Source organism: Lates calcarifer, linkage group LG15 (assembly GCF_001640805.2).
Source record: "Lates calcarifer isolate ASB-BC8 linkage group LG15, TLL_Latcal_v3, whole genome shotgun sequence".
Classification (NCBI taxonomy): Eukaryota; Metazoa; Chordata; class Actinopteri; family Centropomidae; genus Lates; species Lates calcarifer.
In genome coordinates this window covers 2,745,164-2,806,111 of record NC_066847.1, presented here as the reverse complement: position 1 = coordinate 2,806,111, position 60,948 = coordinate 2,745,164, and the positions used below count along the sequence as shown (strand labels likewise).

Genomic DNA, 60,948 nt, shown 5'->3' with positions numbered 1-60,948 from the left:
TCTGTCTGAAATGGAATCATTTTTAAAAGGTAAGGTTGTAAAGATTAATAATGTAGAAGAGTATTTAAAAGCCCTGAAACAAGTTACTATGACCAATGGGATCTCTATTTTATATAAAAGAAGATTAAAAATCTTTTAAAAAGTCTTTAGTTCAGAGAGCATCTTAACATAGGAATATTAATATTAGTATTATTTTAAGATAATATAAAGAATATTTTATCAACAATCAGTCTGTATTATTAATTCAAATTACACATCCGTTTTATCACTTCTTTTTCCCAGTTATCATGCCCATCAATTGTTTCTTTTTAATACCAGATTTGTTTTTTATGGTGAAATGAATTCATAAACTGGCCAAACAAAGAACCAGTGTTGAAAGGTGAATCATTTCCTTAAAGATAAGCGATAAGATACCAGCATGGGTACAGACTGTGGGAAATGTGTGGCTTCCATTGAACATGTTCCCACCACTATTTTTACCCATCACACACACACACACACAAACACACAGTATGTGAATGCCTGCACACAGATTTGGAATGTGAAAACACTGTGACCATGTGAAAGACGTCACTTGTAGTGATGAACTTACAGAGAATTATGACCTCAATCTGCAGTTCCCCATGGGTTTATGGAGATGTGTAGTGAGTTTCAGCTCATTGTTTAGCTCCGTACCACAATGTTCCTGTTTTGGTTCACTCTCACTGCTCTCGTAGTGTCATGGTTGCCCCCACAGGCAGCACCAAACAGCAGACAGACACAGTTAGGGACCAGCTGGTAAACATAGTGGAAAATTTAGCAGCTAAAGAGCAACATATTTCCCTCAGGAGTCAGTGGAGACCAAAAACAGAGCTAAAAGAGAGTGAATAGTGAACGTACATTTGTCAGGCAGACAGACACTGTGCCAGATTAGTGATGTTTCTCTTTAAATAAGCAAATTATTTATATATATGATTTATATACACAGCACAGTCTGGTAGTTTAGTCCAGGGGTCCCCAACCCAGGGAATGGGGCCCTCCAAAGGGTCACAAGATTCATAGGAGTGGCCATGAAACAATTAATAGGAGAAGAAAGAGGGATAAAAAAGTCAAGTTCTGCTGCACTGGATTCATTTTCTGCTCTTTTCTCTGGGATATTGGAAAGTTTTACCTTTTTGCAGCATCTAATAGATATTTAAATGAAACCATGTCTTTGGCAGAACTGCTATCAACCCATAGACCCATCTGAAACATGACAAGAGGCCCAACTAGACACTACACACAATGCATTATATCCTATTACCAAATAAGATAACATAAATTCTTCATTTAAAGATTAAGAAGCAACTACAGCTGCCAGATAAATGAAGTGGAAAAAGCACAACTATAGTGATGTGGAGGTATAAAGTAGCATCAAATCGAAACCACTGCATATTTGCATCTTCCACTGCTTTAGTATACTTCTTGAGGGCGCAGTTAATCTGGCTGTAAACAGTGTCTAAGCTGCTGGCTTATGTGTGTTATGTGCACTCGGGGTGTTCTCTCTTTGAGCTGCTGTTTGCCTCCACAGTCAGCTGATGTTGTTTATCTCAGCGGTGCTCACTTGCTTATGAGGTTTGTCCTCTAGAGGAGTGCGTGGGAATATTATTCACTGGAACTGTGCAGTAAACTGGCTGTTGCCTCACGTTGCACATGAATTACTACACACATGCGTACACACACACACCTTCCTGTGTGTCCAAAACAAAAGGAAAACTGGAAAAACCTAATTCTGAGTGACTCTAATAGGGAGAACAGGTTGGATCTTGACTTGACAGACGCTAAACGGCAGTTGCATTGCCAGCTGTTGGTTGGTTGGCTTTCAATTGTCTTTTGCAAGGGCAGTGCTTCAAAGTGTACCTTGCTATTCAAAGCAGGGACAAAGGCCAAGGCTGAAAGGCTTTAACGAATCGCAGCTGAGGTAAAAGCTCTCACTATTCCTGTCTAACCATTCAGACCTCGAATAAGCCTCCAAACAAACACACAATCCCCCCTTTTCATTATAACCTGGAAATCCAGCCTCAATGGTACACACGCTGCAATGATATGAGTTATATTAGTACTCAGTGTTCCCAGAACTCCTTTCCTTCCAACGCCTGCCTGTATCCTAATCTTCATTCCTCCCATTCCTCTCAAACTCAGTCACTAGCTGCTCCTCTCTGTACTTTGTGAAAGTTTCACAGCATGCTAACTAAAAAAAAACTAAAAAATGATGCTAGTAAAGTGTAAAGATGAAACAGAGGAAATGAAAGGGCGAGGTATGGGCCAACGTGTATTTACATGTATATGACTTTGCCAAAGACAAGCCTGCTCTTGTGAGTAGGCTTTCATATGCATCACAGAGTAAATTTACTTTAGGAGGAAGCAAACACAGTCAGCTGAGCAGAGCTGGGAAAAAACGCAGAGAGAGAGAACAGACAACCACTTCGAAGGACATCCTGACATGCTTTAAATGACATCAAAGCTTTAACAGTTTGTGGGTGAAATGAGAAAAGCAGGAATTAAGGCAGAGAGATGTCATCAGCGTGACTGCAGTCTGGGAAAGCAGATGATCATGACAGTGCAGAGTAAAGGTCAGAAAACAGGAAGCGGACCCCAATCTTGGGACAATGATGGGAAGTTAAATTCATTCATTTTTGCTCTGAACAGGAACAAGGAAGAGAAATGAAACTTAGTGAGATGAGTCAGAATTTAACCAGATTGGCGTAGTTGCTTTGTAAAATGGAACATGAAAACCTAAAACTTCAAAAAAAAGACAGACCACACAGCTGACAGTGTGCAAAGACTGAAACGGATGTAATTAAATCATGATGTAATGTAATCCATTTCCTGTGTAGACTGGACGTCTGACCAGCCAGATTCTCCATAGTTGACTAATATGATTTACTTGGGGGGTGGGGGTGGGGGGTAAAGTCCAGATCGAAAGCTATCCAACTGTATAACTTGACCATGACACATGACTGAGGAATTTTAATTACTGTAAGCAAGTTGAGATTCACATGGGCAGCACCTGACTCATCCTAAACCAGTCAGAATGACGAATGTGAATCACAAGTCAACCTTTAAAGTTTAACTTTATCCTGAACACCATTCATTTCCTGTGGACTTGAAAGATGGTTGTTAAAGAGTTTGTGTCCCGTAGTTAAAATAGATTCCTGTCTATTTATTTACATTTTCACAGTGCAATAAAAATCCAAAGAAACTCTTCAAACCCAAAAAATCTACTTCACTGTTTGACTATAAAACATGCACAACAACCCTGTCTGATTCATATACTGGACTGTGGGACTCCTGCTCTTCTATTGGTTACAAAACTGACCTGAGGATAATCAGCCCAATCAACAATGTGGTTGGTCCCAACACACCCAAAGCAGAGACACCTACAACACCTACACTGGCAGCATGACGCTCCAGAGATTAACGACTGCGGCTGAGAAGAGTGGCAACACATTTGTCCAGAGATTCAGAGTTTACACTGTCCATCTGCTTCAAAAAACTTTTTTTTTGTCTGCAATAGTTATGGCACATCATGTCATCTGAGCTCAAGTTCAAGTTTTGTGCCAAAATAGTTTTTATTCTGTTGAAATTTGTGCAGAAGAAGCTTTCATTTCTCATCACACTCTCAGTCGTCACTTTTCATGTCTAGGCGGGCCAAGTGTTTCATGTTAAAAACATTGATTTTGGGTGGAATATCACTTTAACACAGCTGCTCGTATCACCAAAGGCAAAGACTGAAACTTGTGTAGGAGTGTCGTTCATATGCAATACGACACTGCAGCTCTGTTTCTTTAAGAAAGCGTGGGCGAGTGAAAGAATGTGCAGAGAAACAGCTTGTCACATCTTCAAAACAGTAACGTGTATTTCCCCCATCCACAGAATCCAGTGAAGAGGCCTTTAATTAAATCTGATATGTGTGTGGGAGGCAAAACTTGGCCAGTATTTCACTCAAAACACAGAAGGTGTGAGATTTTTTCAGGTAAAGCAGGGACATTTTTCTGTGGGGGCTGATAGAGCACACAGTCTTACAGGAAAGCTGTCAGAAAAACATGCTTTTCTGGATATGTCTTGAGGCCACAATGAAGAAATGACTTAAGACAGCATGAGAGACAGAGAGAGACAAAATAGGTTCAGGCAGGTAAACAAATAATCTTAAATGGGTTATATTTACATGCTAGCAGCCTACGGCGCATACCTTATGCTTGAGACATGATTTGGACACAGTGATGGTTGTTATCGACACAGCCACAGGAATGGTCTTTAAAAAAAAATCACCAGACACCAGAAGGAAAACATTTTCTTTCAGACTACAAAGAAGACTAATTTGCTTTCTTATGCGGGCTCCTGTGCAAGAAAATGACTGCTTCTCCATAATTTTGGTAAGAGATACCTCGGTGTCTTGGCAGATTCAGGCCATGTACGTTTTCTAGGTTTGGATCTGTTTCATGGAAATGTCTGTAATTCTTTAATAAAGGTGCAGAAACGAACCACAAACAAACACATCAGAGAACTGAGGATATGGGAGAAAACTCAACAGCACTGTTCCTGCTCTCTTTATGTAAGCTGCTGAGCTTCTTCAGAGTCCAGTCAAGTGCTCTCTGCATTCCTTTGCGCTAAGCTCTTGTTTTTCTGGACTCACAGGGGCATGCCTGGACATTAATGAAGCCTGAAAACGCCTCGGATCACTGAGCTAATGCAGCACCCTTCATGTGTACTCCAGACACCCTGCATGTGACCACTTGAACATCTCAGGTGAAATCCAGGGCACAGAGACCTGAGGGCCTGCAGGCTGCTCTGTTATCCTTATGAATCAGATTCTAGGCTTTCTCCAGAGGAAGAAAATATCTGCAGGGACTTATATTGACTGCAACAAACTTAGATTTCTATGTCAGTTACATTTCAATCAACACAGGCATGCAAAGGTGAAAAGGTAGATGAAATTAACTGCATTAACTGAAATGATTATTAGAACAACAGCAAATTACTCAACTACAATTTTGATGATCAAGTAATTTCCTGAGTAAGTTACTGAGCAACAAGACAAGAAGACGTCATCAAATGTCAAATCTTTGACATTGTCCAAAATCATGTACTCCACCTCTAACATGATCAAACTACAATAACCAGTGAATGAATGAATTCTCATCTTTTTCTCACAGTCACAGCAAATTCAGGAGTGATGGGTTTTAACATATTAGTTCTCTGGAGGTCAATAAATACAATATCTGCCTGAACAACCTCATGTGGCCATTTAAGCTGTTCTGTATATAATAAACATGTGAAGTGTTTCTCCTTGACCTTGTGTGGGCGTCCTTGGTCACGTGCTGTCATTAGCCTGAGAACTGACACTTATCTCTATTATTAATCAGTCCATGTTTCACCATGTCGTCGTGTGGGACTGTTCTCTCAGGAACGCTTCTTCCCATCTGTCTCACGCCTATCACATTTCATCGTCAGAACCTGATACAGTTTCAGTCAACACCTATTTCCTCAAGTCATACAGTTCAGCCTAGATATTTTGGTTGGAGGCTCCAGGGTCTTGTTGACGTGCTGGATTCCACAGCAGAACATGGGGGATTATGGGAATTTTGTAAAAGCAAATAAGAACTGATCAGAAAAAAAACACTCTAAGAGATAAACTATCAAAGAAAAGCCAGTCTCTGTGACAGGTTGGTGAACTTTGGACATATGATTGGTTAAAGCAGATCTTTGCTCTTGGTCTGAAGATATGGCTCAAATGCTACACCACATCAGCCCATGTTATTATTTGCAGAGTAAAAGCAGCTCATGTTAACAAGACTGTGATGACCATTTTCAGCACCAATAACTGTATGCAATTCAAAATAAAAATAAAAAATCATCAAGCTTTGGCCACTGTGTCCACTGAGTCTATTTTTGTTATGACGAGGCTGAGAAAAAAAACCTGGATGCATAGTTTTATCAGAGGGGAACGTTAAGGCTCACCACAAAGAAATGGAGGTGAGTAAAAGAAACGTTGATTGTTTAGGCTGTTTTATAGCCAACCAATATCATTAAGCAAAGCTGGCAAGGTAATGTAGGATTGAGCACAGTCTCTGATATAGACATAATATTGCCAACACTGATAAGTTATTAATATGGTTAAATCTTATGTAACATGACCTGACAAACTTAACGCTGGTACTCAGAGAAGTGGACACTGTATCCCAAGATGGTGTTCCATTCACTAATTTGCTCACAGGGCACTGAACCAGGTATTTGCAGGCGTCCTCGGGCTTCGTGTTTTTGAACCCATCGAGCATGGATACTGTTCCCCACGCACAGTGTCGTTATACAGCTTATAAAGGCTCAAGACTCACATTTTATTGGATCTAATGGATCAAATTCTAGTTTTGAAAGTCATTTTACAGAGTTATTTTGGAGTGGATGTGACACTAGAAACACATATTTATCATTTTACAGCAATTTCCTTTGGAATGATTGTGTATGGGAAAAAAGCTGGTAAGTGTCACATGGCCGGCAGTCGTGGCCTGTTGGCTTCTGACTCTGTATTGCCTCTCTCTTTGTCTCAGTAAAGTTTCCATGATCACACATAGCAGTTACTTTAATTTGTAAATAAGACAAAAGTTATAATCAAGAGGAATTATCCATTCTGATTCTGACCGTATTATTTCAGTTTCCCCTGAGCTAGAACAAGATGCGATTCAGCTGTAATTTGCTCTAATTCTAACAGCTCATCAAAATGAAAACAGGCAGAGAAGCGGTGTCAAGCATCAACAACACTTTTTGTGGTGGGGGTGTCAGATGGGCTCATAGGAAGTGATGTTAATTCAGAGAAATACAAAATGTAGCACGTAGCATAGTTAAGATCAAACACACTCAGAGCAGCAGTTTGTTCTCACAGAGGTCAGATAAGCTATCACAGATTTATCACAAGAATCTGCTCTCAGTCAGCAGTGACTGAGGTCACAGGATGAATATGCATATAAACAAGACTGCCTAAGATTCATCAGAACATGAAATATACATGTTAAATCAGAATAAAGTGAGAAAGCTTAGTGACATGAATCAAACTATGTTCAAATGTCAACACAAGATTTGTGTGTTCTCAAATCCTAAAAAAACACATTTTTATAAACAATATTCCTCAGTTCCCATGGTTTGGTATCACGTTGCTGAACAATTGTATGGTTTTAAATTAGCCAAGCTAAATAGAGGAATGACATCACTAACTTGTGAAGTGTGATATTGTCTTTTCCTGTGTCCTTGAAGTCTGTGTGTGTGTGTGTGTGTGTGTGTGTGTGTGTGTGTGTGTTGGGGGTGGGGGTTATGTTATTCAGGTGCAGTCATGAGTGGGAGGTTGTTGTTTATAGCCTATTTCCAACATGCACTTTAACCAGTAAATACTCTTGAGAATTTCCTTGGTTGGTGTCAGGTAGGATGTAGGAGTTCATTTTCTATGCAGGGTGTTTGTTATGACATAGAGTGGTTTTTCAGAATATTCTGGTGTGGTTGTAGGAACATTAATAACAACATTCCCAGTGAAAAGATGAAAAATTTAACAAACAGGTGTCAGCTTTGCAGCCCCTGAGGCGACCCTGGCTGCTTGTGTTTCGCTACACATTTGTGTCATCAAATATAAAGGGAAGAAAATCAGCAGGTGATGTTTGTAAAGCATTTTATCTTCCCTGTGATGGTTAATATGTTGGTGGTGGAACTAAAGTTCCTGTTTGTCCCTCTCATGTAATCACCGTCCTTGTATCTATACAGCAAATATAGAGCTGGAGTCAATAGCTGGTTAGCTTAGCTTAGCCTTAAGACTGGAAACTAGGTAAACAGCTAGCCCGGCTCTGTCCAAAGGTAATAAAATCCAACTACCACCACCTAAAGCTCACTGACTAGAAACAGTCTGACATATATCCCCCCATGAGTAGAAAGAGCCAGGCTAGCTGATTCCCCGTTTCCAGTCTTTATGCTAAGCTAAGCTAACCAGCCTGAGGCTGAATTAGATTGATTTGTCGTGTGTTTTCCGTTTTTCCTACTGCAACTCGTGACCGGCCTAAGAAAAACAGGTCATCATTTCAAAGTGGTGCTGTCACATGGAAACAGATTCCACTCAAATTTTTTTGTAGAGGAAATAAAATGTGCTTACCAAAAATACACTACCTCACCCAGATAGGTGGGTTTTATTTTAGTTTACTGACTTCCTAGTCCTTCAGTCAGGAAGACATGAACTGTGGAAACATTAAGTTGATTTAGCATTAACACTAATGCACTTATTTAATATGCAGCACAGAAGTGAATTAGTAAATGACATTCCTTCAGCCAGCAGATTTAGAAACACTTCGATGTGTCTCTGAAGACATGGGTGTGAAGCTTTCGTTCATACCTCACTAATTTGTGTAAATACACCCTCAGGTCAATGACAACAAATACAGATATGCAAACAGCTCCTGCACAAGCACACTCAGATCAGATGACATACTGGAAGGCCCATGACAAACACACTGCATGCTTAAATGCACATTTGATGCTAATATACACAGGCTACCACCTGGCAGCTCACGTGCTTTTGTAGGGACTTCATTACTGTTCATTAAATACACAGGTGAAATCAACTGGTCAGGTGCATGAAAAGCAAACCCTGACTCACAGCTCTTATTGTTTTTATGTCACATCAGAATCCACTGCAAAATCCGCAATGATTTTTTTTTCTTGCTCAGGCAGTTACATAACAGGACTTCATGCTAGTGTTTTGCAGACAGACAGTATCACATTTTCAATGATAATTTTTGAGATTAATATTCCTATCAAGGAGAGCTAAGAAAAAATGCATATAATAACCATGACGAACACTAATCTAAGAAGCATGTCAATAATCTCTTTAGTTAACTGATACTGATCCATCATAATTGCTTCTTCTACCCTCAACATGGTAATCCCACCACCCACGCAATCATTTCTCAAGGACTTTTATCACACACTTGCCCTATTGATCTGATTTACTGCCTTGATAAGTTACAGCTTCATTTAGAAAAATATTCCCATGTCAGATATCAGCCAACAGTTTCCTGTTCAAAGTGAATGTTTGGCCTCATCTAACATGTAAAAATGCAAATGCACCCTGGGCCAGCCTCCTGGTAAGATCCACAGTGTAGCTTGTGTTGAATCTACTGCTCTGTCCCATTAACAATAACACCTTTTGTAAGTATGAGGAAATTAACAACAGTTATGAATCATTAACTCTCCTTCTGTAAAGCAGTTATCAACACATGTTACATTCCTTCAGTGTTTACTTGATCAATTAAAACGATAAAGTATCGACAACACGAGTGAACATCAGGAGGGTTGAAGAATAAGGCCGGTGTTTTTCCATGTTTATCTTATTTTCAGTAAATAACATTACCCCATCTCTCAATACTTCCCCACTGCGGCTGAGACTTTCACACCTCGTTTTTACAGTTATGTTTCGTGTCTGTAATTCCGAAAGTTTCGTAAACACATCAGAGATCACAAAGGCATCAGCCCCAAGCACACCGCTGAAAAGACTCAGTAATTCACCAAAACATCTGGCCATTCTAGTTCTTAGCAAAAACAGGAGTAAATACTGCATTTGCTGGGTACTGTTTTCATCAGTGCACTGAATACACAGTTTGTGCTCTATAGTATTTCCAGCAGCAGTATGGTGTACGAAACGTGATACTCGTTTTTAGGGTCAATATACAGACATGACATTTGTAGATAATAAGAATGTCATAAAGAATGTTTCAACCCTTTCCTTTAAGATGTTGCTCAAAATAAGTTCAAACACAACACAAAGAGACAGATCTGACCTTTTGCTAAACTGCTAAACCTCTCTGCTGGTTTAAAGGAACTTTGATTGAACTCTAGTAAAGGATTTAGGATTTAGATTCTCAAACACTGGATTAAGCCATTGGCAGACTGTACAAAATATCACAAATATTTATAATAATTCTAAAATTCATCTGATGAGCATTCATGGCAAAATTTGAGAGGATTATGTTTTCAGATAGTAACACATTTAGAAACCTTTGTGTCTGCGAAATGACAGACTAACAACGCAGGGATCAGGACTTTACCAAACAGCTTTCTTTCTGGTAATATGAAGGCGACAGGCTTGAGCTGGCAGACCTCTTTGTGTCTTTGGTTATCAGCTGAGCAGTTATTTTGTCTGTGCTGTAATCCTTCCAATCGTCATCCATGGGGGAGGATGAAAGACTTCAGCCCTGACCCAAATTCACAGAAAGACCTTGAGAGACAAAACAAAAGCAAAGCACATAGAAAAACCCCTAATTATCGTTTTTATAGGTGTGTGGGTACTTTCTGTGGCATGCCACAGGGGAACCACTGGAACCAGTAATTTCATCTGCTTAGTAAAACATTTATCAGGAGAACAACACCTAAGACTCTGACACCACGTCATTTTCATTGTCTGCAGATTACACTTACAGAGCTGCAACAGTTTGGGATGAGTATCAGATAAATGAAATGCGCTGGCTCTGAAGCAGCAGGATAAAATCAGAAAAGGGAAGTGAACAAGTAGTGCTTTTCCTACTCACTACCTATGGATAAGGTGCCCCTGAGTAAGACACTTAACCCCATTTCACCTCCCAACTGGCTGCTCTGTGGCCAAATCCAAGACTGTGGTTTACCTGGTGAGGTGTGACTGTATAACTGTTTGAAGAAAGGCTTAGAGGATTCAAAATCTTATGATCCAAGGTGCCAAAAATACCTCACTGTTCAAAAATGATTTGAACTGTCAACCAGCTATTAACAAAACCTTGCTGTTAGATGAAGAAGGGTATTAAGGTCAGGTGCAATAACAGTTGTAAAGTACACTACCAAAGTGAACTGGGAGAAAAACACAATCTGGGATGATTCTTAAGTCACATTTCTTCTCACAAAATAACAACAGAGGGATTTGGTTGGAAACATGAGGGGATGAACCTCAGTTAAAAAAAAACTAAACGAGCCTCCTTCAGTGCATTTGTCCTTTCAATTGTGGAAGTTGCAATTAAGACTAACTGCATCAATTTTAAACCTCAAAGTCTCAGTCCACATCTTGAGGCTAAAAGGCTACAGTTGCCACAATTAATATAACACATGCAAATCTCTGACTGAATCTCTGCCCACAGGTGAATAAAAAGACAATAATCTCTGATTCTAATGCAGCAATATTGTCCCTTTAAAAAACAATCGACCAACCAAACAAACAAACAAAAAACAAAAATAAAACTGACAATATTATAGAGGTACAATGCTAAATTGGTCAGGTATTCTTTCAAGGAATATTTGACCACTTTGGGCACATAGACTCCAAATAAAGCAATGTCAATGGGCTTTCATATATAAAGTCTTATAGCTAACATGTGAGCAATTGTATATCCATCTGCTGCAAATCCAGCAGAGATTTTGGATTCACCAAAAACAAGGAAAATATTGCTTTGTCATTTAATACAGGAAAGGCTGAAAACAAACTGGCTTTGGTTGAATATTGGTGGGTTGGTGAAGGCTGGAGGGACTTAACCAGATGGACCAAGAAACCAAATAATGAGCTGAAATCTGCATTTAACTGCAGAGCAGTGTGTTGATTCCCAGTGGGATCAGTAGTAGAAGAAACTTTAATATTGCAGGGAGTCATTTAATTTCAGGTTAGAGTAAAAATATTGTTTAAGTGGAGCTGTAACATAGACCTATATGTTCAAATTTGCCTTTGTTTTCCAAATTATATGTTGAAACCATCAGATTCAGATTCAGATCCTGAAAGCTGTGTGGTCTGAACACAATCCAACTGAGCTACATTCTGCAAGTAAATAAATATGGTTGATATGTGACATTATCACATCTAAAAACAACAGAAAAAACAACGCCCTTTGTTTCTAATGGTTTATGTCCTTGAGGTTAACAAGTGTGAACTTAAAAAAATGGAAACCAATGGAACACAGTCAACTTTTCAACTTCTTTCAACTTTTTCATATCAAACAAAACAAACTGTAGGTGTGATCACACCACGGTAAAAACATTTAGTTTTCCGTGTTAACTGTGTTTAATGTAGGCTGACAGATGCTTTATTGGAATTATAGCACTGGAAACATCTACATTTTTTATCTTTGCTGAGAGGTCACAGTGTTTGTTAAAAACAACTGTAGTCCTAAGTGAGAATCCTTTTAGCATCATGTGACTGTGATTAGGTCAAGTTAACAAGATCAAGTGAATCTTTTAACACAGTTTGTTCCACTTAAATGTGATCAACGAAGCAGGTGAACAGAGATTTGATGATTAGACGTCAGCAAAGACAGAGAAGATGGGTTTGTGAGTTAAATTTTTAAAAAAGAACACAGGTTTAAGACTTGACCTAAATATTGCTCCTAATCCTCATGTAGGCAGTTTAGGTATATTTTGAGATTGGCTGGGTTTTTCCTATCTAGAAACACTGCAGCTATGCTGTTACTTTTGAGACTTTCTGGTTTGCATTTGAAACCATCAAACACGCCAACATTAGCCCACATTATTAGCCTCATAGCAAACTTGTATGTGCATTACATTGGTCAAACAGGACTACACAGGACTGTACATTTTTCTGAGACTATGACAAAAAACCTAAGACAAATAATGAAAAAATTAAAATAATTGAAAATGCATATTCAATTTTAATTCTGTTAAAGTTGGGTCATCCAAATTTAAGTGTAAGTTTTAATGTTGGATTAGAACATAGTTTCTTTTTGCTATTTTCTTTTGTTTGTTTTGATTAGGTTTTGGTTTCCCTATCTGTGGTGCAAGGAAACTCCCCTACAGTCCGGCAGAGACGTTGGTTCTTGTATGCGACCAAACCAAAAAGTAAACAGACGGCAAACATGGTAAAGAAATGGGAAAAAACACAACATATGTTTGTCAAATCATGGATAGAGAAACATGCTGTTGTCTCAGATCTCATGAAAAGGCAGATGTTCTCTTGACATCCATAAACCAACTTTCCACCACTTGTACACCACAGACCATTTTCTGTTTACTTTTAATTTCATTTCTAACGACTGACAATGATTAGATACAGAGCAGAGAGATGAGGATGTTGAAATGAATCTTTGCAAACTCAACAGCCCAACCAAATAGTGCTAGCTAAAACTAAGATTCCAGAGGAAGTACAGTAACAAGTAGAGGCACATTCCTGCGTGCATTTCTTCCTCATTCAAAGAATCATGAATATTTACATATACACACACACACTAGTCTGAATGCAAACCTGTGAATTGCCTTCCACAACTAAGATTTGTTTCAGTGATGGCTGCTTCCTTGAATTAGACAAAGTAAGCCAATCAGAGGAATGTGGATGAGTTTAAGAATGGAGACAACATTTTCCTGGGCCAGAATCAGAATCCTTCCTATTTGAAAATGGCAACCAGGAAAGTTCCTGCAGTAGCTAGATGACTTTGCATTAAAACAACGACATAGGAAGGAATTCAGTCTACCGGTAAGAGAATGAAAAACAATCCAGGAAGGCCAGTTTTTGAGTAACAGATTGTTGAACCCTTACAGTTTATCATAAGCTAAAATGTACAGAAATTAGAATATTCAACATCATGTTGTGTAGCAGCAAAAGTTGAGCCAGGTAAAACTCTTGGCTGATGACCCTCTGTTTTTTTTTTTACCAGAACCTCTGCAATGGCACCTCCACTGTGCTGTCAGTCAGCATACATTTAAATGAATGAGGGGACTATGATTTTATTTATGGGGCTTTAAACTGTCTGAACACAGCCTTTATCTCCCAACTTTTAACAGCAACTTCCCAGACTAGAACAGTCCAACTCAGTCTGATCAGTCATGTGGTCCAAATTGTAGACATTACTGGGATATGAGTCATTGTGTTTGTCCTCCCTACAGCAGTGATATCTGCCTGGCCACCTAAAAATTTGTGGTTTTGCTTGAGTTGTAAATTTTGATGCTAGGCACCGGGGCTTACACAGCTATGACTCATCTCCCAAGGGTCTGTGCTCCTTTTTTTTGCTGACCAAGTGCTGATTCCAGCTTAAGATGAGGAAAAAAGAGGGGGTCTATAATTATCCTGCTTATGATGAGGTCATCTTTTGAACTTCTCCTCAAGTGATGTTCCAGCTGAAAAAAGAGATTTCAACACACTCATCCATTCAGTGAGTGCTGCAGTGAAAAGCATGTGATCCAAAGATGTGTGACTCCGCGTTTGCCGTGGCAAAATGATTACCGGTCATATGAATTACGCGCAGCCACATGCTGAGCCTCTCCAAATGACTACATAAACGGATGACTATCAGCAGGACAGTTGTTTTTTGGTATAACACAATGTCCCTCATTCAGCAGGGTTCATTGGCCTTTGAAGCACCACTGAGCTCCACAGATTGTTGGAGACTAGACTGTCAACAAACAACCACCAATGCTCGGCAAACATGGTTTCCAAACAAAAGGTGAAGACGAGCTGGGTGGGGGGTGAAGCTGTAACTGACACTGACCATCTGACCCTCCACCCACCTGATGGCTTATCCAGACATAACAGTATCACACCTTAGAGCACTCAGGTTAAACAAGCCTGGACCTGTTACAGTTTGACCCTGAAATACCAGAAGTCAATGGAAAGAGATGCCTCGCAGCTAAGTCACAGTGTTTCTGCAAACATGACACAGGAGGCCCCAAAGTCTGCCACAGTTCATATGAGTTCAGTGGTTATGAAGGAAACGGGTGACCTACTTCTCATATGTTTGTCACCCAGTTTTATTGTTTAAGAGGTGTTAGGAAACTGTGTCGCCAACAGAAGAACACAGACTCCTGAAAAGGTTAGAATTAGTATCCCTACTATGGTTGTCTGCTGGTTTCAGATTTGAGTTTTCTGATTTATTTTGAAGTTTGAATTAGTTGGTTGCTGCATTTATATGTCTAGATTAAAACCTGGTTGAAGGGAGAAATCAGGTGTAAAGCAGGAAATCAGAACCCGATTACTGGCACTGTAATAACCAGGTTACTGAAGAACCTGTGGTTACATACAGGTGGTCACGAGTCAAGTTTTATCTAGAACCAGGTTTTTTTTTAACCAAAGTGCAGGGTACTGTAAATGTAAGGGAGATAAGCTTCAGCTTGAAAAGTTTGAATCTTATATATTTTTATCTTTTTGGTCAGAGGCTGTGAGGGCACAGTGAGAGGTGAATGAACGTCTTTAGACTTATTTACTTTAATTTTGGTTTCAGTTTTATTATGACTTGGTTAGTCTGGATGGAAGAACAGCTGCTAGTGATGATGTTTCCTTTCATCCCACCACACAGCTGTTCCTGAGGTCTTTGTCATGCACATACTAACATGTAAAACCTATGTTAAACATAAAACCTATTTTAAGAGTAAACCTGGTTAAGAATGCAAGGTTTCTACAGCAGAAATCTACCTGCGATGACTTGCTTGGATTCTTTTATTTACTTAACAAGGCTGTATTGTCAAACACACGAGGTGAGCAGCTGCCCTGGGGCATCAAACCCCAAGGGCCCCTACAGTCCAAGGTTCACTGTATGTAACTTGGTTTTGATTATTTGCAACTCTTTTTGTAAATTTGCATCATTAAAATACAGTGGGCAGGTCCATTAGTGTGTCTTATAGAGGGTAGAAATTTAGTTTAAAGAGGTTAATTATTCAATTTATTTGCTCCTAAATAAAGTGGTGTTCAAAATAATTACCACAAACTAATACAAATTAAGTATCATTATCAATTAAATCATCATCGATTCAGTATTGATACTCTGCAAGCTGGAATAAGAAATATAAAGAAGATAGAGAAGTAAGAATGAGAAGGAAAAACACTGGCATGTTAAGTCTTGACAGAGTAGAAAAATAACTGAACATATGCCAGTTTGGGAGTGCCATGTATACACTGCTGGGGCTGGGTATTTATTCTTAGAGCAAATGTTCTGCTACTTCCTTCCCATGTGTAATAAGCTGGGAATTTTGCTGGGAACACCACGCCCCTTCTAGACAGAACATTGGCCTTGTTACTAAACTGTTCTTTCCTCTGTGAATAAAACAAAACATGGAAAGCCTCCAGCGACCTAACATGGGGTCAACGACCTGCTTTAGAGAACACAGTGTGCAGAGAGAGACGATTACAACAACTTCTGCTAGAGCAAAGAAATGACACGTAGCTACCGTCTCACAGCAGCCACAGTGAGTTGGCAAGACAGAATACTGCAACATAATGAATATTCAGTGAATATTCAGAAATACAGTTACATCAAAGCAGAGGAGGAAGAAACCCCCCAAATGAATACACATGGTTAAAGCTGTCCATTTTAAGAAAAATTAAGATGTAAGTGAAATACCTAGAATTAATCAAAAGTTTAAAATTTACAGCATTTCATCATCTGCACTGTCAAAGATAATGCAAGACTCTCTGGATCTTGTTCCAGCAAAAACACTGCATGTCATTACAAAGCGGAAAATGGCTGTGTCTGTGAAATACAGCTGGGCATGACAGAAAACTCATCAGTAACAATTTTAATCACCTATTGATAAAAAAAATTAACCATTTTATGTCGAGCTTCAACAGCGTGAGAATCGATTGCTTTGCTCCGTTTTATATCATATCATTGATTGACATATTTCACAGTTTTATAGATTTTATAGATGTTTTATAGACCAAAAGATTCTGCTTATCAATTAATAATGAAACTAACTGTTAGTTGCATCCCTTGACTTTTGCCTTCTGGAGGCTAGCTTTGCTGAAACGTGTACTACAACACAGCTATCAGGCACGCTGACATAGCTTTGATAATAAATCCATAATTTATCATTATAAAAGAGCAGAGGAAGGTTCATAGCTCTGGATTGGATCCTAAACCTGCACAGCTGCACAGTAAACTCTGACAACAAATACACTGTTTGTTGTACTTTGCATATCTTAGCATACTGGACCATGATACATCTAACCTATTTATAACATCACAGATGGTGCCTGTATGAGCATATCAAGCTTCTGGGAAGCTTTTGGAACAACCAAGAAGAATATAACAATCTGTAAAGTTCAAATGATGCCTTACCATAAAAACTGGCCGCCTTAAACAAGTCACTGTGCTTATTTTGTTTTAGGTTAGGATGTATGGTCATAGTTTGAACACACAGTAAACAACAAAAAACTGCAACTGCAGGAACTGCAGGATGCAGTAAGAAATGATAGTGGACAGTCTGCATGACACAACTGCCAGCATGGATAAGCTGTCTATTAATACTGCACTATGGTCATCAGTCAAAGAATAAAGTTTCAAAGAACGGGATGACTCCGCTCAGAAAGGTTCATGACATGTCACCCAGTGGATTCAATTTGATCTGTGATAAGTATCCACTCGCCACGAACAACTTAATGTCCAGAGTTCAGTCTGAGGCGCTGATGAATGAGCCCTTTGAGCTTTGAAAGCTATTTTTTCTACTTTGCTCATAACAATACACAATACACAAAACTGATCATAGCATGTTTGAAAATGCATGCTACACAGTGGTAGCCATTTGTATTGACAGTGTCCAAACACAAAGAACACACAGAATGAGACGAGTGTGACACAGCAAAAAGGAGGGAAATTACAAAGAATGTGAGGAAACATTTTTTTTAATTAGCCCTGAAACTAAGTTGTTTTTATCATCACTTGATCTATCATTTCATTAACTGATTATTATTTAGTCATTGGTTTATAAAATGGCCAAAAAACGTTCCTCATGTACTGATCAACAGCTAAGCAAGCAAATCAAATGATTTATAAAGCCACAACTGGCAAATGCTTTTCTTTCCCATAACTTTAAAGGTGCTTTAAATGTTTTCTCTGCAGCTGAATGTGGTTTCATGTCAGGAGTCGGTGGTAGTGTTGGTCATTTACCATATAAAAGGTTAGAGTGCACCATCTGAGCAGAGCTACTTCTTAAGGGCAGACTGGACGCTACAGTGAGTTGCTATCGGAAAGTGAAGAGAAAGGCCAGCTGGGCCGAGGCTAGCTGGTTAGCATGCTAGCTTCAGTAGAAGCAAAGAAGTGACAGGATTAGAAGCAAGATAATGCTGTTGCTTTTCATAGCTCTTGGCGAGTAAAGGACTGAAGTTTGATGCTGAACTCACAACATTTCTTAGAAACTGATGAGTATTGGCTACAAAGTGAATTTCTTCGGAACAACTAATCACTTAGTTTTAGTGCTATTTATAACCTTAATCTTAAACAGCACAGGTCAAAGAGTCTCAGATCAGCATATACCAACATTTAAAGACGTGTGTAAACATCAATTTTCTACAAGTATGATTTTATTAGGGAGCAAGAAAATAGGATTACATATTTTCCTCCAAAGTAAACAGTAGCCTAATGCGCAGGTAATGCACAGTGGATCATCAGTTTGACCTCCTAATGTGCCAGCAGTCAGAACATTGTTATGGCTGAGCATATACCGAGCTTATCAAGTCAAAAGCTGCTTTGGCGCCTTTAAAGGACATCACCAGGCTTGTGCATAATTCAAAATAGCAAACACAACACAGAATACAGTGTTTGCAGTGGAGATACAGCATACACACATTTCAGCATTTTGCATAAAGTTTCATGGATGTGGCACCTGGTGTCTGAAAGGTGTTTTCAAGGAAAAAGACGCTTGCACACAGGGGGCAGTAGTTTGTTTCAAATTGCAGAATGAAATTGAATTTAAAGTTGAGAAGAGACAAGTCGTATCTGGGAAGTGTAGTGCAGAGGCACTGCAGCAGTGACTGCTTAGCATCAAACATGGAAACAATATGGAACTAAAAACAGAGGATCTACTGTAAGTGCTTATTTACAGAAATATGAGATGCATTTAGACATGTGTTTTGCTCAAAGGCACTGCTGATAGAGGACAGAGTTGAGCAGACACCCTCAGGGTTCTCTGCACGAATACATAAACAAGTTCTGTATATTGAAATAGCAGAGCATAGACTGTAGGCTAAGGTTTAATTAAAGACTCTCTCTGAAGCTCAAAGACAGACTGCAAGTCTCTAATTCTTTGCCAGTGAAGCAGCTCTAGAAACTCTTGTGAAGTTTAAGTGGGGGGTGGGGGGTGCACTTACTCAACTTTTTAGTTTAATAAATTGAGTCCCCTTTACACAGTGTGAGCTCAAACTGTGAAGATGTGGCCTATCTTTGCATCTCAGAGTCAGAATTCTGAGTATTCACAACTTCTAACGAATAACTTTTTGGCGGAGTACTCCTGTTAAAGATAAACTTGTGCGTCAGCTGACTTCCCAGAAACTGTTGCTTTTTTTAAAATCAAGGGGCGGGCTGTTGCTATGAGGAAGTGGGGAGGCCTACAACCAATGCTCTGACAGGGTTTTAAGGACGTTCCTCAAAGCTCAGGTTACCAAGCTGCATAAAACTGCAATAGGCTGATTCATGCAGGAACCCTCTGTATGAGAAAAATTTAAGAAATAAAAATGATGAAATGGTGTTTATCTAGCACTGAAAGTAATCTAACCTCTTGTGTAAAGTTTTCTCTAGAACTGTTCATTGCTCAAATGTGGGTCAAGACAGACTTCCTCATTAGAACAACTAAAAGGCCCAGATCCTCAAAAAGTGCAGAGAACCTCTTATTTTCTTTAAAATCCAACAGAATTCGAGTTTTGAATGCTACATGCACAGAAACTCAAAAAAAGTTATCCAAGCAAAACTGAGCAGAAGTCTAGTCCAGAACAGTACTTGGTTTCTACCAGGTTGGGCTGATTATAATCAATAATCAGTATCTGCATGTTAAGTGCAGACAATAGTTTCTAAACCACTCCTTGATCTTGCCCAAAGAAGGAATGTTTTCACCTGCTGAAGGGTTTGAGCAAGCTAGAGTTCACAGCTGCACTGCTCTGTTGGTGCAGACGCTTCACTATTCCATTTCACAAGTTTGTTCAACCACAACAGATGATTTAGACTTTAAAGCAAAACAAGTGCAGCAAGAAAATGTGATATGTGACCATCTAGGGGACCTTCACAAACTCAATGTGACATCTTCTGTCTTAATAGCCCTGTGGACATAGCCAACTGCAACGGTTTTGTTTTCAGTTTGACCTACATTATTTACACCTATCAATAAAGAAAAATAACCTGTTAACAAATCCATGGCAATTTAGAGGTTATTTAAAAGCAGGCAGAGATTTAGCCTTGTGATGATTTTCCTCCTAACAATGTGCAGCCCTGTCATCAACATGTCATTTTTGTTTAACTGAATTTCATTAGTTTGACATAGCTAGGGTTTCTGTCTGACACAGGTTTCTGTGTGCAGCAAAGTTTCAGTTATCACATCCTCCTACTGCTATTTGCATATCTTGACATACCAGTCACTGATAGACAATCTAAAAGTAACACTCTCCTCCACACAAATGAAATTTACATTATATGAAGGAAAAAAAAAACTGCAATAAAACTCTAGGTAGAAGAGAAAATTATGTAGCTATGGGGAAGTGGAGAGGCTCAGACTCTCAGATAATGTATTGCACTAATAAACTGGTTAGTTGTTCAAAGACTTGGTGCACTTTGCATATTCAGCCCCAAGACATTGTCTGTTTTCTGCACCCCCAATCCACTTGGGTATGGTGAAAACTTCTCTATGAAATTGCCTCATCCTCAATTCCCCATTGTGTAGCAGCCTGTTATTCACATTGAATTGTACAGGGGTAACCAGGGTGGTGGCTAACATCATTAGCCGCAGGAGAGGACTAGGGGAGGTCTGCTGTGGATCGTCACCATGGAGAGGCTCTACTCCATTTCCTCCTAAGACCTCGATGAGTGTTGTGTTTGTCCTGTAACCCAAGACAACGGGAGGATCTGAACAAACAAGGGCACAGCCACAAATCATCACCAAGGATTCCCCTGCTTGAGGCTTGATGTAGTCTATATTAAGATTTAGGTTTTTAATGACAATAAGTGCAAAAATATTCTTGGGTGAAGCTATTACCTAGAAATCTCCCTGACTGCAACATATTAGGAGACATTTGTGGGTTAAAGAAAATGGCTGAAATTTTGTATCAAAGCACTTAAAATATCCAAAAAACACATTATAAACAATTAAGTACCCAGTCAAGTGTTGCATATTTGATTAAATCACCATTTTCTAGGCAGCTAAAAAATGTTTGCAATCCAGGAAGTAGTCAATGTTATGTAATTTTGAGGATGTTGTGAACTGTTTTTTACCCCAGTTTCACAATCTGGTGCTGGTGCACTCTGTTGTGCACCAGAACTTTGCAGATATCAACACACTACCCCTGCAAGTCGCAATACTGCGGATGCAGCTGAGTGCTAAGTGCGATGGAGGCCCTGCTTCAAATTTCTAGGAAACGCTAGCTGGTGCTCGGTCTTGGGTTTTGGTGTGAATAAACATCAAAGGTCTACAAGTGCGGAGGTGTTAAACTTAGTTTAGTGTGAGGTGATTCATTTCAGCATAACAGAACCAGTAGGGAGTGTAGATGTAACCTCTGTCTCCTGCTGCTGAAAAAAATCAATTTACAGAAAGACAGTATCAAAAAGGTCAAACCATGTTAATTATATTTTTCTTTTTTATTGTTTCAACCTATACAAATTTGTTAGCTTACATCTGGATCGGCACTAATATACCACTGTGTTATCCTTCCTCCAACTGTCAGCTTTGGTGCACTGGAACAGCACAATCTTTTTCTTCCAAACAGTCCTTGATCATTTCTTCACACAGACTCAAACTTTCCAGGCTGCTGTGCTGCCAAATGTCCTGCATGTGGTTGCTCTTGTCCTTTAGTACTGATCCGATATTTTCCTAACAAGGAAGCAGAGCTACACTAATGCAAATCCACCCCGCCTCCCTTCACAAAGTTGAATCCATACAAATGATCCGAGGCTTGTCAATGGGCTCTATGGAAATGGGCTTCATGACTGCAAGACATGGAAAAATGCAGCTCTCCCTTCCTGCCTTGGCCTTGCATACAAACACTCTTGCTGCTGGGTAATTGCTATATAATTAAGAACACGGTAAACAATCAGAAAAAAAAATCAGATCAACTGACTTCCCACCATAACCATTTCAATTTGCATAGTAGCATTTTTCATTTATTAGAAAAATAAATTTCTTTGTAAATTAAATAAAACCTAATCATCTGAAGGTTGACTACTGAAAGTGAAGTCCATTTCTGGCCACCAACAGTGAGTGAAAAATGTATGTGTGTGGAAGGGAGCCCAAAGATATCCATCTTCTTAAGTCCAAACTGAATGCACAAAGGTTGTGACAGAAGAAGCTTCCAGCATTTCAGCACAAGTCTTAAGAGTGTCCAAATTCACCTGATCAACAAAGCCAGTGTGGCCCCGATACCAGCAAATCCAGCAAGGCCAATGAGCGTGTTCCTCACTGTTGATTCTGGGTCTGATACGTGAAAGAACTCCACAAAGCCATCCTAGAAACAAAGACATGAAGAAAACTTTAGAACACTGGAAGGAATGCTGAAATGGATGGAATGATAATTGCAAAGGCACAGCTATGTGCACTGGACACAGGCTAGCATTGCACAATGAGAGCAGTTATGCAATCAGCACTTTTTTTTGCTACACCCTGTCAGTCAGCCATTAGTCATAACTTACCCAGGAGTTGTTTTTCACAAGCCAGTCCCGCTGGTCTGACAGCAGATATGTGGCGATCTCCTGCCCCACAAGATCCACACAGTCCACCCTGCCCCTCTCCTTTAGGTGCTGACACACCACTGCGCCGAAGGCCACCAGGCTGGCAATACGACCCCAGTTTGTGGTGCCGTCTCCGAACAGGTTCTTTGCTACTACGCTGACAAACGACACATCATCCCCTCTGTCATCCAACGACAGTTTGTTGATCATACCTAAAAAAAAAAGGTTTGAGTCAGAAATCAATCTCGCTTGTGAATTTAATGTGACATTTCTGCGAGGCTATCAAGTCATCATGCCCCTCCTATTGAGATGTGTTATGAGTGGATAGCTGTTCACTTAAATGTAAACTTATTTCCTTGTGTGTCTGGTCAGAATAACATAGCTCCGACTGGCCAAAACAGAAGTTTCAAACACGGAGTCTGTCGTGAAGAATTAGCGGTGTAAATGCAGCCTGTAGCGGAAGTGGTTTACGGCTACGTGCCGCTGTCTTTGTATGAAATCCACACGTACTACCTACCGTTGTATGCGTATCTGTGTTTTTCCAAAACGCCGTCCACAACTCTTTTCATTGTTGGTAGTGCTTTGCTTTTATTCCACCGTGGTTTCGAAAGTCCAGTAAAGTCTCTCATGAACTGGCTAATCAGTTGCCTGGTATCATTCTCCAACACTTCGTCCCCTGCTGGACAACTGGAGACATCGATTTCACTGTCCGACTGCAGCTCCGGGGTACACGGCAAAGAGCCGTCGTCGACGTCGCTGTCCTCAAGACGGCTTTTTGCTGGATACCCATTTGTTGAGCTGACTTCCAAGTTCTTGGGCCGCTTTGGGGACCCAACATTCCCGTTGCGAGAGTCTATAGTTGAGCCCATGGCGATCTGTGGTGAGGAATCTCCTGAGCTGTAGTGCAGTCCCTCCGCGACTCCATTTTGAGGAAGAATAAAACAGTTCATGAGGGCGGTCCGCTTCGTTGTTGGAATGATATTCATTTTAATTCCTTGGTTTCAAACTTTCGCTAAATTTGTAAAGGTAAATAAAATAAGGTGGTAAACGTTTTACGCTAGCCTGTGTTTAACAAAAAGCTAGCCCTTTCCCTAACGTCTACTCATTCTTCATGGCGGAGTGGCAAAGAGTCGGAAGTGAGGTTGAAGCTTCAATTGATTATATACGACCCACAACCGTCACCGAATACGTGTTGCGTGCGCACATACGTCACCACTTCCGGCCCCACTCAAGCGTCTTTTCAAACTGTTTGTTTGTTTGTTCAGGATAGTAACACACACACGCCCGCACGCACGCACACAGAAAGAAGTTTCGTGATGTTTCTCAACCTAAGAATGTGAAGCACTTCTGTGGTTCTATAGTTGTGATTAATTTGTGGGTTATGAGTTGTATTTTTCCATGAAATTACAAATGAAGACAAAAATATTATGAAATGACAATAACACTACTACTACTACTAATAATAATAGATTTTTAAAAATCTAATAAATATAGTTTAAACTGATAGATTTTCCCCTTTACACTATGACATATTTTTAGTGAATAAAAGAGCAGTACTGTAGCGCAGCAGTTCTGGACTCAACCTGAAACAATCTCAACTAACGAAGAAAACGAAACTCTGGCCATAGACTGCCTGGGGATGCAAAGAAAACAGATTAAGGTAAAAGCAGCACAGAGGTGCATGGGGATGCAGTAAATTTGTTGCAGTAATACAATCAAAAAAGGGAACATGTTACTGGCGAATGTTGACAAATTCTCTTGAACATGAGCACATATATCCTTTACATTATCAGAGGAGTCTTAATTGACCAATTTCCCCTAGTTTAAGAACAAATGGGTTCTTGTCATCATAGCCTGTGTGAAATTTTATCCCGTGGGTAATTTCTTCACACGTTAAAAAATTTCCGTTTTTCGTTGGGAATGCTGGAAAAACCCAGAACGTTGTTCTCGATGGCGGGCCACATCTAAGATATAAAAGATTGTGCTTCCCCCTAGTGGTCAGAATGAGGCTGCACTCCCTTTTCAGTACCTCGTGTTTTGTTTCCATACAAGATTTCTTCATTACAAGACCATGTTCAGAGGACGTCTCAGCACGTAATCACCGACAAAAACACCAGAAGTACAAGTAACTAAAACAGAAACCGGACATCAATGAAAAACAACAAGGAAATGTTATTAATGTAAAAGTTTATTTCAAATACTGACAAAAATCCTCTCACCTACTCCCACACAACTGAAACATTCCAAGTACTCCTGTACTTTCTGAATTCTTAAAATCATTCCCGTGTTCTCCAGTCATCCTCTTTTTCCTGTAAACCCTTATTTTTTTTCTTGGAAGCAAGGGTGCCTCTGATTTCCCTGCAGTTATCTTGGGCCAAGATGAAATATACCAATTATGCAATAAAAGAACACAAGAAAAAAAAGAAACATTTACTTGCAAAACAACAAGAAAACAGATTAAGGTAAAAGCAGCACAAAAGTACTTCAGAGCACACAGCCTGTCATTTCTTTATACATTCTGGCACGTGTTTATCATAGCTGAACGAGAGACACCCTGTATGTTGGGTTTGAAATATACCCTGCTTATTTCCTCTCACTGAACTGCTCCGTGCAAAGCCAAACATCAAGTAGTATTCAAGAACTCCTGTCCACTGTTGTTTCATATTCATGTTGTAGCTTAATCACCAATTTCTTTTAGCAGTATTTACTTGTTTAAACAGAAAACTGTAGGATTTGAAACACAATATGATGCTAAATGGCCTGTTCTTGTCATTAAAAGTGACATAAAACATTCCAGACTTTTTTCTTTAAAGCTCTAGCCAGACCAAAAGTTGGATAGTTTACCTTAGTCTGAAACTGAATCAACTTTGCCACAGGAGCTATGGGACTCTGAAACAGAGATACTTGGTTGGGAAGAACAGAGTCGGACTGGTAGGATCAAGAGGACAGGTGTTCTTTACAGGGTATCATCTCTTAGATTTGTCTTTGACTGAATCAGCAGCATTTACACATATTTTCATATGATACAGATTCACATAGCCTCTGCAATACACTAAGATAGAGCAGAAGTAGTGTTAAACTTAAAGGAGAGGAACCATTGAATCAGAAATAGCTCAGGCTATGAAATAGTGAAAAGCAGGTGGGAAAAACACAAAATCCCTTCCTGTTGAAGTCTATTTACAATGGCTGGAACAGAGAAAAGCAGTGCATTCATACAACACCACAACAAGCACATACGTACAGGTCAGTTCTCTTTCACCCACTGCAAATTTGACACATTTTAAAGTCTCAAAGAAAAACAAATGAGGTTGAGAATGTGATGGTGCATGCACCCTATCACCTAGCCTACACGGTGGAGTGTGCGTTTGTGAAGGTTCCCTGAAGCAGTACTATACAAGGAGGCGGATTCTCAGTGAGCGCCGGCATCCAGTTTTGATTCTTGAACGTGTGGACGGCACGCATTGCAAGTCGGCAGATTTGGTTATCACTCCATTGACCTGTTTCAGAGGTTGAACCACATTAACAGGTGGGACTTGAGCACTCACTCACACTTCTTGCCCCCTCACCATGTGTTAAAAAATCTCTCCGCTTTGCCAAGTGTTAGAGTGAGCATATCCTGCAGGCACGCAGTGTCCCACTTTAAGCCTGTGATGACGATGTTGGGAGCCGGGCCGACACCTGTGGTTATCAGGTTGCCTGCTGTTTACCACCTCTGACAGAGATCGGTCTGTGTAGTGTTTCAGTTTGGGTAGAAGAAACATTGTTCTAAGGTGTGCTGGTAGTAGAGGTAGGTCTATACCCCAGCTAAAGTTTTACCTAAGTAGTAGTAATCTTTTATATAAGTTAGTGTTTCACAATGTGAAAGATGTTAAGGGAACCACTACGTCTGACTGTGATATATATTCTGAAAGTGTTGAAACATGGAGGAAAAAATCTCCCACAGAGAATGAGAAATCAACGTCCATCTTTAGCTATAACAAGCAGCTTAGAAGAAGTCATTCTTTTGATCGGTCCCAAATGTCTAAAAACTTTTTTTTACTGCACATCTGCCATTGCGAGACACAACTATGAAAGCTATGACTGTGGTCACTTTTGTCTTTTTAAAGTGACTTTTGTGATGGGATATAGCAGTCTGTCATATACTGTGACACTGAAATGCTAACTTTAATTTTGGGATCTGTGTTTCAAAGACGACAGGAAAGATGTCTGGATGGTGATCACATTACTGCTCATATCTCCATGAAATACACACACAGTGTGAGGCAGTCCACTTTGGGCTGCGGTCTGCCTCATCACATCACAATGTGACCCAGATGATAAGATCGTAACAGACACATTAGAAAGACAAGTGTATCCACATTCTCTGAGCCGGATACCTGCGGTGTGAAACTTGGCTCAGTTGGTAAAGCATAGAATTTCCACGCCAGAAATCCCAGGTTGTAATCCCAAGTGAGTTGATTTAGCACTACCATTTCTCTCAGGCATGCTAGCTGGTCCGGTCCTTAAAGAGCTGAGCTTATCACAAATTACGTGCTTGTTGGAGTATTATTTACAGAAGCATATACTCTATGCAGGGTGCTTCAATCCCCCTGCAAATCTTTTAGGCTCATAGTAAACACACGTCTTGATGGAACTCAACAGCAACCAAACTAAGACTGAACTCAGAGATTGGCAGGGTTCCCAGCCTTCTAAAAATTATACATGGATATACTCAGCTGGGTCTTCCCTAGGCCGCGAACAAGAGTGTGTGTACATGGATTGTCAGGACAGCAAAAAGGAAAGGAAAGGAAGGAAGGAAGGAAGTATGACTGTGGACATTTCAGGGCTTCAGGGTTTTGTGTTGATACTTCCTATCATTAAGCTGATGCCCCACTCACGTTAAAAAAAACTTGTTAAATTTCATTTTTGTTACATGTTACAATCATGCAGCATATTTAGAGAGAACAGGAGCAAAGGGAGTCAAGAATTAAAGCAACATGAGCAGAGAGAAAAAGAGGCGTTTCAAATCCCTGTTTGGCTGAGCTGTAGCAGATGACCTCTGGTTTTGTTCGACAAAAGGTGACTGAAGGATGAGATGAAAGGAAGCCTCCATTCACCCCCATCCCCAATTTCCCAATATGGCGTCAGTGAATGCTTAACAACTCTTAATCTAGGCAGCTGCCCCTCTCAGATTTGGTATGCAAGCAATTATTCACATACATCTTCTAACCCCTCCCACCGAAGCCAGCCACCGTCTTAGAAAGGGAACATAAAGATCAAAGAACACGCAGCGATCATGGTTCCTAACTCCCTTACACACATTATTTTGGTGTCATTCAGGATGCAAAAAAGAACAAAACATACTATACAGAATACAAAGTGCATTAACTCACCCCATCCAACCCCTGCCCAATGACACACACCTACTGTGATGCATCTTGGAACATCAAAAACCAAGACATAAGGGAGGCGGCAGAGCAGAGTGCGCAGAGGGGGCAGAGCTGTGCATGGTGGGAAGGCAGAGAAGGCGGCAACCTCGCGGGCTGCCTTAACCTCCATCCCTCCCACCCCGCCCCACCCACATACAAGCAAATGGAGTTTTAACTTATACAACTCTGCCCGATATGTTAAAGCCAGTGGTGCCTGGGGATGAAAAGGGAAGAGAGTGGAGGGGAGGGGGTGGACATATTGGGGACATGGGTGAGGAGAATGGGGGACCTTTGCTGGGAGCCCCAGGAGGGGTGAGGGTGCATCGTGGATGATGAAGGCTAGCCGGCTAGCTTGCTGGTCACCAAGGAGGACTTCCTCTGGGGCAGGTCTTGTGGCGTGGGAATGTGGTCGCCGGTTACCAGGTTCTTGTCGGGTCCCGCCACAGGAAGCTGCTTGTTCTTCATCTTGGCCTTGGCCATGTTGTAGTCGCCCGAGTCGAAGTACTTTTGCTGTGTGGGAAGAGAGACAAGAGCTGCTCAGAGCTGTAGAGGCATGCTGCTTAGTGATTTCACTTAAGCAAAGACAACAAACTGTGTTTTTTTTCCCAGGCCCATATGTACACCCAAAGAGTTATTGACTGGCACAGTTGTTCTCTGTTTCTGCATGTTTCTCCTGCTGCACACCTATAAAGCTCTGCAAATTATGCAAGAGTGGCCAGCTTTCGTCTCTCAAAATGTGACATTTTTAATGAAATTTCCTGGAATGCACTTTTGAACAGAACTAGGACTGTGGATTTCAGAATCCAGCTCTTAATCTAATCTGGAGTCACATTGAAAAAGAGACCTTTTTACAGCCAGTATGGACAGGAGAAATTATTACAGCTTGAATCCTGCATTAATAAAATAAAACAAATAACAAAAAAAGACCAAGAAGAGATAAGGGTTTGATTTTTTGTTGTACTTTTTAATGAAATAATCAAGTCGAGTATTGCACTGTGCCGATTCAATCCACAAAGAACCCAAAAGGAAAAACCCATTCTCAGATTATCTAACTGTGCTCGATATCATTCTCTGATTTTCATCTTATGATGAAGTACTGCAATTTACTTTTTGGCTTTTCCCCTCAGCCTGCCTCGGCTACTCCTACTCTTTGTCAGTGATTTCCCAGAATGACTTTCAACAGTCTCCAGAGGTGGAAGTTCTCTGTAGCATATACAGTATGTGTAGGTGGAGAGAGCAACAGTTTTTATAGTCAAGGAAAAGTGAGAGGGGAGGGAGAGAGAGACTGATGCTTCTGTGTTCGCTGCTCTGCTGTTCAAATTACAAATAAAAACAATTCGTCAAACAGACTGTTGTACAGTTTGTATTTCACATGCTATGGATGTGGCTGCATTGGCATTCTGGTCTACTGAGGTTGGGTCGGTAGAGAAATAATTTTTCTGTCAGCATCATTGGTTTTAGCCCTATAGGACTGTTGAACAACAAAATGGCAGCTCAAGATACAAACCTATGGTTGTGAGGGACACATAATGTTAATCAGTAATGTTTTAGATGACACAATATAATATACTACAATATAATCCCATTGTAGTCGCTCTAGAGACATCTAAGGACACAGGATAAAGAAAAATACAAAACAAATCACGGGAAATGGGAAGAAATGCAAAGTATGCAGTCTGCAGCTGTGTTTTAAGTTTTTAAGTGGATTTTTCAGTGACAGTGATGAGTTTAACTGATCACAGTACAAACATCACCTGAACCTGACAGCTGAAACACTTTTTAAATTTTTGGCTGGCCACAACAGTGGGGTCAGCCCTGTAAAACAGAATGTCTGTTGCTGGCTGGCTGGCTGGCTGACTGACTGAGTGATGAAGTGGTCAGCCGAATGCTGCTTGACTGAGTGATAATATTACACCATCATTCGGCTGGCCAACTGTTGGAGTCTCCCCAATGGCTGTTGCTCTTTCAAAATGATTTAGCACATACAGTTTCTATTACGTCATCAGGGGGTGTTTACAGGCAGTGTTGCCAACTTAGTGCCTCTGTGGCTGGATTTACCAACTTTTCAGACCCCTTTAGCAACTTTTTTTTTTTCAAAAAGCACCTATTGACAAATCTAGCACCTTTTTGGACAGCTACTTGCTGCAGAGGAGAGTCGCCAGTATTACCCCACAAACATGAGGTTGGACAATTCCTGATTCGACCAGCCACACCTCTCATTCAGTTGACCACATGGCAGCTGACATAGATGTGAATAACCTTCTCTTAAAGTAACCATTTTACACGTAAAATAGAGCTTGGAAGTGACTGCTGGTTGACATGTAGTCTTAATGGGCTGAGTTTCAGTCACTAGTTCCTACTTGTTCTGTTGTCTGACAACACAAACATAAGAACATGTAAATGAGAACAGGTTCATTGGGAATTTGGCAGTAATAAAATATTGTAAATGTGAGCACAGAGAGTAAGAGAGAAGCAAACAGATAAGGGCTGAAACCAGCTGACACCAAGCAGAGTGAGAATACAACTACAGTCATATACTAGGTTTTGACCTAGTCTTGTTGTTTAAAGGTCTCAGTTATGTATGAGCAGGGAGGCGTTCAGGGGTTTGCTGACAGACACGTGCCTGCTGTCAAATTTGTCTTTCAACTTCTCTCATCTCCAACCATGTGGTGGACAAACCATGGTGACCTACCCCTTTCTGTAGTCTCTTCATGAGGAAGTCTGAACCGCCAGGCTTCTGGCCCAGGCCAGGGTACTTGGCTTTCAGCTTTGCCTCCTCTGCCTTCACTGGGTTTGCATTCTTCTCCTGGGAGTCCTGTAGAGACAAGAACAAACTGACATTAACAGTCTTGATTTGAAGAAAACAGGGACCTTTCAAAGCATCTTAAAACATCTTCAGAAAAATTTAAGCACAACTGGAACAGCTGGTTATGTGACAGGCACTCATTTACCATGTCACCTGACAATTTCAAAAATGTAGCTGGTTTTGCAAAACCCCAAATTCCTGAAATAAAAGCAACTGTGGAGCTCAGGGCCATAAAAAACCTCATTTTTTATTTCACAATGCTCATTATAATACATGTAAATCACAAAAACATATTCTGTGTAAAGTTAGGGCAAGCCATAGCACCCGCAAAAGAAAAAAAGACAAGGTCTGAACAGAACTGTGGATTTGAACAATCGCTACACCCCTAATGAGAATTAAACTTCATGATAGTATGACTCACAGCGTCAGTGTTCTTCTATTACAATGTCTCATATCACCATCATGCCTGAAATGAAATTACTCAAGAAGAAGACAGAGCTTGGTGAAAATAAAGGTATAGTCAGTGAAGAAAGTCACTCTTCTTTTGAGCAAATCTAGTTATGTATGTCAAAATTACAAGAAGTTCTTACATGTATTATATTCTCAAGTCCATATGGACATACCAAACAATGGTTTTTGTTTCCTGTGGGGGTCATACTTTGACAGCCATAAATAACAATGTTTACAGTAAATCTCATGTTCTCTTGTCTTCTGTTAATCTGAATTCATGGGCCATGTTGTTATGTGTTTTTTAGAAACACTGTGGGAAATAAGGTCAAGGAAAAAATAACCTGACAACACTGTCTTGTTCTCAGGTCATGGGGGGGTTACAGTGGCCTGAGGTATTTGTGTTGTTGCTACTGATGAACACTAGCAGAACGACAGAGATACCTGTCATTCAGGTCCCTGTCAGGTAGATATTCAGGGCAGTAATTTGGGCCACCAGGGCACACCTTATTGTGTACATAGTGAGAATCAAGTGTTTTGACTGCACGTTAAAACTAACCTAGGAAATAGCGGGTGTAAAGTACATGAGGGACTATAGTGCACAAACTCCAAAGGCCATTTATACACTCCCTGCACGTACACCTGGAGCAAGCAGCGCACAGCATAGACCTACTTCCACTATGCAGACAAGATAGGGCACTCAGCCTGCAAAGCTTGCAGGGGCAGGGATAAAATGTGACTCAGGACACAGAAGCCGATGAACAGATTCCCTCAGGAGGAGGGGGGACATGTGGCTCTGAGTGTGCTGATTCACTTGGGTCCATAACAAGAAATTTATGAGCTACTATATTCAGCCCCAATGCAGGGAAACTGCAAATCCGACAACACGTTCTTTGTGCAACCTCTACAACAGTTTTAGATTGTTAGGTTATCTGCAGAACTGTAAAAAATCCCCTAAGGAAGCTTCATAGTTCGACTTAATATTTCCTCCACATGATTTGACCATATAGACATACTGCATGCAACTGCATTACACCAACCATGGGTGAGAGTGTATTCAATAAGACTGCGAAATCAAACTTCTAAACGTAGATATTTTATTCATCATTTTATGCACAAATCCTAACAACACATGATTACTGTTCACTGCAAATTTATGACTATGCTTGACAGGTTTGTCAGCAGAAGTCTGGTGAAAAACAAAACTGCCGTGCAGCCGATCAGGTGCTTGTATGGGGCTGGCATTATGTTAAATTTGATCATTTGTGGAACTGTATTTCTCGTATTATTTTTACAAAACAATTTGACTGTCTGAACAAACAAAAGAAACCAACTAAAAAGTAATTTCTCCATAAAATGATTTTGAATTACTTGCCAGCAGAAAAAATCTGTTTACATTTCCATCACTAAACTTCTTGTCTTGGTCAATCATAGATATTGTGACTTATATCGTCATCACCATTAGTGATGATATGCGTATTTTGATATTTCTTTCATTTTCTTCATCTGTTAACTCAACTGCTGTTAATGTGTAAACAAACTTAAGCTGTGGAAACAAACCACGGGCAAAAAGTTGACCAAAACAAGTCTGACCCATACTGATGTCACAGGAAAATACAATATAATAAAGTATTGATTCAGGTGTTGAACTATATGCACCTCACTACCGTTGTTGTGGTAGTTCATAGAAACGCTGAAGCACTGACACACTGCAGTTGTTGTCACTGTCAGGGCAAGACCATCAGCAATCTCAAGACGTGCAATATCGGATCTAAAACAGCGTTCAGTTTGTTTATTTCAGTACAGGTGTCTACACTGGATAAAAGTGTACGGAGTGAACTCACCACGTTATGCCTTTATATGGAAACTATCGCCACTCCGTGGCATGTTTTGAGACCCCTCACCAAGACAGACCAATGAGGCCCGAGCTACTGTGGACTCGCCAACCAATGACACAAGGCAAGAGACAAAACAAAGTGACACACTGGCAAGGTGCTCTGTATGTTGTGACAGCAACGATAAACGCCATTTCCAGCATACGGCACAGCTTATCATGACTCTACCGTGTCTTCCAGGAGTTCTCCCCCGCCTTGGTGCAGCGCTAAGCATATTGCAAACACTTCACTTGTGCTAGCTGATGTTAGCCACTTCTTGCTAGCATGCTCGGTGGTTAGCCAACAACATCAAGCCAGCAGTGAGAAACCCACCTGTTTTTCGTCCTCGTAGTCCACCTGAGTGTCCGAGTCCAGGTTTTCTGACGACATTGTGTGGGTGTGATGGACAAGCAAGTGTCCCGGTTGCCGGACAACTCAAAGAGATTAATATACGAGGTGCCGTTTGATGTACCTGTGCTGAATCTAATCCTCCTTTTCTGAACACGACTGCTCCCCAACAAAAATGGCGTAACGAGTTGTGACATCACCAGTGGAGGGAGGCAGGGGGTGGGAGGTCCTACTGGTGATTGACATATACAGTAACCAATAATAGAGCAGTAATTGTCCAAATAGAGCCAATGAGATGGCGTTAAAGCCGCTACCTCTGTGAATGACAGCCCGTTGTCCAATGATTACACAAAATGGAGACTGGGGGCGATGCGGGGGCCGCACTGCATCAACACAAATCACCTGAACAACACAAACGATATATAATCAAATCAACATTCAATGAATATTTTTGTTATATTGATGGATGAACTGACTAAAACTGGCTCAAGAAGAGGCTCGGCAGTCATCATTGTCGTTAATCTTTTGCCTTTGCAGTGCACTTACGACAAGCTAACTGCTCTGTGATTGGCTACTTGTTGGTGACCCTGTTGCTGGCCCGTCAATCAAAAAATTAGCGGGAACGGTTGGTTTACGTTAACACCTAGCTTACCTCCAGATCCCTTTAAAAGACTGATTGTAGTGTACCAGTATTTTGGTAAAATATACTATTATTGTTGCCATGTAAGTACAAGCCTATTGTCAACCGGCTAGGTTGGAAACAATACAAAGAGACAGCTCAATCTTAGTGTCACAGGTGGCTACCTAAATGTTATTAACGGGATAATTAGCGAGTGGTTTTTTACAGCAGTACAGTGATATTTAAATGGAACTAAACTAGCTAAAGCAAACTTGAAGGCCGCTTAAGTCCCGTTCACAATATTTGTCTGTGTTCTTTTCAGCTCCTAATTTGTGGTTTCTCGCCAAAGCTATGGCGTGTGTACAACGAGTGAGAACTTCACAGGTAAAATGAATCTATATGGACTGGATAAATGTAATGTGTTTTGTGATGCTTTGTGTTTGCACACAAGCTAACCAGTTAGTTGTGTCTGCAGCATCAGACAAGCTAACGAGCTAGTTACGTATGTACTACAATTTTGAGGCACTTGTACTTTTTACTATAGTAGTCCTATAGTAAACTTTAAAACTGTAACTACTTTACACCTGAACGAACGATATGCAACCAAAAAACACTGCGATCATTTTTATAGGACAGTGTGACATTACACATTAAAACTGGCATGTTTTCACTGATATGAGTGATTTATATGTAATGAAATATGTTGTAGTCTCACTCATTCAAATGAAGCTGTTTGCTGTCTAGGTCTCCAGTGGTTGTGTTAACTGTGATGAGTAAGCTGCACTCAGTTTGTGATTAATTTGTTTCCCACTGCAGGATACTCAGCTGTTACCTAATCAGGTTCTCTCGGAGCAGCAGTCCTTGGTTGTTATAAAAAAGCTTCTGGCCATCGCAGTGTCTGGCATCACATACCTCCGGGGCCTTTTTCCAGAGAAAGCCTATGGGAACAAACATGTTGAAGGTTAGACTGACTGATAAACTTATTTATGAGTTACCATTTGGAAATATTTACAGAGGCCTCCCTTTTCCCTTCCACAGATCAGAAAGTGATGATTCTTAGAGAGGAAAAGAGTTGTCCTGGTGCCACTCAGATTGTTCAGTGGTAAGTAACAACAACTTAACACTTGTTGGCACACAAATGTTTGAAATTATCATCTGAACAATTTGAAAAAAGGTTTTATTTATGATGATGATTCAAGGCTTACTGACTTAAGTAACAGATATATATGTGGAATAATGTTGGAGGATGAGGTCACTGTTAATTGGATATGTGTCTTTTAATCTTTTCAGGATGCAAGGATGCTTTGAGGCCATTCAAAAGAAATATGTAAGTCACCAGTCTCAGGATTTGTAATGTACATCTGGTTGAGTCATTATAAGTTAGATATGAGAAATTCTTGATACACATTTTCTTCTTGTGTCTTTCCTGTGTCTTTTGTGTTTCTATGTGCTCAAAATCTTTGTTATTTTTCCCCCACCAGCTCCGGACAGTTATTATGTCTGTAAGTATTTTTATAATCTTTGAGTTCTCATTTTTGTCCATTCTGAATGTTTAATTAAGATAACATATCAGGGTGATGAGTCTTCATGGAAAAGTTACAGAAGCAGAAAGATAAGCAGGAAAGTACTAGGAACTGAAACTGTAACTTAGTTTTTGAGAGTACTTACAGTTTTTTAATTTAGTCTTTTTGATAAGACATTAAAGAAATCAAGAAATAATCATGGTGCTGATGTTTTGTCTGTCTGTCCCTTTTTTTTTTTTTTTTTTTTTAGATCTACACTGACCCAGAGAACCCCCAGGTAATGAGCAGGTTGTCTTCCTGCCATTGTTGATGCTTAACACTGCTAAGCAATTGTACAGAAAATTAGCTGGTCATATGATTATTGTCTGTCTCATGTACAGAACCTGTCTTCTAATGTCTTTCAGAAAGTGACAGAGTTTTACCAGTTTAGGATCCAGTACACAGCAAAAGGAGCGCGGATGGACTTTGAAAGGTGTATGAATCATCTCTGTTTTGGTATAACACTTGCATACCAGGAAGTAACTTGATTTTCTGTCTAAATATGACTCTGTGATTGCATCATTTAACCATTTGAACACTTTGGAATTGAGGGTGTTCAAAGTCATAGAGGACTATCAGTCTCTTCAATAAACAAGCCTGTGACTGCGCTTTGTAATCTGCCACCTGCAGATATTTTCTGCAGAATGTATAGAGAACCGTATATATATTTTAGCAGTTGACACAGTGGTTGCTTGGCAAAGCGCCTGAAAGGACGGTTTGTGTTTGTTTCTCACCCTGCTTCCTTTCTGTACCAGCAACAACAACAACAAGGTGTCAACGATGTCATGCTGCAACACTAAGAAGGCTAGCATCCTGCTGGTGAGGAAGCTCTACACTCTGATGCAGAACCTTGGTCCTCTGCCAGACAGTGTCTGCCTCAACATGAAGCTGGCCTATTATGACGATGGTAGCGCACACAAACACAAACTAACTTACCATAATTATTTAAATTTTTACAAATGGGTTTAAAGTAAAGTGGCAAGATGCAGAAATACACGTCTGACACAATTTATAGACATTTATATTTGCACAATATCAAGATCAACAGTGTTTTGAAACTTTAGCCAGTTTTTAAAATGTGAAATTGGAAAAGATACATTTATCACATAAACTAAAAATAGATGTTTTTACTTCCATATCACAATGTGGTGCTACATTTAGGTGCATTTGTTCCCCCAAACATGTTCAGGTGCATTATTCAAAAATGGCCACAGTCAACAAATCTATTTGCAGTTCTTGTTATGTTTTCAGATTCTACTTATGTCTTACTGACCATTTTTATTTTGATAATTTGAGACCATTCTTGTTGCCTGTTTATGATGGACCATAAAAGCTGCTGGGATGATTCACAATACTGGTCTCTAAGTAGCTGCACAGTTATCTGTCTCAGTTTACAGGATTTTAAATGTTAGACTGTAGAAACAAGTCACTCTGCATGTACCGTGTGATTTTAACATGTTGTTGGTTATTTGTCAGTCAAGACATTTGTTTTTTACACTTGATGTACAAACTGTCTCATGGTTTGTTTGTCTATGTGTTTGATTCTTTTCCAGTCACCCCTCAGGACTACCAACCGCCGGGCTTCAAGGAGGCTGAAGGTGACACAATGGAGTTTGAGAGGGAGCCAGTCAAACTGACCATGGGTGAGGTGGCCACCCCCTTCCATACTTTGAAGATGGACATGGCTACAGAGAGACAGAGACTGGAGCAGGTGAAGGGATAGATAAAGGCATCATACAAGTCATTATGTGTGCTCTAATAACTACGTTAGACCTTTTTAACTCTATATTATATATATTTGTCTCCTTTAAGTTGTCATAATAATATTCACTGTCTGCAGGTGGAGGAGAATGTTGATGTGGCAGAGAAGTGGGTTCTGAAGATGGAGGAGGATGGTGTCCTTTCTCAGGTCAGCACTTACTCAGCTGAGACATAATGCTTATTTATACAGGCCAAGTAATTTAGTCATGTCTTTGACTTACTTTAGTGATATATTACTACTATAGATTGATACATAGTTACTGGTAAAGTAAGTCAAAGACATATGCTCTGCAAAAACACCTTTAAGATCATGGTGGTGTTTTTAAGTAGCAAGTGTCATTTTAAATGTTTTTCTCATCATTGTTCTCACACACCTCACTCACATGTTACTCAGAATGATTAGATGTCTCACATGTGTGAACGTGTGTAGTTTTGTGGATTAAATTGGAAACACTAAATGAGGGTACAGGTCAGATGTGTGAGTCAGCCTGTTTTATCAGAAGCTGTTTTTTGTTGTGGTCAGTGTGTCAACATTGTTCAATCACAGTGTTAAGATAACATGTTTTAATCTTTAGAGCCATGTGATTGAAGACGTGGAGAAGCCTGACAATGAGAACACAGACTTGGATAACACCGGTATGCTGCCCCCCCCCCTTTCAATTCACTTCACCTGAGTACATATAAACTGTCATTTATTAAAGTGAGAAAAAAGCCCCCAGTTTTACCGTTGTCCAGATCCAGATAGAATAACTATTATTATGAGACCACCTAAAACAAGGCTGGTAACAAAATTGAACTATGGGAAAATTATGGAGTGTATGTAATTTGTTGTTGTTGTTTTGTTTTTTTAAGAAATCCAAATGAGCTGTCATGAGAAGATTGAGAGCTGTGAGGAAGTGACAAAGGTAGGTGTGACATTAACTTCACTAGCCCCAACACATTGTGTGCGTGTGGCACGTTAGATCACTTTAAGCTGCAGAGGGTAAGACTTTACATTAAAATTCACTAATCCTATCAGTTTGCTTCATTACTGTTCAAGTGGCAATTGAACAGTAATGAAGTGAGTGAAGGAGGAAAACAAAAAAAAACCCCAAATGCCTCTCCTTATCAACAGCAACCAAATGTGCCACATGGTTAAAAAAAGGAAAAGTGGAGTATATTAAAAAAGGAATAATCCATTGGTCAAGAAATGGAAGACTACTTTTTTCTGCCGTTTTAAATCTGGGTATACTGGGGATTGATTCATCGTTTTGGAAAATATTTAGAGAAAAGCGTTAAACCTAGATGGATTGCATTCAGGGTTTCTTTTCTGTAACGTAGTGGGAGCAGAAACATGATTATTGTGTAAAGAAAATATTTCAAAAGCTGGACAAATGGCTTTCAACACAAGGTATCACAATTATTAAAAAAAATAACAATAAGGGTTTATCAGCAGTCAAAATATGCTGAAGGCTCTGCGCAAACATAAAGCAAAAGGCCACTTCGAGTGTTCCTAGCCTTGGTGGCATTACGGACCATCTGTCCCCTCTCAGATGGACACTCTAGTGAAGAGGACCTCTGACATGGATGTAGGCCTGAAGAGGACCAGGAGTGGACGGATCATCAAGTCTACTACGGTCAGTAAACCACTTAAAGTTTAACAGCCACCACTTCTCTCTGTACACTGTTAGAGCTAGACCTGAAACCCCTTCACACGGAAAAGCCTTGTTACCATGCACTGATGTTACAGTCAGTTCATAGTTTTCATTTAAGTTTTATAGTCATGATTTAGCCTCTTTGCTTTGTTAATTAACCAGTCAACAGTATGTACTGTATCTCTCCATGACTGAGCAATAGGTTAGCCAAATTGTACCCACAGTGTTCTTTTGAGTTTGCAGTGTTCAGCATAAAAGTAAGAAGAGTTACATGAGTTTGTGCAGCAGTTTTTTCACTAATAGAACAAGCCAGACATCTTAATCAGGTTCCATAATTAAATAGGTTATTTTAACTAATCTCTGATGTTTATAGCATTGAGAGTATCACATTAGGTTTTTAGAAATAAATAGTAGAATATTAAAGATGATTGAAGTTGATAAATGCTAAAATTATGTTGTAAATCATGAGAAGCTTAGCAAAGAAATAAAAATAATCTTATTAATGCAACAATATCTCCCTGTTACAACTGTTTTGGTGCTTTGTGTGTGTGTGTGTGTGTGTATGTGTGGGCAGGAGACAAATCTAACTGTGAACAAGCCAACAGCTATAAAGGACAAAATGGTGAGGGAGATAAAACCGCTGTACTTTGTACTACATGAAAACATGTCTACAGCAGATTTAGGATGAATTTTGAAGTGGAAAATGCGTAGGAAACCTGTTTGTTTCAAATGATGAGTCAGCACTGATCACCTTGGTTTCACAGAGTCAGAAGACACATTAAATACAGTGGCTGACTTCTGTCAACTCTGCTGTTGTTTTCAGGTCTCTCAGTACGACATCCCCAACAGCCAGGAAACGCCATCCACCTCCGCACCTAAGAAGAAACGCAAATTCAGCGAACCCAAAGAACGCTATTGACCTCACACCCCACTGCTAACACAGCAGCACTGCTGTATTGACTTACATTGATGTTTTTTTAAATTTCAGTGTTGATTTACAGGTTATGTAGTTGTATTTTTTAGGGAAAAACTACAGTTTAGTTGAATGAAATACAGATTTAAAAATGTGTTGCTACTTTAATACAATTCATCCATGGAGTTGGAATACTAATTTACAAAACTGTTAATTTTGCCTTTGAATGGTTATATTTTTTTCTGGTACCATTCTGTAACTTGTTGAACAAAGCAAGACTGCAAACTTCAATAAAATACAAAAATGCATCAGTATCATCCAGTGTTTTCAGTGAGCTGTTAGTTTATGTGACACTCGGTTATTTTTTAAATGCTTTAAGGAGCAACAACAGGCATGTTTGTCAGACCATGCATGTTGTGCTGTTTCTGATTTTTTTCATGTTTCAAGTTAAGCAGAGTTGGAAGGAAAGGATCATCTCCTTTCTTTTTAAACTTGTGTTTGGATGGCAGATAAATGCTTGTAAAAGTGGATGTGTATTGCAGACGATTTAGTTAAGTTATATTCTCCTTGTAAGTACAGTAATTGTGTTAATAAGTAGTGAGGTCAAATATTCTGGGCATTTTTTTTTACCATGACCCAATATATTTGTCTCTATCATCATAAAATAACAGATGGAAAGTTTACTTGTCAGGTCTTCCTGTAGTGGTAAAGGTAAAAAGAGCAGTGTGCAGAGACTATAGTCATACCATGAGGACGCTGGTCAGTTGTAAGCAGGCAGTGATAAGGAACCTTGTATGTATAGGTATTGTGCAAGTAGACAACAACTTAGAAGCAACTACTTAAAACAACTACACACAGATGATAACTCATATAATAATGAGTTTTTTCATGCAGTAACTTTACAGAGATATGTATGTGTTCGTGTGTGTGTTTTGTTGAACAGTATGTGTGTGGTTTGGATTTTTTCATTGTGGCCCTGTGGTATGGAGTAAAATGAATTGATTGTTATGGTTGGAAATGCAGCTCTGGAGGCCATACAGTCGTAACACTCAGCAGCTGCTTCCATCAGCATTAAGGCGCTGTCAGATGCCTCTGCTTGTTTCTTGGATATGCAGTTGTCTGCTACAGTTTAAAGATTTAACAGTTTCAGCTTCCTGTCCCAGAGGCAAAGCTGTAGGTTTCAACTTCACCTGGCTCTTGAAAAACAAACCACCATCTTTGAATAGACCCCAAAATGCCACCATTTGCATGTGAGGTGCCTTAAATGAAGCTGTTAAGTGAAAGTGGATTATATCTGTACACAGTGACCTTTGGGCCCAGATAAGGGCCCATCAGCAGCCTCCCGCCCGACAAGCTGTGTGTTTTTAATCTCCTATTGTTTTTCCCAGAGAGAGGGACATTTGCTGATAGACTGCCTTAACCCACTGCAGATCAATACTGCAGGAAGCCTTTGTGATGCATATCCAAGCAGCCCCCCCCTTCTCTGTGTCTGCAGCAGGCCAGAGGGGGGAGAGAAAGAGAGACTCCATCAAATCAGCCCTCTTCCTAACACGGGCATTGTCCTGACCACCACTTTAATTTCATTGTCTCTGTGTTTTTATGGGTATTTCTGATAACAGAGAAGCGTAAAGCAGAATGGACTAGGAAATCCATGGTGGACAATACCCACACATTGGCGCATTGACGCTATTTATGAGCTGTGAAATTAATCAGGGTTACCTAACCTCACAGCCTGACTCCAGTGGCATTTTTCAACACTTTTATTATTTTGACAGCAGGGGGGTTCTCTGGGTATTGATAAGTGATGAAATGTAAAGATACCTTTGCAGGTCTAGTCATGTATTGTAGATAACCAATATCTCTGCTATAGACATTACAACAACACTGTATCACAGAAATGAACCGATAAATAGCGCCCAAAAGGCAAAATGTATCCAGTGGCATGGAAAATAAAAAGCAACATACACTGGAGAATACACATATTGAGAGATTGTCCTGTCTGACACCAAAGGAGTGTAACCCTTGGAGAGCAGACACTCGAAGGCACAAAGACTTGATCGGCCACTTTCAATCACATCTTAGTTGAAAATGAAAAAAAAAACAAAAAAAAGCAAACATGTTTTAAGGGTAGAGTAGTGCTCCCATCAAGCACGTCCCAAATACCTAACGATAGAGGGGGGGGAATCTAAATTGCAATTTTATTTCGCCTCCACCCTCGATCCTTCACTTGGATCCTGGGACTCTACATCATTTCTGTACACACACGTCTCCCAGAAATGAATTCTGAAATTAAATTCAGGGACACACGTCCAGCAGCCAGTGTTAACAGATCAATCAGCTGGTCAAACAGCAGGAGGGGCCCGCCGGACGCCTCTGCAGACCAATCAGAAATCTGGGTTCGGTCTGTCTGAGTCGATAGCTTAGGTCCAGGGCTGCCTGTGTTCGGTCAAGGCAAGACCCACTGACAGACTGATGGACAGACAGCCGCAGTCCATCCCAGGGCTCCATATAGATTAAAGCCAGCTTCTGTGAGCCTATAGTCGCGGTGCGGTGATTGTGCCTGCAGGGCCTATAGCCCCCAAGGGGGGGCTGGGCTTTACAGCAAGAGGGGGAGGAGCGAGGGATGGAGTGGACATCCAGCCTAGGGACCATGACCCCTTTGACCTTGCCAGAAGGGCAGCAAATGTTTCCGAGCTGATTAGCGCTTCCCCAGCAGAGTACCCCGCTCACTGTTAACCCTTTGGAATTAGATAGTACAGGCGTTGGAGGAAGTCAAATATGGTTTGGCTAGAGCAAGGATTAAGAAAATTCAGATTTTTTAAAATAAATAACTGAAAGGATTGAACTTTCTTAAGCTGTTTCATACACTTACATAAAATAGCAACACATGGTATATATTACCAGAGGTCAAAAGTAACTAAATACATAAATACTATATTTAGGTTTTTAGGTACTTCTAAATTTCTGTGTTTATATAGGAGCCAGTTAACAGATGAGGCTTTGACTTGCAAAATATATTATCAACTTTAAATTAAGACTATTCAAGTATATAGCATTAGCTCCATCTCAACCAGCTTCTATTATAATAGTCAAATATTCTTATTCACTCTGCACAACATGTTCTTTTACTTTTAATACTAAAGTACATTTTGCTGCTAAGGCAAGTCAGTTTTTCACCTTTCAATAACAAACCAATTCAAAGTGCTGTGCACAAGACATAAAGGCATTAAAATAAGAAGAGAAAAGATTAAAATATGAGGTGAATTAAAAATACACACATATAAAGATGTAAAAAAAGGAATTAAAGAAATAAAATACAAGATTAAAAACAATTTAATTTCCTGTTTAATCTGTTTTTTAAATATACAGTGTAGTTACAGTGTGATGCAAAATATGACTGAATTGATTCATATTTAATTTGATAAACAGCAGTGGCAGAAAGAAAAGCTTTGAGTGTAGTTTCAAAACAACAGAGTTGGAGCAGACCTCAGGTTTAGACCGTCATAATATTTATACAATTAAATAAAATTCTGAATGCTGGGCTTTAACCTGTAGTGGAGTATATTAACATCGAAGTATTGCCACTTTTACCTAAGTAAGAATCTAAATACTTCTTCTGCTGTTCCATGTTTACATAGAGAGAACAGTACTGTAACAGCAGAGAATGAATTCACAGACAGGAATGAAATATCCACAAGCAACCACAAGGGGGCGATAAGTAGCCATGGTAGGAGCTGCAAGAATGAGGCCCCTACAGATATTACTCCTGCTGCCTTGTGTCATGACAGAAAAGCATCTCCTTTCTCATGCATGCCTTAATCAGCTTGTACAGTTGGCCTCTGCACTGTACACAATTTAAAAAGCATGCGATCCTACTAAACAGCCAACACAAGGCTATTCAACTTGTCTTTTGAGAGACACTGCAGTGGAGTCAACAGTATTGATCCGAATAAGGAATGATAAAAGGAGGGGAGGCAGAGAGCAGGTGGTAGTGGGCCAGCAGATTCAGGGATTTAGTCGCTCACCGGGTATTTATGGTCAGCGCTGCCGAGCGGCAAGGGGACCAGTACCTACTCGAAACAGATGCTCAAAGCAATGGGATGTGCCCCCATTGTGATCAGAGTGGACAGCTGAATTGTTTACCACCAAAGGGCCCTTTTCTTCAGCGGCAGGCCTGCACACAATGGGGCCCCCACCGCACTGACACACTGAGGATTTCTGCAGGGGGAAGCAGGGGAGGGTGTGTTGGGGGGTGGGGGTGCTTGTGCATCGAGGGATAGGGGGTCTACAGGGTGAGCCTCTGTCCGTACCCCCTTTTTTCTTTCTCTGTGCTCAGATGGACCTCTGTGTGCCCCCCCCATCTCCTCCACAAAGCCCCCCTAAAGCTACCGGAGGGCAGGGGTTTAAATGTCACGCTTGGCCATCAGAGCGCCCAGCCCCTGGCTCGTGTCTCCTGGGGGAAGCACGCCAAGAGACAGGGAGTGAGAGAGAGGAAAGCTAAGGGGAGGGAGACACTTGCCCTTGCCCCATTGTCCATTACGATAGGCATGAGCTGCTAACTGACTCCAAATCAAGTGTATCCTCTCGCCACGCGCCCTGGCCTTGTCCTGCTCTTGCTCAAACACAAAGGCCCTCTGTGTTTTTATTTTTTCAAGCATCCATAGGTGAATAGCAGCTTTGGTCATGGTATGTTTGACAGACCAGCTTAAAGGAGGCTGCAGAGTCTAAATTCAGCTGGCCACCGGGCTGAATGATAAGCACAGTTCGTCATCCTGAGATGATCGAGATCGTCCACATTGCACTCGGGTGAGCTCCTACATGACAAAAATCAATGGTAACTTTTTGCGTTCAGTCACATAAGAGGGATTTCAAAATGTTAAAGTAGGTAGAGGGGGAAGAAAGAGGGAGGATGAAGTGTGGGGTGGTAAAGTGTCAAGCTGAAATACAAGTACAGGACGAAATATACGAGCTGCCGGCCAACTTTATCCCAGCCCAAGGTCCTGGCCCATACTTTACCCACCCACAAGATTGAGTGTTTTATGTATCTATTTGTTCTAAATAGTGGCACACTTGACCTTGAGGCAAGATGTGTGTGCTTGCTGCCTGGCCCGGGAATCATCCCTCCTGTCAGGCACAGGAGGGAGTGACCTTGAACCGCCGAGGCGCAGGCGTAGCTGAGTGCACAAACTCATTTAACTCCTGGGTTTGTTATCGACATGCTGTAATCGTTAACATTATGGATGATGAATAACTACTCACTGCCGTATACCTGCGCAATATGTCGCCCTGTGCCACATAGAATCGGGCCAACCAAGGGCCCACAATGGCAGACATGCCGTGCTGATGGTCAGGTGACTAGAGGGCCACATCACTTAGACTTGTTTTTCCATCCAATCACAGCGACAACTCATCAAAAATGCCAGCAAAGCACACTGAGGTGCTTAAGAACATAGATCACTTCTGTGCTTTACGATTTCTTTTATTTTTTTTTTAGCACACATACCTCTATGTGTACTCAGGAACACTTAACCTCCAGCATCAGCTGTTCAGGAATCTGCAGTGGATTTTTTTTCTGACTGTGTATTGATCGTTGAAAGTGGGTGAATTTACTGTAGTTTCTGAAAAACACAGAAAAAAGGACAAAGAAATTATTATGGTCGACACTGCTGGAGCTGGAGGCTTGAATTTTAAATTTCAGGTTTTTAACACTAAGGCAAGTGAATTAGTGGTTAAGTATTCATGAAGTTCCCTGTGAGAGGGGCACAGAATAAGCACTAAAATATAGGGCCATTTTTCTTGCTCTTACATCACACTCAGGGCTCTATTAGGAATCAAGCTCTCTTATCAGTTTCCCTTTATTTTATTTGTTTCTTTTTTGTGATAACATAATGGCCCTTTTTGATCAAATAGTCCTAGGAAATAAACTCACAAACTATATCAAGAACTTAAAGTTCCATTGTCTGATCAGGTACATTAGTCTGATGCTGAATTGAGAGATCCTACCTCTATCTTCAATAATCAATACTCCAAACAGAAGTCAAATATACACAACTTTTATGAAATAGAATACATGGTAAAACCATGTAGAAGAGGAGCAAGCACTGAGAAGGGTTAATGTTCAATTTTCACTTGTGTATGTGTATTTAACCCTAATTACTAAAGGGGTGTGACAAATAATCAATAATGTGATATGTCATGATGTGCTCTCGTGTGATATAGTATCAATATTCTGCTATGGGCTTTGCTAAACGTTCTCTTGTAATACTAGAGCAGAGATCCTCCTTTTACTTCATCCAGTTAAACCTAACTTTTCTGGTTTCTCTCAGTTTAGCCTTCAGGAACTTAGGGTTAGGTGGTTGAGACTGATAATACCTGAAAACTTAAACTTGACTTTAAAACCAAAGCACTTCCATGTAATATTAATTATGTATTTGTGACTAAATAATTGGCAACACAATCAAACAATAAATATCCTTATGCTCTGACTGCAGCATTGCTAAAATCTGATGTGTTTTCCTCATCTTTTCCCAACATAGGCCCCACCTGTTTCAAACCTGAGGAAAACACAGAAAATCCACCTACTATGTCAGATAACCAGCATGGGCCTTTGAAAGTTATACTTTGTGTTCATGAAGCACTGCAGCTTTTATCATAGCGAGCAGGTTTAGAAAGTACATTTTACGGTCCTTGAATTAAGTCACTGCCTGATATACACTTATTACACAAAATCTCAGTCATCTGTAAAAACTGTGAAATTGAACGCTTTTTATTAGGTGGTAATAAATATAGTATATGATAGATTCATGTGCTTTTGAGGAGTATTCTTTTTTCCTCTGTTGTACAGTTATTTGATGTGAATATATTGCACATGATAGAATCATCTGGGTGGAAAAATCTTGTCATAGTATCATATTGTGTGCTTAATATGATTTTTAACCACCCTATTAATTACTGCAGGACATAACAGATGCATCACCCACTTAGAATACAGCACACAGTATTTCAAATCAACTCAACCAAAATTAAATAAAAAAAGCACTACATGATGCAGTACCTTAAGGAAATAAATAAAACAGTACTGAAAACGGTCAGGCTTGACTTACAGTGAAATACTACACACAAAGCCAGGTCACTGCTGTCCAGCAGCCTTTCACGAGTTACCCAAAAGTTTGCAATGGCACTGAATGTACATTTCATATACAGTAACTCAAGAGTTTCCACACCAGGTCTGCAGTTTGACCACATACACAATCTGCCGGAGGGGAGAAGAAAAAGTTTGGTGGATTTTCTTCTCTCTCTCTCTGTCTTTCTCCCTCTCTCCCTCCCTCCCTCTGATGGCCCTAGGAGTTTGACTTTTGCCCTGCCAGTGTTTTTCCTCCTCTCCAGGCTTTGAGGGCTTTTCATCTCGCCTAGGTGCAAGGGCAGCCACTTCTCTCCTCTCCCAGCCCATTCTTCCCATCCAACATGCGGATTTCCATTTCAGCTATAGCACGAGATTAGCAGCTCCACCACCCCAAGGCTGGCTTAAGACAGGAGGGCAGACATCTAGCAGTGTTGGTGGGATGCATGCGGGGGAGAGGATCCCCCAAGACTTGTTTGAGGCCTCTGCGGATTCTATGGATGAATCCTCAAAACACACAGTTGTTTAGGATGAGCTGTGTTGTGAAGTGTCAATTTGCTGTCAACTTGATGGCCTCACATATAGCCAGCCCCCCCACTACAAGGGAAAAAGACATAATTAAATGTCCAGAGATTTAATCATTTAATCTGAGGGATTTTCTTTGTTTTCTTCGCTACATGAATTAGTACAGCTGTGTACTTTCAAGTTTTAATCATCGACATGGTCAGATCAGTAAATGTAGGTGGCACTTTGATATCTTTCTGCTTGGATTTGGGTTGCTGAACCTCTTGAATCCAATGTTTTCTTTGGCTGTTTATATTTGTAACATCGTACCCACTATATACTAGAAAGATAAGGTATTATTGCCATTGTATAGCATTTGACAGGTGCTAAAGGTATTCTATTTTTTTTGGCAAAATTTGCTTTCAGAGGCGTTACATTTCCATAAACAGCTTTCTTTTTTAAAACACATCCCTTCACCCAGATCAGTAAATAAAACCTGCATAAAGCGAAATATAAAAGATGAGTTGAACTGTCTTGGTGGTATCTATTTTTTTTTTTTCCCCCAGGTTTTTAGATATCCATCTCTGCAGTTTCTTCCTACACTCTGATACAGAGGAGGTATATCCAATTTGATTTGTGGTGCTCAAAGCACTGAAAAATTACTTTTAAAAAATTCATCAGCAACATGTCTCTCACTGGATAACCAACGGAACAGTTTTAATAGGGACTACTTCCCCAGTAGACAGTAGTTTCAGTGAAAACCAGTGTGTTGTTTCCAGAGAGATACACTGCATCTTTTTTAAAATGTACATTTTCAGTTATTGGGATACAACAAATAACCTTTCTATTATATCCCACATATTTATTTGAAAATGCTGCACTGTTTTACGTAAATGTAATCTGCAACTCTATATTATTCTGAACAGCTCTTCATGGAGGCTCAACAGGCTTACATGCAAGCCTACATTATTCAAACCACACTGACAGGACCACAAACCCCCAACAAGCCTATCAGACAGATCAGGCATCCAGTGGCAATAGCGCCCGTTACAACTGACCCGTAACATGTGGCCCAACTACAACTAAATTGTGGCTGAATTATTGATACAGTGGCGTCAGCCGCTTTGCAAGTGGGGGCATGAAAGGGAGCCAACATGGGAATGGTCTGCTAATTTTATATGGGAGCCTCAGGGCACATTCCTCCCAGTGAAGACCAAACATATTGACATATGTGTGTAGGGGGAGAGACTGTATATAATATCAGCCTGGTGCTGAAGCAGAAAAATGGACAATGTGACTCTCCATATACACCCGACCTCGGTCTACACATGTTGTGTCTCCCATATTTCTGTAAATATGGCTATACAATCTGAGAATTTGAGTGTTGAGATGATGCATGTATGGAGAACTTGGCAGGTTGGAGTAAAAATGTATGCAATATCCGTTTCTATTTTGCTCTCCTGCTTTTTAGATTGCTCCCCTGGAATCATTACAGCTAAACTGTGTGTTTCACGTTCATTTGTCAGTGTAATATCAATACTGTTCGGAGAAATGGTGAGATGAATTGTGATGTATGGGATCAAGTCGTTTAGAAGGGTAGACCAGGGGGGTGGGGGCAGTTTGTAGCTAAGCCAGGGTTGTTGACCATCAGTGAGCTGGCAGGCTAATTTCTCCAGAAGTGTCCAAAAGCCTTTGTGTCCTCAGTGCACTTTTATTTCCACCTCTCTTGGAATTGTGATGACCGTGCCTCGGGGCGACAGAGACACCTTGAGGAGCGCCCACCTTTAAATCCGCTGCTCCATGACTTCAACCATGACCCCTCGCTGGAGGGATCCCTCAGGCGAGATTTAAACGAGCTCCCCCAGGTCCGCAGCGGCTTCTCTATTCACCGTCACATTTTTAAAGACTTGAATTGGCCCTCTCTGTTGGCTGATTGTAAAATTTATTTGAATTAAAAAGAAAAGATTTAGATAAAGTGATATAAAATCTCACATATGTGGATAAATGTTCCGTGACAAGTATGTGTAAACAGTGTGCCAGAGAGAAGAAAGGGGCTGATTTTGGAGTGACTGCGACAGACAGAAGGAATGCTGAGGGCCTGTGAAACCCCATTTTCCTTCTTCCTTTCTTTCTTTCTTTCTTTCTTTCTTTCTTCTATCTCTTTTTTTCTTATAAGAGAATCCCTAAAGTGTTTAAAAGACAAAAACACCTTTGCTGTATTTACATGTTGTCAGTCTCCAGGCCTTTTCCTTTTAATTTCATCATAATTTTTTTTCAGATCTTCTTTCTTCATGTGCAATACTATCGCTTACATTTTGACAATTCCTCTCTCTCGCTCTCTCTTTTGCTATTATGGAGGACGAATGGCGAGAAAAGCATACAATATACAGGCTATTGATCCACGCCCATCACTGCAGAAAAAAAGTCGGTTCAGGGGGTGGGGGAAAGGAGGGGGACTGGACACAGCGATCGATAACCTACTCTATCAGCCGTTTCCATGGCAACCAGCCGAGCAAGGACAGAGGGCTGCCATGCATTTTGCACCTGTCTGTTTCATATACCTATTGTGATAATGAAAGTGTCAGGGAAACGAATGCAAAGGTGACGTGGGGCTCTAGCCCAGCGTCAACTTCCACAATTAAAGAAATTACATAAGGGTTAATAGCTTGCTGGAAAAGAGAGGTGAAAAATGGCAGTGAGGGCGGGGGTTCCGGGGGGATTTCGGTGACCTCCCCCTCTCCCTGATGTGGGTTGAAGGACGCTGGAAGGCAAAGTAGGTTGCAGCAAGTTGGGTGCAAGTCTGGCTGCCTGGATTCTGTGTTATTTTCAGAAAAACATGCACAGATGACAGTTTGAAATCGGCAGTTGTTTCCTGACATTGGAGACGGGGCCTCTTTTGTGGTTGACCCCAATTTGGAGGTTGAGCAAGCGTGATCAATGTGCTGGCCATCAGATCACCATGAGCAACTGTAGGCATAAGAGCAGAGAAATATAGTAGGGTAGATACAGAAAAGGAATGAGGAACGAAGGCAGGCGGGAGGGAGGGAGTGGTGCTGTTGGTAGAGGTTAACCAAAGCTTCTTCAGATCAAAACCCAGCAGGCTGAGCCAGACAGACTGTCAGGAGAACTTGACACCCAGACGATCACTGAATCTCCGTCTGTCTGACCGTGGTGGGCATTGAACTTCCAACCTCTTTTGAACTGGAGGCTCATTGGCTCCAGAGCTGTGGCGCTGAGCTGGGTCAGCCCTAAGTGAAGGGGATGGATATCATGATCTGGGGCCCGTGTTGATCATGTGCCGTATTGATCGCCAATCGAAACTACTGCTGAAAACGCAGGATTGAGAGGGAGAGTGAGAGAGAGAGTGGGAGGGAAGGCAATTGGCTGTGGCTTCTCACCATGGTCAGTGGCCCTGTATCAGGCTGCTGTGGTTGCCGACGTTGCTGCAGAGGAGGAAATGGCGGTTTCAGAGAGTACTGTACGCCATGAGTGCAACACATCTAGCTTACATGCATTTCCGTTAGGGTTCCCTCTCTGTATTGGTGTATTCTGGTGTATTGTCATTGATGCAGCAGTCATGAGTGACAAATCACAGACCACAATGGATTTTCTTGAATGCCAGCAGAGTGAAACTCAAGCATGAACGCAGCATGTCGGCGAGGGGGAAGCTGCACCACTGTGGAAGACACAGCGGTCGTCCTCCAGCACCAGAGGCACTCTGTGTTTTGTGAGCTGTGACAGTGAGCTATTGACGGGCACGTGGCTCTGCAGAGTTGTTCAGGGGCCACTGGCCACTGCACTGACCTCTGACACCCCATCCATGCTGCTGCTTCATTGTTAGGGGAGGAGGAGGAAGAAAGAGGAGCAGGAGAAGGGGGGGGGGGGTAGATGACCCTTGAGCTCCTTGCGTTTGGATTCTCCCTCCCCCATAGCCTCACCCCTCCCATCCCAACACCTCCATCCATCCCTCCCCCCCTTCTCTTACCCCCTCTCCCTCCACACACACTCCACCTTATGCCGATCAATGACAGTTTCATGTGGCTTCTCTGGGCCTGCAGTGACGTGTGTCCTATTGATTTATCGACATTACTCCAGGCAAGCGAACCCAGAAGCCCCCTCTCTCAGTAGGCAGCCAGGCTCCAGCCCAGCAGAGGTTTACCTCCCCCTGTGCCGGGTGGGCCCATGCCAAGTCATCCAACTGTACTGGGCTCTCCGGAAACAGCAGCGCATTAGCTGCACACAACTGAACAGTATTTTTGTGTGGATGCATGTCTGCCGTATGTCACTGAGAATGCTTTTAAGCAGTGACCCCCTCCCTCTGTCCATCTAGTTTCAGCCTGTCCCCCCTCTTCTCTCCTGCACTCCATGGGACATGTAATGGGGACAATGAGTGAGACACCCTGGCACTCACAAACACATTTACTGTCGCCTCCTGATTTCCAGAGGCGACTATTCCACTTTTATGGTTAAAAGGTTCTTTTCTTTCGTCTGTGTCAATGTCATGCCTCTGTGGCCATGGCTCATCCTTGTGGCTATTGCTCTCATCTGCCCCTTTTCCTCTCTTTTACTGGGGGGGTTGTAAGGGGAGGGGGGTGGCAACCCATCCTTTTACACTCTGCCCCCACCCCCTCAGGCTCTCCTGTGTCCAGTGAAAGGCCAGTGGATTCAGGGAGGGAGGGGAAGAGGGCAGCTGGACACTCCCTGTGGCCTGGCTAGCCACTGATTTGGGGGTTGTAGAGGGGGGTGATCCAATACCATTAGGATAGGGCTGCTGCGATGGCAGCTGGCCCTCAAAAAGGAGAAGTAGGAGGGGGGTCAGGGGAGGCTCAGAGATCAGTGACCTGGCCACAGTGTCCAGCTGGGGCATCATTTCACGGCCCACCTCCAGCCACGTGCTGGATGACCATCTGGGGATCCGGCAACCCCACAAGAGCATCATCTTCTTAGTTTCAGGGATGGACAACAACAAAAGTCAAGAAATCTGTCAGCCTAATCTAGAGAGAGGTGGGAGGGGGCACTGCAGCTGCCTGTTGTTGTTTGGCATCAAGTGAGGTGCGCATCTGCTGTTTAATGTAATGCAGTGCAGTGTTTGTACAAGTGTCTGTAAGTGCTCAGATCTTTTTGATTAATTTCTGATATACACCCCCCTCCCTCACTGTATATTCATCATAGACTGTTAGTGATATTGTTTTCAATATCATTTTTCAATCAACCTAGTCTATGAAATGTCAGAAAATAGTGAAAAATGGTCAGCATAGTTTCTCTGAGCCCAATGTGATGTCTTTTGTCCAGTCAGCAGTCCATCCTCCAAAGATACTCATTTTATAAAATTTTAAAACACAGAGAAGCAGCAAAAACTCACCTTTGAGAATATACAAACCAGAGCATGTTTGAAATTTTTGTTTGATAGCTTTACTGATTCATTCATTACCACAATTGTTTTTCTGTTTGTTTGTTTTTTAGTTGTTGTTTTCGTAGTGGTTTTGTTTCTCTCAATCTCACAGAAATTTGATTGATTGGTAAATTGATTAATCATTGTTGCACTAAAGCTGATGCTGCATTCCATGAGTCTACCTACTGAAAATAAGTAAATAAGATGACTGTAGTTTACTGAAGTAGTATCCCTATAGAATTTCTCAGAAGAGCACAGAGGGGTCACTCAGCAGCCCAGATGGACCACCAGATTCTCTTTTAGCTGAGCCGTTCAGTTTGATGGCTCTGATCGGAGAACAGATTAGCACTGGTTTGTTGTCAGTGCTAACCTCACTCCTCCTCCTCTTCCTCCTCCCCCTTCTTTCTTCCTCCTCCACCCTCTGTCCTCCCCCATCCTTTCATCATACTCTCCTTTTCCCCAAGCCTTCTGTCTTAAACTGTTTAAGGTGATCGAATTTTGCCCATCCTCCCAATGTGGTCGGAGGGGATCAAAGGTTGCTGACCCCTGCCTGATTGTAAAGGTTGTGGAGGGGAACCTCCATAATAAATAGAAGTCCTGCTAAACAGATCTGACCTTCTAGAGGTTTCTGTGAGCTTAAAAAATCTCTGGCTTTATTTTTGGGAATCCTGTAATCCCCTTAACATTTATCATTGTTCTGCTAATGAAAGTCATCTTTGCGTTCATGTCTGATAGGTTTCTAATTAGATTCACATAGACCCATGTGGAAATGATCCAAAGGATGAGCCAAGGGAGGAATGGAGTGGTGGAGTTATTGCTCTCAGAAACACTGGAGTGCTCCAATGTGCTGAAAGAAATTCATAAATATGGTGGAAGGGTGGGGTGGGCTGCAATTGTGCACCAGTGTAATCTTTGCTCAGCACTTCTTCATGGCCGATACTGTGATAGGAAAGAAATCCTCTTCTGAAATTTGATTAATTGCTGTGTCTCCGCCTCTCAATCCAAACATTGGTGGAAATGGAGGCCAGTTGACAGGACAGATACATCAGCCTCGAGAGCTGCAAGCCCCTGGCAAGCAGAGGCATTTCTTATCCTGTAACAGGATATCCACATACAGCGAGGTGTGGAAAAGTGAGAACTGCATCGTCTTCATTTGGCCATAACAAGGGAGAGGGGGAGGAGGAGTGTAAGGAGGGGAGGCACGGGGAGGGAAGGAGGGGGACTCAGCCAGCCAGCCAGGCAGGCAGCTCGCTAGGTTGGGCCGAGGCGTATCGATTGATTTCCCAATAGCCTCTGGTCCATGAGCGGCGAACCCTGGCCCCGGTTGCTAGGTGACCACACCATCCAAGATGGAGAGCAGGGTGATGAAGGGTGACAGCAGCTCTGAGGGTCAGTGGGGCCACTGGTCATTCTGCGGGCCCTCTGGGACGCTCCGGACATGCAGATAATGCAATGAAACTGGACCTCAGCTCGTAGGGAGAAATGGGCGAAGCAGGAATATAGAAAGACAATATCAGGGAGTGTTGTCCACCATCTTTGTTCTGCTTGACTGTGGCCAGTGCAAACCTGCTGCTGTAGCTGTATGTATGTTTATGACATGCATTATGGCCAAATAAAATTGGAAAGCAGCTGTTAGATCAGTTTTATGGAGATCATGTGAGGTTTCAGGTTTCATGTAGAATTTTCTGGAAAAAATAGACTCCCTGAAAAATATTTATGGCACCCATGTGATTTCAAGGGAGCCATTGACCATATATGAAAATATTGATTTAACAAACAAAGGGGCTATTCAAATAGTCATTCTCCAAAACATATTGCCTAAATTTGAAGATGAGGGATATTGTCTTTTCACAATCACAGTAAAAACACACCGCTGTTGTCATTACAGGACCAAAGCAATTTACTGAAATGTGCAATTTACCAAATCACACAGGAGGTCGAGAGGTTTATTGTCATAGTTCTGTCAAAATAAATATTCAACACTCAGTTTTTAGGAGATGGGGAGCGAAGATGTACGTTTATGCATTCACACTGAAAAATTAAATGCAATGTATGAAATAAAGTGAATAAAGAGATATCTACCCATTTATAGAAATGACATCCTGGATTCCAGACTGATTACAGGAATGCAAGTGGAACATTTTACAGCATTTTATTGAAGTATGAGTCATGACAACACCTCTCCTCATTAAAAAAAAAATATATATATATATTTATACAGTCTTCGGTTTTAAACAATCGGTTGGTGAAACCCTTCAATCTAAAAGCTAAATAAATGCTCAGTGAATGTTGGCTTCTCAGGATCTGAACAGTACAAAAGAAAAATACTGTAAACATGAACTGGCCATAATCTATATCACATATTCCACAATGATACATGATACCGTAGCGCTTTTCTACATATCGATTGTTCCACTGTGCGAGTGAAAAATGATACGGAGGGCAAAAGAGAAGAAGAAAAAGCAGGAGGAGGAGGAGGAAAAGAAGAAGGGGGGGGTGTTGGATATAAACTGGGAGACAAATGTAAAAGGATCTACATCACACTTTAAGCTCTGCACTGAGAGAGAAGTTACCAGAAGGCAAAAAAGCAGCACAGAAGGGGGTGTGAGGTTTGTGTGTGTTTTGGTGTGTGTGTGTGTGTCGGGTTGAGGGTCATGGGGAGAAACCCATCCAGTCGGCCCTGAAAGGCCACCTTGCATTCTGGCTGTTGCTTGTGTTCTTCCTGTATGAAGGATTTCCCTTCATCCTGTGCCATGCCTCTCATGTCCTCCTCAGAAGGAGCCTGAGCATTTTCATGTCTGTTGGAGTTCCATATCCTGAGGAGGGAGGACTTATCTGTCTCTGTGTGAGCGCTTGTGTATTTTCCTCCCTCCTATCTATTAATAATATTGGGGAGAGAGAGAGACAGGGAGATAGAAGAGGATGTTTGCTTTGGTACAAGGCGAGATGTTTCTCTGTTTGCAGCCCTAAGCTGTGCGAGTATTCAGCTCTTAAATATTCCCTTCCCTTGTGACTCAAAACTATCTCTTGCCCTAAAGGGTTGCATGGACCTCCCTGGCCAAATATCCACATACCTTTAACAGCAACTGGCAACCAAAATTTTTCAGATGGGAGGATTTAGGGCCTGGATGGCTGGAGAAAGAGTGAAAGGGGAGAATAAGGGAAAGGGAAAAGATGTATAAACCGAATCGTGTCCCAGACATTTGGGAAATGGTCATTTATTACAGGACATTGTTATCTGTAACACTCAAGACTTAACCATCACAATAACTTAAAACATTGTCAGAAATGTTGTTGTCATTTTTGATTCTGATCTCAGCTTTGAGAAGCAAATAAATTTGACAGTTTGATCCAGTTTCCTTCAGTTTCTGGTCAGTTTCCAAAATCAAGTGTTTCCTTTTGCCCTGTGATCTGGAGAAAGTTATCCACGCTTCAGGTCTTGTCTTCTAGACTGCTGCAATTCCTAAAATATTAGTATAAGTCAGTCATCCTTGTCCCAGCTGCCACGAAAAAGACAGATTCACTTTGTGCTGGCCTATCTTCATTGGCTTCCAGTGAGGTATAGAATTGATTTTAAAATCTTACTCTTTGTTTTTAAGCCTAAATGGCCTCTTCGTACATTTCTGACTTTTCAGACCCTCAAATCTCCTCCAGGTCTCTGAAGTCTTTAGTGACCTAAAGCTGTTGGCTGCTTCTCATTCCAGGCTGAAACCAACAAGTCTTCCAAAGTAAACCACAAAAGCAGTAGTTTGTCCCACATACCGGCAAGACTAAATTATCATCATTGTCTGTCATGGTCTAAAGAAACCAGCATCATGTTGGTAAGAAATGGAATGTGAACAGCGGTCTCCATTTTCAAAATCTCACACTTTTCTGACCCATCCTTCCCCGAATTCCTCCTTATTTTGCGGACGATATCAGAACATCATCCTACATCCACATTTGCTACAGGGAAACAATGGCCATAATTAGCATGGCCACAAGAGGTCCTTGTCTAGTAAATAAGGTCTTAGGTCTAAGTGCTGTTTTTTTCTGTTGAGGACAGTCTCCAGCTCAAAGGGAGTTGAGTCTTTGCTGCTGTGGCTCTAGAAAGGTGTGGAAATGCCTCCCTCTTAATGGCAGGAGTGCCCCCACAGCTGAAACTTTAACGTCCTGCCTCAAACGCCATTTTTATTCCTTGGCATTTGGACCTGCATCACAATCTCCCAAAGTGTGTACATTATCTGTGATGCTTGTTCTTACACAACAGATTTTTATCCTTGCCTTGAAAATTGTTGAAAATAGTGCAGCACTCAGGTCAACTTGCAGTTTTTAAATGAGCTTTCTAAATAAGGTGACTTGACTAAATTGTAGCTAAGGGCCCCTGCACCCAAGACAGTCCTCCAACTCTGTGTATTTGTGTGTGTGTGTCACTGCGTGTGTGTGTTTAGCAGTGGAGAGCGAGGGGGAGGTGGATGGAGATGGTATCAATCGCCAAGCCAGGCCATTGAATGTATTGATTAGTTACCTTTCTTATTAACATGCTGATTAAAGAGAGAAGGGAGAGAGAGAGAGGGAGAGGGAGTGAAAGAGAGGCGGACAAGGCTGCACACACACACACTCCTCGCCTTGCATCGGACGGACGTGGAGGAAGCAGCAGCCGCAGCCGAGAAAGAGAAAAGGATGCAGAGTGGATTTAACAGCCGAGTGGGGAAGGAAAATCAGGGAATAATTGGGAAGAGGAGGAGAGAGGGAAGCATGGAGCGGATGCAAGAGAAGAGGAGGAGGATGAGGAGGAAGAGGAGGAGGATGAGGAGGGGGGGGTGGGTGGGTGGTGGTGGGGTAGATGCATAGAGGGGAGGGGTGGGGGGCAACCTGACTGGAAAACCAAGGAAGGAAAAAGAGAGAAACCCCGCTGCCTTTGATCCCCCACCGAGTTACACTGGCTAACTGGCTGGAGAGACTGACACACACTTTTGGGCTGTGAGACACACACATTTACACCCGCACAAGCTCTCACACACACCTGCACCCACACTTAAGGCTGACAGGCCGAGGCAAAAGCATGCATTATCGTAGCAGAAAATAGCTCAGTGTGTGTGTGTTTCTGTGATCAATATGTAGATGCTTTTTAAATGGTATTTTTATCAGTGGGTGACCTTGTTAAGCAGCGTGCAGTGAGGGATTTCTTAAGATGCATGCCAAGGTTTTCCGAGAAAGGCGTTCTTTCTGTTTTTTTTTTATTCCGAGAGGGACCGGAAGGTGTGGAGGGCAAGATGGAGGGAGGGGAAGGGAGGCAGAGGATGCAGGAAGACGCAGACGTGTTTATTTGTATTTGTTTGTTTGTGTCGAAGCGTTTTGAGTGGGTGTGTCTGCATGTTTTTCAGGGTGTTTGCATGAAAGAGGAGGAGGAGGAGGGATGTTGGAGTATTTCACCAGGTAGCAGGATCAGAACAGGATCATATATATGTCGTCTAACCGGAGAAATACAGCTTGTACAGTTTGTTGTGTGATTTGGCAGCATAGTCCAGCTGTGTTTAATGTGGTTATGAAGGAGTGTGCAGCCTGCAGTGACAACACTACAGGCCCTGGCATGTCCAGTATGTGTGCAGCATAGAGCTTGTCTGTTTTTTTCTTCAATCATGTGTGATGTGTGTTTCATGTGAGCTCAGAGATGTCGCACTCTGCTCATATTTTTTAAATTAGAAAACAGGAGGAAAACACTTTTCTAGGTGAGATCATGAGTCCATGATTTATGTAGAAGGAAGCTGTTTTTTTTCTTACTCTCCTATATATTTGCATGCTTGCTTACTTCTGAAATGAATAATGAATATGAATAATCTTTCAAATTACCAGTTTAACAGTTTTCTACATGAGAAATTCTGAATCAACAGATGAACTGTTAATGATGCAAATTATATTCATGGTTCTGGTGTGGCAGCTTGTTGGTCTTAACCGTAAACCCAACTCTTAGGAAAATAAAATAGATTCATTACAATAAGTATCTTAACTTTCAGTCAGTGAATGGAGTTGATACATTATTGGCAGTGTTAAAAAGTAATGTTTAAGATAAAAATCTAATTCAAAATAAAACATAACTTTAACAAAACAAGCTAAATATGAGCTGAGGAAAATAAAAGCATAATCCCTGCCTGGGTCAGGTGAGCACTGAGGAAATGACAGCTGGATTTTCACATTTATATCTGCTTTAAAAACTTCACCTCAAAGTATGTGAGTGCAGGACTTCAGCAGCTATAATGATGGAGACCTCTAATTGTTAAACTTTTAAAAACTTCTAATGAGCACTGACTCAGAGCTGAAAAAAGAGGAGAAAGAGAGAGAAAAGAAAAGAAATAAACTCAGACAAGTAGCAACTTATCGACCTTTGCACCCTCTAGAGCTCCGTTTTACATAAATTAAACACTTTTCCTTCCTCCCCGCGCGGCTCGGGCCACCAGATAATTTCATTTGCATAAAGAATGCGGAGCCAATTACAGAGGCAGATATTTACATTTTATATGAAAAATAGTTGTAGGGCAAATGGGAGGCTGTTTAAAATGCATGGATCAATACTGACTGGCGCTCACACACACACACACACACACACACACACTACCCTCTCAATTCTAATTGAGGAACTTTCTAAAATAAATGCTTTTATTTTTATACAAACAAAATGTCCCTGCAGCGATATTTTAAGACAATTTGATTACATTTATTCCAAAGAAAACTTTAAGTAATGAAGCAAAAATAAAGAAATAATAATAATAAAATCTCAAAAACCGCCATCAGCTGAATATTTAAAAACATTTTCCCTCATGTAATGTCTAATGTTCGCAAATGAAACAGTTTTTGTATTTTTTTGTATTTTTCCCTCCTTCAGTTCTCGTGGCTGTAGCGCATTATTGGCTCATCTGCACAGCAGGCGAACTCGGTGAATTAAACTGAGTGAATTTGCATTAAACCAGATATGATCGATAATAACATTATTCACGCTGTGAAGTCAAGTTCCACATCGTGGCGTACACGATCATTACTACATCTAAACGTGCAAATAATAGAGGAAAATAATGTGATTATCAGTCATTCACTTGCTCAAAGTTTGGACCTGATGGAGGCAGATGGGCTCTCCTGAGTGTGAAAAGGGCCGTTTTATTTTATTGCATGTATATATTTTACTTTATTAAGGAAAGGATGTGACCACTTATACATATGTGGTGAAATATATAATAGACTGTCAGTGGTTTGTGGATTATTCAGATATAATGATATAAAATTTGGCTTCTCTTTATTTATTTTGCAATAGTATAAAATGTAGAGTTAAAAAAATATTATTAATATTATTAATCAGCAGTGTGCTTCAGGTAGAAACGTGTGTGTGTGTGTGTGTGTGTGTGTGTGTGTGCAGCAGGCCACATGCTGTAGATGCAGATAAACAGTAGGCCTGCATGGGCAGACATTTGCCTGCAGGTTATGTGTGTTTATATCAAGCCCTTTAAAAGGGTTCATGAAAAAGAGCCAAGAAAAGATCAATTTGAATCATGTTAATCATTATAATTTTTATGTTGCATAACAGATCAGATCAGACTGATGAAAGACCCCTTTTAACCTCATAATCATCAATATTTATGCTCCACAGTCCTGCAGGTTCATGTGTGAGTCACTCTTGTTATCTGATACTAAACGTGTAATGAGTCATTGTGGTGGGTTTTTTTCATCAGAGCTAATTTCTACCATTATTATTGCCATTATTATTTTTGTTCTTTTTTTCTTCTTCTTCAGATCCAATCCGCTCAAATTAATTCGGTTATCGATTATTCACATTGTGATCTGTGCAACGCCAGGCCTCGTTGTAATAATTGATTTTATCGATTGGTTAGGGATGGGAGAGAAATAAAAAGGGAGTTGACAACAGGAAAAAGGAAGAGAAGAAACAGAGCA

At 41.0% G+C, this 60,948-nt stretch overlaps 3 protein-coding genes and 1 long non-coding RNA gene across 7 annotated transcripts; 2 read left to right on the top strand and 2 right to left on the bottom strand.

The window, feature by feature from the left end:
* Positions 1-215: 215 nt before the first annotated feature.
* On the top strand, positions 216-5,885 carry LOC108883180 (uncharacterized). The gene is made up of 3 exons (XR_001960895.2): positions 216-4,394; positions 4,490-4,573; positions 4,657-5,885. It is a non-coding gene; the product is annotated as an uncharacterized LOC108883180 (long non-coding RNA).
* Positions 5,886-21,535: 15,650 nt separating this feature from the next.
* Positions 21,536-23,784, bottom strand: mcl1b (MCL1 apoptosis regulator, BCL2 family member b). Its single transcript, XM_018676093.2, has 3 exons — positions 23,158-23,784; positions 22,602-22,852; positions 21,536-22,417 (listed from the first exon to the last, which is right to left on the bottom strand). Exons 1-3 carry the CDS (start codon positions 23,624-23,626, stop codon positions 22,301-22,303), a joined length of 837 nt encoding a protein of 278 aa, XP_018531609.1. The 5' UTR covers positions 23,627-23,784; the 3' UTR covers positions 21,536-22,300.
* A 1,026-nt stretch (positions 23,785-24,810) lies between these two features.
* ensab (endosulfine alpha b) lies at positions 24,811-33,717 on the bottom strand. Its single transcript, XM_018676092.2, has 3 exons — positions 33,509-33,717; positions 30,741-30,863; positions 24,811-28,558 (listed from the first exon to the last, which is right to left on the bottom strand). Exons 1-3 carry the CDS (start codon positions 33,563-33,565, stop codon positions 28,388-28,390), a joined length of 351 nt encoding a protein of 116 aa, XP_018531608.1. The 5' UTR covers positions 33,566-33,717; the 3' UTR covers positions 24,811-28,387.
* Positions 33,718-33,891: 174 nt separating this feature from the next.
* Positions 33,892-40,319, top strand: hormad1 (HORMA domain containing 1). 4 transcript variants are annotated; one of them, XM_018676088.2, is made up of 16 exons: positions 33,894-34,148; positions 34,465-34,526; positions 34,959-35,103; positions 35,181-35,244; positions 35,433-35,469; positions 35,624-35,644; positions 35,916-35,942; positions 36,070-36,137; positions 36,460-36,611; positions 37,258-37,415; positions 37,545-37,613; positions 38,041-38,101; positions 38,318-38,370; positions 38,998-39,081; positions 39,674-39,721; positions 39,923-40,319. In XM_018676088.2, exons 2-16 carry the CDS (start codon positions 34,494-34,496, stop codon positions 40,016-40,018), a joined length of 1,116 nt encoding a protein of 371 aa, XP_018531604.1. In that variant the 5' UTR covers positions 33,894-34,148; positions 34,465-34,493; the 3' UTR covers positions 40,019-40,319. The 4 variants fall into 4 exon arrangements, with proteins under 4 accessions (XP_018531607.1, XP_018531604.1, XP_018531603.1 ...); XM_018676087.2 differs by having other exon boundaries at positions 33,894-34,246; XM_018676090.1 differs by lacking the exon at positions 33,894-34,148 and adding an exon at positions 34,244-34,319.
* The last annotated feature ends 20,629 nt before the right edge of the window (positions 40,320-60,948 follow it).

What these genes read in the sequence shown, in the direction of transcription:
- hormad1 (XM_018676088.2), top strand. Translation starts at nt 34,494, where the DNA reads ATGGCGTGTGTACAACGAGTGAGAACTTCACAG. An exon ending in AGGCCATTCAAAAGAAATAT is followed by an intron (nt 35,470 to 35,623) that starts GTAAGTCACCAG and finishes TTCCCCCACCAG; the next exon opens with CTCCGGACAGTTATTATGTC. An exon ending in CAGCTATAAAGGACAAAATG is followed by an intron (nt 39,722 to 39,922) that starts GTGAGGGAGATA and finishes TGTTGTTTTCAG; the next exon opens with GTCTCTCAGTACGACATCCC.
- mcl1b (XM_018676093.2), bottom strand. Translation starts at nt 23,626, where the DNA reads ATGAATATCATTCCAACAACGAAGCGGACCGCCCTCATGAACTGTTTT. An exon ending in ACACAGATACGCATACAACG is followed by an intron (nt 22,853 to 23,157) that starts GTAGGTAGTACG and finishes TTTTTTTTTTAG; the next exon opens with GTATGATCAACAAACTGTCG. An exon ending in TTGTGAAAAACAACTCCTGG is followed by an intron (nt 22,418 to 22,601) that starts GTAAGTTATGAC and finishes CTTTGTTTCTAG; the next exon opens with GATGGCTTTGTGGAGTTCTT.
- ensab (XM_018676092.2), bottom strand. Translation starts at nt 33,565, where the DNA reads ATGTCGTCAGAAAACCTGGACTCGGACACTCAGGTGGACTACGAGGAC. An exon ending in ACTACGAGGACGAAAAACAG is followed by an intron (nt 30,864 to 33,508) that starts GTGGGTTTCTCA and finishes TTGTCTCTACAG; the next exon opens with GACTCCCAGGAGAAGAATGC. An exon ending in TGAAGAGACTACAGAAAGGG is followed by an intron (nt 28,559 to 30,740) that starts GTAGGTCACCAT and finishes CTTCCCACACAG; the next exon opens with CAAAAGTACTTCGACTCGGG.